A 54,402-nucleotide genomic window follows, 5' to 3' on the forward strand; every position below is an offset into this window, starting at 1 on the left:
AATCAGCTTAATGAAGTCATATTGAAACACGATGTAGAAGAATAGATCCTGTATAAAAAGTGTTTTCTACATTTTCCCTCAGTTATTCTAAAGTTGAAGAAAGAAGATCTTAAACATATAAACCTACATGAAAACGATATTGGGGGGGGGGGGGGGTAAATAGTAATCACCTTGTTACTTTTAAAAAGATTAACTATGTAAAATTGGACCGATTTATGTTGCCCCATTTAACCCCCACCCCCATTATCATTATTATGACAATTTGAATCTACACTAACCAAGGTTGCTTTCATTAAATTAACAGCTTCGTGAGGCAAATCGTTTTAAGATTTGAAAAAAACTCTTTATATATTCATTTGTAAAATTTGTCACTCTTCTCCACTGTGTCCCAACCTACCCGCAAAGATCGTGATTTTGACGAAGTATTTGAGCATTCACTAATTGAGGTTGTGCTTTCTCTAAAGTTACAGATTTTCTAGTTGATTGGTTTTGAGAAGAAGAATATTACTGATTTTTCTCATTATATTCTTATGTAAAAATTTGATCCCCGATTGTGGCTTAACCCTACCCCCGGGTTTCATGATTTCATGATCTGTTTCTTGCCAAATGGTTTTTAAGAAAACTTTTGTTAAAATATACCAACAAATTTTCAATGATTCATAATTATCTCGCTCTGGAAATGACATTATCCTTTATTTTAAGAAAATGAATTTCTTTGCCTTATGATGCTATGTGCCAAGTTTGGTTTAAATTGGCCCAGTGGATTTAGGAAAGAGTCTAAAATGTAAAAAGATGACGGACGGACAGACAGACAGACAGATGGACGCCAAACAAAAAGTAATCAATAAAGCTGACTTGAGCTTTCACCACAGCTGACTTGAACTTTCACCACAGCTATGCTAAAACAATTTAATCTGTCATGTTGGCAATTGCTTACATAATCAAAGAAAATAATAAATAACAAGGCAAATGTATTTTATAAAAATACAAGCTTAAAGGAAAAATTCATTTTCAAAAATATTAAAGTTTAAAAGGTGAAATATGATAAGAGAATTACATTATCCCAACTTTGTTGCAGCTTTTAAAAATAGAAAGAGGTACTCAATTAAACTGACTCTTCATTTAACTGTATTCATGATGTAGTCGTGATTTACTAGTTTTTAATTTTAACCTTTAAAAATTCTAAACAAACGTAAGTGCGTGATCACAGTGTTTTAAACTGAGCAAATAACCAAGTATATAAACCAAGTTTAACAACGGAAGTAAACACGATACATACTTGTCTTGAGGTTTTTTAATACAGGATCAAAATTAGCAATTTCAATAATTATAGATTTTATTAACGTTACATAACATATTAATAAAAAGTTTGATTGCACTCAATTACAGAATGTAACACAAATTGATATACAATTAGATAATAGCTGAATTATTATTCTCTTATAATTCTCGATTCTTCTTTTAATATCTATCCGGCCTGTGAAGATTGTTTTTCCTTTGACTGTATAAGTCATCCTGAAAGAGATATTATTATAACATTGTATTCCCACGTCTGCTTATTTATGAGTTATACAGTTTCACACTTTTTTTCTTTTCGGTAAACAATCCGAAGAATTTTAAAAAATATTATTACACAAACCAGCATAAATATCTTGGTATGAATACAATTTTATTTGAAGCAAGCAGAAAGGAATGTTTTGCGATGTTTTTGAACAGACAAGATGATCTATTTTAGCATTTGCTAATAATTAGGAGGGTAGGCGTTAAATGTTATTTTCACCATTTAATTTGGGTTTAAAACTTATTCTTAAAGTAGTCCGAGTATCGCACTACGTCATAATACGGATTTTACAATATTGGTACGACTTTTACAAAGCGTTTTTGATACCCGGTATTGATTTTGCACTACATCGCTGTTGTAAACAATGGCAATAATAAGCAATTAGAACGGTAATATATGTATTATTTGAGATATAGAAATGATTACTGTTGAGAAACTCGATTCTGTTAAAGTAAAATGAAAAACGAAGTTTCTGATTAACCAGGATCTCAGGTAAGCTTATATCTTCTTTGTTTTGACCCCCCCCCCCGAATTTTTCTTTTTCTTTTACTAAAACCGGTTTAAATTTAGAGACAGAAGCTATTTCGAATTTAATCAATCGTCAATTAATTAATGTTTAAATGAAATCTAACATTGTTGACAGATTTAGGCAGAAAACTGTAGCAAAACATGATTTTTACGAATTTTTTCGTCAGGGTCTACTTGGTTTAGAGCTTATAGCGTGAAAAGTAATCCGTCAACATATAATTTGTTTGCCAAATCTTTTTTCTAAGATGTCAATCTATAGAATAAACACCATGAATTTAAGTTTGAGTCCATAAAATAGTAAAAAAATTACCAAACGCGATACTAGCATTGCATTTTTTGTATTCTATTTTGATACATCAGGTCCATAAAGCGTACTTACTTACAAAAATTTGCGCAAAATAATTGATGAGATATGGTTTAAATAAATATTTATACTCTATTTTGTATGTTCAGTTCTAATTTTCCCAAAATTGGTAATTATTTTTAGGGAAAATGGACGTCTGTCAAATTTCATAATTGTCAATAATTTTCACAAGGGGGTAAACCCGTCTGAGAGGTGATAACAAACAAACTAGCATGTAAACATACATATTTTCTTTTGTATTTGTATTGCTAGAATGTATATTTATCATATAAAGCTAAGCATTAAATGATTGAGCCCATTTAGTGCCGAGTATAGGACTACCTTAATATCTCAACACCAGAGATACAGTAACATATACAATCACTCAAAATCATATTAAGTTAAAGTAAATTGAATAAACGATAAGACTAATATGTGACACAATTTCATATATCGTAATGTAAGCAGTTGTTTCAAAATGACATACAAAAAGAAACAGAATGTTAAATGATCTATCAAAACAAGAAAACATTTACCATAGCACGATTTGTCACACCATGCACAGAGTTTTTATTTGCACGCTTCAGTTTCGACTTCCCATTCTTAAGACAACAGCAAACAATTAAGATAAGAACCAGTAAACCTAGACCTGCACCAACACAGATGAAGTAAATCTGGTATTCTAAAAAATTTAAAAAAATTAGAAAATATGTCTTAATAAACATATGCAATATGTTATATTGACATAGTAATAATTTGTGTCTATAATTAAAGAATTTTTTTAAAATTACAATTTTGTATAATAACAGTTGTAAATCTCCATAAATGTGTTAAATGATTCATGCTCTTACTTTCAAAAATACTTTCCTCTTCAGTGTCTCTACAAAATATCATTATTTAACGTTCAATTACGAATATTGATTATCAATTTTCTAATAAAATACTTAATATTCTTCAATTTGTAATAAAAAAACCGAATTGTATCAGAACATTTTTTCTATGCAAATGCACATCAAATCAATCCTTTCAATGAGCTAGAGTTCATTGAAATGGAACAGTATTGCTAACCTGCAAACCGGCCCATTGTTTGATTCCTCACACAACTGACCAGAGGGACAGGCACTTACAAGCTGATGTATTTCACAGATTGTTGTACTGTTTCCAATAGTTACTGAATAAAGAGTCAAATACAACGAATCCCTTTAAAATTAACACACACACACACACACACACACACACACACACACACACACACACACATATATATATATATATATATATATATATATATATATATATATATATATATATATATATATATATACACTGTGGAATCATTTAAATTCGATGGAGCCACTTTTCGTGGATTGCTTTAATTCTTAAGGTGCGTGGGGACGTAATTTCGTGTATTCTCGTATACCTACAAAAGGAAATATGACTTCGTTGCCCTAATTAATTAATTCGTGGAGGATGCTAATTAGTGGATGAGAGGTACCCACGAATTCTACGAAATTGAGCCACCACGAAATCTAATGATTCCACAGTGTATATATATATATATATATATATATATATATATATATATATATATATATATATATATATATATACTTATACACTTATTCTATGTGTTTATTCATCCCCGGTACCAAGAAAAAGGATTCATTGAATATATATCTGAAAATCGACTTTATCTGAAGTGCATTTTACTTTTTCACTTTTTTATGTTTACTTTTTCAAATTCGACAAAAGCAGCATATCTAATTTTACAAAATTGCCTGATAGAACAGAGAAGACAGTTTTGTCAAGTAAAATTAAAAGAAACACTACGAGAATTCCCGGATGTGTCCACAAGAGTCACGGAAGAAACAGTCACTACTTGTCCTTCATACGTCACTTTAGATGCCCCTGTTGCCATATCTTTAGAAAGAGATGTCATGTTGGTTACCACTTGGGAATCTACTGGTGTTTGAACTTCATATTCAACTTTCAAACTGCCTTTCCTACAAAACATGACTGGTGACAGAATATTTTCTTGGTGTGTTCTAATAGAAATGATTATTGTAAAAGATAATACTTAACCATCAATCAAGCAAATTACTTGATAAATCAAATATGTTGCAAGAATATTTAGGCATTTTTAGCACACTAAGACTATTTAAAAATGCAAATAGCAAATCATACATATACATACAAACCTAATATTTTGGACACTACAGCTTGTGAATTTCAACCCATTTATTTGATAGAATAAGGTAAGCTATAAAACAAATTGCAAATTATACATTAAAACTGTTAAAAAATATCACATGCATGGCATCTGTATTTCGATTATAATGAGAGTAAAAAAGGTATAGAATATTGAATATTAGTATAGTATAGTATAGCATATAAATAATGCAACACGAAGTTTTAGAATTGTACCGCAGTCTGCACTTTATATGTAACATTTTCCTTAACAGCAGCAATTGACAAATCCTCAGATATATCAATCATCAAGGTAATATCCAATCTGAACACAAGAGACGGCGCTTGTGTTGGGGCCGTTGTTTGTAATATTTTCGGAGTAGAAGACGGCGATGACGTCGTTGTTTGTTGTGTTGTCGATGTGATAGAGGTTTGCGACATTGTTTGTTGCGTTGATGTGGCTGGTATTTGTGTTGTTGTTGAAACAGAAGATGGCGGTGTTGTTGAGGTTGTATTTGCATCCAGAGTTGTTACTGTTGTTTTGCAAGGGCTCACATACTTAGTTGTTGTTGGTTCCTGTGAAGGCGTAGTGATTGCAGTATCACTATAACACGTACCACAGCAAAGAGAAGGATCTGCAGGACAATGTTGTGTTGTACATCCTGTTGTTTTGTCACCGTATTCACATCCTGGGAAATTATATTAAAAATTCCATATGACAATAAAGTAAGAATCATCTTTAAAAAAAGTTATAGATATATAAAATATAAACTGTGTGAAATGAATCTTAACCTTACAGTTGCCTTCTATACTTAAAGTTTGTTTTAAAAAGTACATATTTTTAACGTCTTGTACAGTTGCAATTAGTATAGTTATTCTAACAATTTGATATAAAATGACAAAAAGTATCATGTGTCATAAAATGTTTGGTTTAATTTGTTTAAGTTTTCTATTATATACATTTATAAAGGTTTTAGTGTCGAGTGAATTTAATGGTTGCTTGAATTTTCACTACCTAAAATCGAAATTATTTTTTAACCTGTTATTCCAGTGTAGAAATGGCTGCATTGCCGACAACAATCGTCTTTCACGTGATAGCAAACAGATGGGTCATCATGTATGTCCTCAAAGGAACAGGTGAATTTTTTACCACCATATGTTATGACTACACCTTCGCGATCCCCATATAAACACGCCTCTAAAATGTAAGTATTAGATATTTACAAAACCTGTCTTATAGAAATTGTCTTTGTCTTTGCTATTTTGCGGTGATGTTATGCATACCGATAATTTGAAAAACATATAAAAACATCCGGTGTATTCTTAGTAATGTTAATTCTTTTGGACAAGCCCAATTCATGTTTTTGGGGGTTTTTTGAGGGGGGGGGGGTCTGCGTAAACATTGAATATAACCAGCTACTTCTATTTAGTTGAAAGTGTGAGTGAAAGTAATTAAAAAACTGCAAAGATTGGCAAAACAATTAAAAACTGCTCATTTTTTGCACATTCATGAACGTGTATAAACTAATCCAGAACATATTTTTCTTCTTCTTATAAGGGTTTTTTTTAAATAATGATAACTTGGATTATCGATATTTCTGTATTAAATGTCCAAAGTAATAAACAGAAGTACATTTGATCAGAAATCTGTTAAAAGTTTCATTTAGAGACCTGCTGGAGCTCATCGAGCTTTCAAATATTTATCTCAAACTTTGAATTCTAAATGATATTGCTAATCTTTTATTGATAATCCGGTTTACAAAAAGGGTTTTTTTGCATCCAAAGAGATTCTTCAGAATAATGGAAGCGTCAACGCATATTTAATCGTATCAAATAAAACTAATGTCCTATGAAGTCCAGATTTGAAATATTCTTATGTTAAATTTGTAAAAAGAGGTTCAAACATTAATCTTAGGAATCGTAAATTTGCAATATTTTCAATTTTAAACGGAACATGCTTTCATTCTATTTTTGTTTTACTTCTGGTATTCTATCTTAATTAAAAATCACTATTATATCCATATATAATCCATCCTAACTTGCTTCAATATATTCATTCTCTTTTTGCGTTAAGCATAATAATTTTTCGTTCTGATCTTGTTAAGTATTTTCAGAGGTTAAATTCACCATCTCCAGAAGGCGCACACTCATCGAAGATACATTCACCAGACACGCACCACTGAAAAAGAAAAATTAGATTTTATTCATCAAAAGCCCCAAACAAAGTTTACAGTTTGTTTTGTTCATTATTATCTATTGTAATAAAAAATCTTATGACATTATGATATGTTCATTGAATACAAAAGACTCTTTTGTCTTGTTTTAATCAACCAAATTGTACATAAACTAATGAATATACATAAAACGAATTTACATATATTTATATCAGAAAAGTATAGAGTACCTTTTTATTTCCACAATGAAGGCCATCCCCAGGAACAGCACTGCTACACAGACCACTTCCATCAGTTTTCTTGCACCACAGTTTTGTGCAGATTGTCGAGAAATTACCATCGTATAAACTCTATGATTTAAAATATGCCACCAAGTTCTCAACTTTTCAAATGTTCTCAAATATGAATATATATCATAATTAACTCATTTTTATTTTATTTACACCTCTCTCTCTCTCTCTCTCTCTCTCTCTCTCTTATCCTCAATGCATACCTTACAAAATGAAGACCCTGGTCCAACAATGTGACCACAGTGAGAATGGGCATCATATATTTCACCTGGAAGTGACGTATACTGTTTCAATGCCTCGGGGTCATAACTGGGACTTAGTACAGTCATACAATTTTTGTTTTCCCTGTTTTAGAAACCATGGAAAAATAACAGTTTATTTATTCATTTTAATCAAAAGAAAAGAAAATGACAAAAGAAAAGTTAAAGTAAGTACATGTATTTAGAAGAGCTTACTGGTTAAGTTTGTTAATATTTGTAGTAAAATAGTTGACAGAACACGTGGAAAATTTCCATGGATTTTGATTTTGGACTGATCCACTGACTGCAGCCATTATGTAAGAGTCAGCTCTATTGCAGGAATTGCCAGTCCCATCATGTTCAGCACCTAACCTTTAACAAACAATAGTACTTAAAACTTTGTTTTTATAAAACGAGGTTAATCACAATCTATACTACTATATTCAAATAATAGACTCGAATTTTAGGGCTTTAATACCAATAAATCGGAAAAATACCGTCTTTTGTTTTCTATATTTTGAACATCATTCATTTGGTACTTAAAGATTACCAATTTGTTTTTATTTTTACTTAATCAAGCTTCGTTAATTAATATTCAACGAAAATTCCTCAAAATATTCCGGAAATCATCTGAATTTTTTTATTTTACAATCTTGCGCATGCGCATTACATTCACGCTAAATCACGGGATATGTTTCCACAATATCACATTTCCATGGATAAACTTGGAAACGATAAAACAAATGCGTGTTTATATTCATTGGAAAGTTTTTCTGTTCATCAAAGAAAATACGGGAGATAACTCTAACACAGTGCATTTACTATAAAAAATCCCGTGAGTGTCGAATGTCAACATGGTGTGTAAAATACGTTGTTGATATATGTTGAATTTTGCAATTATAGAATTAAACTTTTCGAAGAAAAGTATTTACAGCTTCAAACTGGTTTGTTATGAACAATTTGACTGTTATTTTCAATGCAACTTTATTAATTTTATCCAAAAGTGTTTTGGAGCGATTCTGCAATTTTCTGCTACATTACGGGTATATGGGAGGCGTTTTAACTGTGGTGAGGGCCTTTCCCGAGACACAGATTATTCCAACTCAGCAGAGTGTAGTGAAATTAATAGCATTATTGTAGACTAGAAGTTTGGTTTTGCAAATCTCAACAATATACGGTGTTTCGATGTATCTATTTTGTAAATGCCCGATATCATATACAATGTCAGCCCGTGCACGCACGGGTCAAAGTCTAGTAAGATATATTTTAACGCAGTCATGTGGATTTTCCGGTTTCCCAATGGAAAATCGTGTTCAGGTTCACATTTCAAACATACAAATTTCATATACTTAACTTGATCATGAATTCAAGCTAATGTAATTGAAGATTGATGGAAGGGAAAAACTAAATGTGCTTTCAAATCATTTTGTCTTTTATATACTAGAGGATAAAAAAGTAAATGCAAATGTTGACAGCTTTTCGAAGAAAACAAGCAATATGATCGACAGGTTTGTCATAATGTTTTAAATAACCTTCCTATGTAAAACTTACAGCGATTGTATCATTCAGTTTCTTACACTTAAATAGTAAACGTGAGGACTAATTTTTTTTCACCAACAACAATTAGGTTACCTACCGGCAGAAACTTGCAGTTAAGGTCAAGATCTAGTAAGTGAAAGTTGCCTACAGGTTCATAAAATTTAACTTATGAATTATTTCAACGATGCTTCATAACAATAGTTTTGTTTGATAGGGTGTACCAGGGCTAAATTTTTTGGTAAACACAATGAAACATCATGTTTTAAACTGTTATTTTTAATGAAATATAAAGGAAATAATGAACACATTTTTAAGTTTTGTCAATTTTTGACTTGTGAAATACATCTAGAATGTCTACAGTCTCCCCAAAACGGAATTAAACAAGCTTTTAACCTCCTCTTTCAAATAATGTCAAATTTAATATAGGTATCGGGATTACTTTTTACATGAGTTAACATACAATGTCAAAAAATTGTTTAATTTCCTACAAAATTCCTTTAAAGCCGTAAAGCTGTAAAGTACGGGAAAAATATTCTTCAAATCAATTATGACGTCATAATGGTTCTAGCAGCAAAACGACACTATGAAATCATTTACTAGATTTTGACCTTAAGAAGACATTCGAAAAAATTTTAACGATAATTCAGATCCCTTCTTATCTGCGAATTAAAGAGGTTAAATTTAATACCCGTGTCCCAATTCGTGTGCAGCCGTGGTAATCAAATCAAAATTAAAATGGTCTTCCGCCACGGACACTGACTCGTCCGAACACATGGCTGATAGGTATGCGAGTCCTGCATTGCTAGAAGATCCATCACTTGTCAAGTCATACCTATAAAGAAATAAAATTCACGTTTAGTACATTTATATATGGCTTACATTAATATGTACGCGATTGTTACTTAATAATTCATGAAATGATTTCAGGTAGAAAATATGGATTACGAATACAATGTATTTGTTTTTTAAGTACCCTTGATTATCTTGTATGTATTACATTTAGCTCACACATAAAAATGATAATAACAAAAATAAGCTTTCATAACAAACGTTCACTTCCAAGCTACTACCAAATGAATATTTCTTAAATGACGAGATACAAAACAAAGAGAAACAAAAACGACATTTAAAGAGCTAATATAAGTGTCCTTCAATCAAATGACTATAGTTTGCGTTGTTTCACACCTTGTAAAAAGCATAGCATGATCGTGTTGCGGAATCCCTGTAGAATTCTTGATCCAAGCTGTGACAGCATCAAGAGCAACGGAAGAGTCAACTGTAGTTCCAGATGACGATGTAACTTTATTGTTTTCAACGAATTGTGCTTTAGATTGTGTCTAAAATAGTAACAACACGTATAAAATCTTCTTTTAAATATTTACAGTCTAGTTTAACTTGGTCTTCATATACAATAAAAACTTAATTTAAAAAAGTTTTTTTTTATCTTTCATACATGTGATTTAGCATACATACATCGGCAATGTATATCCCAGCATACAAAATAGAAATTGTGTATGATGATTGTATTGTTTTATAACGAACATCCATCTGAGAAAAAAATATCAAAATTGGAATAAATAAAAAGAACTAGAAAAAAAATGACAATTGTGAAATCGATATTTGAAGGAATAATGAATGGCATATATTACTCCATTAACAACAAAGGAATAAAATTGTCGTATGCTGTTTTTGGCCTCTGTATCTTTATCGTTTGCTGTTGATGCTTGGCTCTGTGTAAACCAACTGAAATTAAGAACAATTAGATATGTGAATCTGTTACAAAACACTGTTTCATGTCAGCATAATTCGGCTCAAATCACTTACTAGTTATAAATGGAGTAGTCTATTATGAAAAACATTTCTATCTTGTAGTCTGTACTCTCTCGTTTGTGTCGAAGTTTCGTCCCAATTTTTTCGGTGGAAAACCAATGTCGATCAATATCTGTAGATAAGATTGTTATCTGTTTTATTCAACTGTATGTTTATGATTGAAAATTATCAAACCAGACAATATTTTCAGACATAAAAACAATCATAAAATACGAAGGTAAACTTAATTTTTCTTCATTTGGATATATCCATACTCTAAGTTTTAGATTTAAACTAGCAATGATATTCACTATTTTTGTTTGAACGTTATTACTTACAATTTTTGAATAATAACTTGTATTTTAAAGAATGTACAGCACGACCAATCTTGATGAATAAGATGAAGTTTATAAAAATGTACTTCTTTAGTTACCGGATTTCAGTGAGTGATTATCCAATGTATGGTTCTTTTTTACTTTAGCTAATTTGAATTTCATTTCTCCTCCAACATCAAGCAAACAGTGATCTGGTCTCATTACATACTCTTCTCCTTTGTGTACAAATATGGCAACCTGATAATAAATTTGACGCCTATTCATTCAATGAGTTCCCCATTAAGTGTATCAAGTATTGTGATTTAATCACTATCGTTTACAATGAAATAGAATTCAAAATATCCATTATATACGTCCGTGATTGCGTAATTTGACGATCCCGCAAATCATACCATGCAGGACGAAGATGAGTTTGATTCTATCATGAAAGAAGCCTCATGTTTCTGATCTTGATAACATTTCACATTCTGAAAATACAAAAGTACTAGTGAATGAACCAAAGTCTGTTGACTATATTGCTCGCCTGAAAAACAAATGAAAACTAGTTGGCAATTTCGTTTTCACACTTAACTTAATTAATTAGTATTTAAATTTGTCCACATTAACAGATATTTACAGTGTTGTAAACAAAAGTATTTATATCCTGCAAAAACAGTAATACACTTAGAATGTATTATTTCCTTAACAAGCAGAGTTTGAGCGTCTTAAATTGTTGACGACACTGATGAAAAAACTATTAAAACACCTATTTAAGCCTTATAGTAATTGCAGTTACGGTATTATCACTTAAATGTAGATTTACTAACTTACCCCTGATGATGCAATTTGTTGGACTCTTATATTACCGTGATCATCTGTTACATAAATTGGTACATTCGAATTGATTTCTTTGTTTTCAGTCAAGTCAAATATAATCTCATCACTTCTTATGTTCAAGCTGACAAGCATATGCCTAGGTAAAGCAGAATGCCTCGACATTCTGTCATTATCTGCAGAGACCTGGACCATGACATCAGCTATGAAAATCAGGAGTAAACATTAAATGAGATCTAATGAATAAACATACAATATAAGGTTGATAGACAATATTGTTTATGAAATTACCGTTATGTTTGATTTGTTATTTTATTTTTAAAGGAAAATTCTCTGCTGCAGTTACAATATACTATTAATACAAAATCTCATGGACGTTTTATGGCCATGTCACCGTGCAGATTGGCTGCAGAGTCATTTACAGGTGTTTGCAATTGAGTTTAAGATGATGATTTGATTAAGTAACATCTAATCTGACGATGAGGCTATAAAAACCGGTAAAGTAAAACTTTTACTAAAAATTGAAATATTAAAAAGCGCAAAAGTCCTAACGAAGTATTAGCATTATAATGATATAACATTCGTTTCTTTCATAACATCATACTTATTTTAGTTTAATTTTAAAATAGTAAATAGTTATATTTTAAGTCAACGTCCATCATAACAACAGTGGGAAATAAAAGATTATTGTATACAGTTAACGATCTGATCGATCGAAAATGTTTGATAAAAAATATTTTTAAAAATGATAAAATCACACCATTACCGGGTGACATATCGCAACAACGCACAATGTTCCATTACATCAAGTGTTTTTAAGATATCTGACAGCTCTTAATTTATGCGAAGGCAGTTCTCTATGTATGTACTTCTTATCAGGTATCATTCAAGCATAGGTAGTACGAATGTAACAATCTTAAATTAATTAAATGTAAAATTATGTACATATAACATTGAAAAGTGTCCTCAATATAAATAAATAAGTGTCGATGTTGGCTTCAGCGGTTTCTCTGTATAGCATTTCTTAAAATACCCTCGAAAGCGTGTATTTTTGGAACTTAAGAAAAGATGTTTTTTTTAGATAAAAATTTGAAAAAAAGCAAAGAACACAATAAAATTCAATTTTTTAAACAAACCCTTTTTCAATACAGTTCCGCATTTCTTAGTAGCATATATTTGGATATCTCCTAAAGGTTTGCCTTAAAACAAACTCTCTAAATCTTTACCTTGTTTAATTATTAGTACAGAAGATATTAGATCCTAAAAATCAATATCATTTGTGTTTTGTCTTTCGGCTTTTCGTGAAAAATTAATGCGCATTCAATCGATATCTACATGTAAGGTACCATTTTTATGATGTTAATCAATAGAAAATTAGTAGAATTAAGTCATGCATGCACTTTCCTTAAAACCATTCGTGAACTCTTATATATTTTAGGGTACATAGATAATTCGATGAATTACGTACCGACTTGCATGTCTTCCTTAGTTAGAAAATCTGGAAGCATGGCGACCAAAAACTCAAATCCAACAACTAAAGGAAAAACCAGGTGTATTATCGATGAAAACATGATAAAGATTGATGTTTGTCACAATACCCGTCTTCACAAACTATACGTTAGATTATAATCCTGAGAAAAAATCCAAAACTGAAGAATTTAGATTGTTCGATACTAAAATACAATCTGGCAACCTCGAAGTTTAAATTCACGTCCAAAGAGTGCTAGCACATTTATTTAATAGTTTAGACTACAATAATGTCTTTCGATTTATATATAACATGATATCAATCTACACAGAGCGAGATTTTGAAATAATAAAACAAACACTAGGGCATGACCACGCGACTTCTGTCATTGTTCAAGTTCGGGATGTCAAACCTCTCGTGTTCAAAGCTTCGCTTGAAATTTCAACGGATTGAAACGCTTCACTGCAACTTTAAAAGAACGTAGCATTACTTATTTATTCTAATGCAATACTAACGTTACAGAAAGATAAAGGAGTTTTGTTTTAACAGCTCAAAATGATCCTTTTAATAAACTAATAATTAAAATTTAAAACACTTTACCAATATCCTGTCAAATTGCCTTGAAAAATAAATGAACTATGTAGATTTGTATGTCTTGGGATCTTTAACTTTATCAATGACTTAACAGTTTATTGTATATATTGGAACATCGACCACAATACTACAATTATAAAAGAAATTCAGTTTTTCTCTAAAGTAACAAAGTGTTGCTTTCAAGCAAATGTGCAGACATATAAATGATACATGACAAATGTATGGTAATTTTTTATTTACGCACCGCACAATAAAACCCTTAAGTGTATTTATGTACATGTATATAAAGGAATTTATGTGATCTAAATACTTATAGTTTAGGTATTATATAGTTTTCTACTATGTTACATTTAATTAGTCATATTTGTACAGTATGAGGATTTAAATGGTCCTTTGGGGTTTTTATACTCATACCGGTAAGAGCATTTTCAGGCTATTAGCCTGATCCTAAATATTTCAATTTTGGCTCCAAATTAGCTTGCATCAAAGTTTTGGCAGGTTTTGTTCTTTTTTTTGAGTTTCTAAATTTTTTGGTTGGCAAGGGAAGTGTACATGGATGTTTACATGTTTAGATAAGTAGACATTTAGGGGCTTGTTTTGCATTGTTACAGCAATTGTTTCAGTTTAAACATGTACATTTTACATTTGGATGCATTCCAAATATGTCTTAGTTAATAAACTTTATGATTATTGAAATGGGTTATCTAGGGCAATAACAATGTATTTCATTTCACAGTGAGCATGCATGTCAAAATTAACACATGTTATTGCATCTCTTTTGCTGTAAATTTAGTTAACCACTGTTCTTAATGTTCTTAGGAAATATTTTCATAAGTTGGGATAGACTAATTTCTACTTTAAATTTTACTAGAATCTTTACTGTTAAACGAAGCACATTTTTGGGTGGGGCGAGGGACACTTTTCATGCAGTTCAGTGTTCCTCTAGTGGGTTATTTTTTGGGCCCCACCTTCTGCTGCATTGTTGATAATTTACTAAATGTATGCAGTCTCACATTTTCATTCTTTTATTCAGTATAACTTCATCTGGCATTTTTAATAAATGCTCTTCACACAAGCCATAGTTTTTCTTTATCAAGGTAGCAGCAGAACAGAGCTGCAAATGTGCTTCAGGTTATATTCAACAGTAATAGTAATGTAGGGTTTACCAGGATTTAAGAGCACATACGTGTATTTATGTACATGTATATAAAGGAATGTATGTGAACTAAATACTTATAGTTTAGGTATCATGTAGTTTTCTACTATGTTACATTTAATTAGTCATATTTGTACAGTATGAGGATTTAAAAGGTCTTTTGGGGTTTTTATACTCATACCGGTAAGAGCATTTTCAGGCTATTAGCCTGATCCTAAATATTTCAATTTTGGCTCCAAATTAGCTTGCATCGGAAGTTTTGCCCACCTCCACCCCTTCTATCCTCCTTACTAAATATTATTATTATGTTTGTTTGATTGGTATAGATAACTTCCTTTTGTAAAAGGTGTGGGTTATATTTTGGGCCCCACCTTCTGCTGCATTGTTGATAATTTACTAAATGTATGCAGTCTCACATTTTCATTCTTTTATTCAGTATAACTTCATCTGGCATTTTTAATAAATGCTTTTCACACAAGCCATAGTTTTTCTTTATCAAGGTAGCAGCAGAACAGAGCTGCAAAAGTGCTTCAGGTTATATTCAACAATAATAGTAATGTAGGGTTTACCAGGATTTAAGAGCACATACGTGTATTTATGTACATGTATATAAAGGAATGTATGTGATCTAAATACTTATAGTTGAGGTATCATATAGTTTTCTACTATGTTACATTTAATTAGTCATATTTGTGCAGTATGAGGATTTAAAGGGTATTTTGGGGTTTTTATACTCATACGGGTAAGAGCATTTTCAGGCTATTAGCCTGATCCTAAATATTTCAATTTTGGCTCCAAATTAGCTTGCATCGGAAGTTTTGCCCACCTCCACCCCTTCTATCCTCCTTACTAAATATTATTATTATGTTTGTTTGATTGGTATGGATAACTACCTTTTGTAAAAGGTTTGGGTTATTTTTTGGGCCCCACCTTCTGCTGCATTGTTGATAACTTACTAAATGTATGCAGTCTCACATTTTCATTCTTTTATTCAGTATAACTTCATCTGGCATTTTTAATAAATGCTCTTCACACAAGCCATAGTTTTTCTTTATCAAGGTAGCAGCAGAACAGAGCTGCAAATGTGCTTCAGATTATATTCAACAGTAATAGTAATGTAGGGTTTACCAGGATTTAAGAGCACATAATTGACAATTATCATAGTTTTATCAGCATGACTTTTCATCTGAGTATACAATAACCGTCTCTTACATCTTCACAACGTCAATGTTTTGTGATTACGGAACCCCACACAGTGTGGAGTTCCGTAATCACAAAACCTTGACGTTGTGAAGATGTGTCTTGTATTGCAAAGTTTTAACTAAATTAAAAAAAAAAAATCAGCAAAATGGTTTTGCATTTTTTAACAAAGTTAAAACAATAAAGTATTATAAACATGAAATAGCAATTTTGAACACATAGAATGCAATGTATTTCTGATTTGACAACTTAACATGATATAGTTGTTGTTTGCAAATCATACAGAAAATAAATATGTATAACAACATTGAGTATGAAATTTCTTCACAGATCTATAATCGCTCCAAGCATTGATTGATGTAAAGTTGATTATATTACAAACAACTTTCCTTTCTTTTATAACAGACGTGTTATAAATAAGTTGTTTAATCAGATGTATTCGTAAACCTTAACACAATACTTAGTCTAGTATATACGCTTGACATTTTACAATCAAACATTTTTCTCCAAGTGGTTTTTTTTTTCATCCATACACATTTTAATACATGTCTCTTTAATATGGCAAGCTTCCCTCTTGTGGTTTCTGTCCAGTTTCTTTTCTTCTACACACGAAGTACATGGTAACAGCCACTATGACAACGAACACTATTGCAGCACCAATAATTACCGCCATCATCAGTAGTAAATCTGAAAGACAATAATATACTGTCATATCGGTATTAAATGATCATTTAAATTTCGATAATCATGCAAGCACAAATCTCACGCAAAATTTATTTTTTTTTCAAGTTGTCTCTACTGTACATGTACAAAAGAGGTAGATGTTATTGTTTTGTGCTTCTCTTTACACAATTTACAATATTTAACCATTGTCTGCTCTTTTTTTATACATAGCACCCATTAACTATGTTGAATTGTAAGCATTGTATTTAAATCGACTTATCGTTATGTTGATACATGTACATATTGGCTTTACTGTTACAATTCTAAATGCATTATTAATAAAAGAAAAACGACAATCAATACGTTGAGATAACAGAGAGAATCAAAGTACTGAAGTACTGACGGGGGTTGATTTTATCGATTATCATTTATTATCTTGCATGGCAATTGAAAAACAATGCTTTAGCATACATTACATCGAATTTTTCTATTATTTTCAAGCACAAAGTCTTGTCAGCGGTGGTGATTTGTGCTTAGGTCCAAATACTGTTTCACTTTCGGTTGCCAGAGTGATTGCATGGGAGAGTTGATTAGAATCAACTCCCAAAAAGTACATGAAATTTGTCAAAACTGAAGTCTATAAAAAGTGAATATTTGTAAGAAGAATATTCAAATATTATTACATTATATGTTAAAGAGATAATTATATTTGTTGTAAATAATTTGGATTTCTTTTACCGTTTCCTTTTTCTGTGGACACAGCACTACACGAAAAGAATCTCAGTGAATTAATTTTTATATTAAGTATGATCACATATTTCTTCTAATATATCTATGGAAATAACTTTTTGTATTATTTACGACTACATTTCTATTTACAAGCAAACTGGTGCTTAGATTAGTCTTTTTAGGATCAACACACTTACCGACATACTGGCCCATTCCCTTCTTCCACACACTCTGACCCTGACTGACATGGCTTACTGGCCTCCAACAGTGCACAGGCAGTGGTCGTACTAGTCAAATTCACTGAAATAGAAAAGCCATTGCGATTCATTAACACTAGGTGGCATATTACCGAAACATATCGAGTAATTACGACTTTTTCTAAAGGAAAATAATTCACTTTAAAAAAAGTGTGGCTTTTAACCATTTTTAATTTTGGTTATAGAGTATTCCTTTTACTTTACTTTGCATGTCGATCTATAGACAATAGAAAATGTAGCATTGTTGAAATATGCATGTAAACCATTACATTGCATCTAAAACAGCACTATACCAGATTCTAATAGTTATATCAGTCCCATAATATTAATCTTAAAGAAAATCAATATGTGATAACACAGAAAATGTCTTATTTGATTTATAACTAGTTTTGATTTACATGTATAAATATTTATATCTATACCGGCTTTTCCTGATGAATCAAAGAAAGACATAGATGACACTGGGGCATCTTTGCCGTCGTACGTTACGTTAGCTTTGCCAGTCAAAATATCCTGGTTAATTGAAAGCATGTTCTCTGTAGCGGACGGACTATTCTTAGTGAACACTCTATAATCGACGACGAGACTTCCTTTTCTACAATTAAAATGATAGCAAAAATGGAACTGATTTGTGCAGAAATTTGGTTTATTATAAATTTCCTTGTCTGTTTTTCTATATACTAGTACTAGAAACAATATTCAATTTGATCTGAAAAAACTTTTCTTTTGATCAATCATTTTGTTTCTTGCAACTATTTGAAAAAATGGTCCATGTGCCATACTGCTCACCTGAACAACAGGTTTTGTATGAAACTTGCCTAAAATGTTGTTTAACTAACAAATATTTTAACTGCATATCTAAGATTAAACTAAATTATACATCAACTGATCACTCTTATCACCTTATACCTCATCCTTTAAACCCACACTATCTGAAAATTTATGCATGCATAGTACTCTTACAAATTGTGGCATTGTAATTCTTGAATAAAAAATATTCTACATATTTCTGTTTTGAAATTCGAACCTCTTATTGAGGCCTCATTATTCATCTTGGGATGGCAGTTTAAATTGATTGTTTTTGATAGATAAAATTCTTGATGCCAAAACTGGAGTTTCTAGTGCAGTTGTTTTTAAAGTTGTTATCTCTAAAGGCACATTCCCCATTGTAACTGTTCCGTGATTACCACTCTTTTGATAAGGGCTTCGCCCTTTATCTAATAATTCAGAATTACCTTTCCAAAAAATAAGAGAACTTTGGGCAAGTTTGGTTAGATTTATGTGAAGGACAGACAGACAGACGACTGACAACAATTGCAAGTGATCAGAAAAGCTTACTTAAACCTGTAGCTTTAAATGGATTATTCTTAAATTTACTGTAATTTTTTTTCATCAAGTTAAATACCGTAGATTTGTTACGCTGCAACTTTTGAAGCTGTTTCCAAGTCTTTTTCTGTAGAGATCAGTCAACTGTAAAACGAACCAAAACGTCAGTGTCTTACAATCAGATTTTGGTGTAGTTTTAATAATCCTATGAATGAAACGCGTATTAATAATCAGTAAATACTACTTACTGCATACTGTGCTTTGTCCTTAACAATAGAATATTGAGTGCTATTAGAAAGATCTTCTGCAACAATAATATCCATCCGTAAAACAAACTTGAATGTTACTTCGTTTGATATGGTGATCATCGTAGTTTTATCTACTAAAGTTGGAAATAAAACATTCACATTCAAGAATGTACATGTAGTATCGTTTCAAGTCAATTAAAGACTTCAGTCGGTTGATATTGACGATGCTTTCTTGACGATGCTTGCTTTTTTTGTAAATGTTTATCCATATCTATTTATTTAATACCTTGAATTTTTTCTCGTTGCATTATATTTGTGATTCTCTTATATAAGAAACTGTTAAATTAAAAACAAAAACTTCTTTGAATTAAGATGATAATGATACATGTACAGGTAATCATTAATTTAAAAAGCGTTATAAAACATATATCAAATGAATCTTGGGTGCATTTGTTTCTTGGCGTCAAAATTCTCGCTTTATGAAACTCTGACTCTGACATTTTGAACATATTGCTTTAAGTGTCAATACGATAAAATATTCCTGTATGTTGTCCCCAAAGTCTTGTTAAACAGTAAATATTATATTGTGGATGTTGTTTCATATTTTTGATATTTCACTGTATGTGTTGTTGACATACCATTTTGTTGTGGACAAAGATATTATACCTGTCGATGTTGAGGACATTGTTTTCGTGTTGGCGGTTGAGGAAATGTTGCTTATTGGTGAATCTGTAATACCTGTGAATGTTGCCGCCGTTGACTTTAAAGTAATAAAAAGTTATATTCACTTATAATTCTGTCATGTGTCTTGTCTTTGCTAGTTATATACATGGAGCAAAGGAAGCCGTACAAATATAAAATTAAAGAAGTGCGTGCTAAAGGAATAACAAAACAAGCATAACTTTAAAACGCTGCTCGCTATAACTAGCGGTTCTCTGATTACGCCCAAACACAAGTAATACAACATTATTATCATGCAGGCAAATTTATTACTTGCTTCTTCATTTGACTGACCCAATTCATGATCACTGTAGTCCAAAACATTAGCAATTCTGTTATCACTTCACTAGCGAGCGAGCTTAGAGTACTGCGCTACCGCATGACCCAATCATTTATATATACATTTAGCAACCGTGATTCTAATCAAACACTTAAAACCATGTCACACATTTTTTGATCACTTTTCGAGGTCGGTTATGGTGTTTAGGAAACGTTTGAGATAAATCAAAAGTAGCAAAGCAGGGGGAAATCTCTGCGGGTTATTCTTTTTTACAGAATATACATGTATACATGTGTCTAAATTAGATACGATCCCGTTGCGAGTAACCAGTGGTCTTCTGTCCAATGTGTTTTAAAAGATACGATGTAATACCAATAAAAGTACAAACATTACCCACAATTTTCAGATAATATATAGGATAACCATTCTTTTTAACATGCACAACAGAGAGGTTTTTTTTCCTTTTTAACATACGGCTTTTAAAACTGAGTGCATCTCACCTAAATATTCCTAATTACGTAGAAAATGTCGCGGCAATGATAATTTCCAGAAAGGTATTGTTACAATATACAGCTTTGCTTCTATATTGCATTCAAAATCTTGATCGTTCTAAAGTAATCTGTAAAAGACTGTACGAGTCTCTCGCTCCCTACATAGAGGAGCCAGTCCCTTTCTCTTGAATATAGTGTCATACCAAAGGTTTTAAGAATGCTAACATTTTTTGTCCTTACACCACAACTGAACTTGTTAATTTTTTTTAGATAAAAATTGAATACCTATGGACCAGCCCTGTAGATTCCTAATAGGGACGTGGGTACGGACTTTGATGTTTCAATTTCAGGAATCGGTTAGAATTATAAATGCAAACTTTTTCTTCTACAATGCTAAGCAAAAAATGTCTTCTTCTCTAGATATTTTGCGTCAAAAATTAAGGACTTTGACCCCTAAAAATTCCCAATTACGTTATAAACTTGTCTAAAAGCAATGATACAGATAGTTACATGTATTGTTACAATTCGCAACTGTGCTTGTACATGACATGCAGTATGCATCACACAGTTTTTTAAAGTTATTTTTAATAGACTTTACAAGTCGTTCGCTCCCTAAATAAAGAAGCCAGCCCCTTTTTTCTGATTTTGTAGGAAATTTCTAAAAATAACTATTCTAAAAACAAAAAAAAAATCAGACCAGTTCCAATCAGCTGAGTAAAATAATGGTTGGAATTGGTGGAATAGTTTTCGAGATATCGCGTGCACAAAATTTGTGGTGGGGCAAATGATGATGATAATTAGAATAAGTACGAAAACAATAAGGTCTTCCGTTATTTTAATATGTCAAAAACCGTGCGCATTTTTAGCGTGAAATAAATATACAGCTACGTGCAGTTCTGCAGCTTAAGGTAGTTGTTATTCAGGTTTTTTGTGTCCGCACTTAAACGCATGCAAAACCAAGGTGTTACTAAATGAATAAATCAAATAACTATTGAATCGGTTGTATTTTCCAAATGTCGTGATTTGTATTAATCTCAAGCTTTTGTTTTATCTTTAAGTTAATTTAACAATTCGCATGAAAACTTTATTGACCTAACAAGATTTTAAAAGGACTTGTGCTTAAAACCAATTTAGGGTATACCGCGTCACGTATACCGCGTCACATCTAAAGACTTGTTCGGGTATCTTAATTCGAAATGTGAACTGTTACATGTATATGATATGTAGCTTTAAAATGAAGCTATTAATAGTTTTAATAAAAAAGACCTCTCCGGAATTACCAAATACTAAATAGATATGTAATTACAAAACAAATTATCTTTGTCGGTACAAGGCCAAAAATTGATAATCGAGGTCGAGTGTTAATTATAAATGAGTTGAAGAAATTATATACAATTAGGAATCTTAGTAAACCACAGAAGAACATTCCATGCCTCTCATTCTGCTACTCCCATTACGTTGTAAAAGAACAGAATTTTTGCGTTGTTTCATAATGGTGGTTGGGGGGCGGAAGGGATGGGGGGGGGGTCAGTAAAGGCCACGTGGCACAGCGGGCAAGTGTTGATTTATTTCCAATTTGATGTTTGGAATTTCTCAATTTGCTTTGCATTTAAAATGGTCCTGACTATTGATTAAGATGACTTTCAGTCATTTGCAACTTGCAGTTTGTTCACGTTTTGACAACATTTACAATTTAAAATTAGAATTGAAAAAATGTGTGAGAAACCAGTATCTGACAAGGTGAGATAATTGCTTAATTGATATAGTCTGTATCACAGTTCCTGGGAATGGAATTGGCAATAAAATTAGTAAAACATATATATCCGCCATTGATATTTAGTTTTATTTTATGTTACAATAAAAGTTATACTTTTCATTTATGCTATAAATATATGATGATAAATCGGTAATTTTATTTATTTGCTTCAAGAACTGTAATGTTTATTTTACAAAACCTATGAAATGTAAACCTAATTTATGCATTTTTAACCCTCCTAAGTTTCGGGTATTTCAAAATATTTGTCGGAATTGTTTGTGCCAGTTTAGCTACTGATTTAAAATACCAGAAAATGACCAGTATACTAAAACGGTGTAAACATAAAAGCTACTGTCAAAATCGCTACTTCATAGATCGAATTCTGACAAAGATCTGGTTCCATACGTATTCTCCTTTCTATTGATACCAAACAACCAATTACAAACAAACGCTTTACATACTTTGCAACGAAGTTGGAAAAAGAGATTGCAAATCATACCTAATTACGGCCATCTGACTGTAAGTTGATTTTATAAGGAGCCTTCAATACACGAGGCACCAATGTCACATTTCGTATATCACACCCGCAGTAAGTCTGAATCTATCAGTTTGATGTCATATTTATCAGATTTTTAGGTTTTGGCCACGGTTTAATACTATTATTTACGTAATTACTATCTTTGTAAGATAAGGTCTAACTGAAAAGTTTAAATAATCTTAGTTTGATCAGGTAACAGTAAATTTTAAAGTTTGATAACTTAATTCTTGAATGCAGCATACCGTTTTGAGGGTATAGTTTTGACAAGGGTTCGTGTCCTCGGCCTGTACCGTCGTTGTAGTGATGACTGGTCCAGAATAACAAAGTCCACAACACTGTGTATCTTTATACTTGGGACAGTGCCCCGATGTACAACCAGATACCCTATCGCCGTATTCACATCCTTAAGAAAGAAACCAAATCAAAGAAATACGTTATCATGTATTCACATCCTAAAGAAGGAAACCAAATCAAAGAGATACGTTATCATGTATTCACATCCTAAAGAAGGAAACCAAATCAAAGAGATACGTTATCATGTATTCACATCCTAAAGAAGGAAACCAAATCAAAGAGATACGTTATCATGTATTCACATCCTAAAGAAAGAAACCAAATCTAAGAAACTTGTTATCATTCACATCCTAAAGAAAGAAACCAATTCAAAGAGATACGTTATCATGTGTTCACATCCTAAAGAAAGAAACCAAATCAAAGAGATACGTTATCATGTATTCACATCCTTAAGAAAGAAACCAAATCAAAGAGACTTGTTATCATTAACATCCTAAAGAAAAAAACCAAATCAAAGAGATACGTTATCATGTGTTCACATCCTAAAGAAAGAAACCAAATCAAAGAGATACGTTATCATGTGTTCACATCCTAAAGAAAGAAACCAAATCAAAGAGATTCGTTATCATGTATTCACATCCTAAAGAAAGAAACCAAATCAAAGAGACTTGTTATCATTCACATCCTAAAGAAAGAAACCAAATCAAAGAAATACGTTATCATGTGTTCACATCCTAAAGAAAGAAACCAAATCAAAGAGACGTGTTACCATTAACATCCTAAAGAAAGAAACCAAATCAAAGAGACACGTTATCATGTATTCACATCCTAAAGAAAGAAACCAAATCAAAGAGACACGTTATTATCGTATTCACAAATTCCTAAAGAAGGAAACCGAATAAAAGAGAGAAAATAAAAGTCATTTTTATAATTAAAAGATTACTTGAAAGTAATAAGATCCTTTATTTAACATACATGTATGGTCTTTATATTGCTGGAGAGTAATAAGACCCTCTTACAAGTTGTACTCACCTGCTCTGCCAGTGTGATATCGAGGGCATGTCTGGCAGCAGCCTTTGTGGACACTCTCATAGTAGCATAAGGAGGGTTCTGACGAAACATCAGCACATGTCTTCGTTACGCCAGTGTTAAAAGTGACTACAGTACCAGTGTCATCTCCAAATAAACAGGATTCTGTAAAATTAGCGTTGAACTTCTTCAAAATATAAAATAGTTTCAAAGGATTTGAAGTTTTAAAGGGGCATGGTCACGATTTTGGTGAAATTTCATTTCTCTATTTTTAATGTTTATAATGCTTTAGAAATGCATTTCTAATAATCAACCAAAATTTGAGTGTCAGTTGTAGAGTTATAATAAGCAAGATACAAAGCTCACAATTCATTGTTTCGTAAACAAGGCTCGTGTCCTGTTTTTGTTTACATTGATTTGGTTCAATATAATTACCAGTAAACGTTCTTTTTAAAGCTGATTTTTCTCTCTGTTATAACTTGTTCAAAGCATAAATGAATAGTACCTTGCCTTTATCACATTGATATTGGGTCTAAACAGGAACTTTGACGTAAAAACGTAAACAAAGATTTGTTTACATGATAAAGAATTGTAAGCTAGGTATCTCACTTATTACACGACGACTGACACTCAAATTTTGGTTGACCATTACAGAATACTTATCGAAGCATTGTAAACATTAAAAACGGAAAAATAATTTTTAACCAAAATCGTGACCATGCCTCTTTAAAAAAGTATTTGTAATGTTTTAGGTAATGTTTCAGTCAAAATTTACTTTTAACCCTCTAGAAAGTCCTTTGAAATATACTTTTTCTGCTATAGCATTATTGTAAAAACTTGCCATCTTTTTGTGGAGCGCAAACATCATAGGTACACACTCCCGTCTGACACCTCTAAATCACAAACGAAAAATTACAGATATTCAGAAAATGACCATGTACAAAAGGGACCTGAAAATGACAACACTGTTACATTTGTAACAAAGCATTTTCCAGTCAAGTTATTGATAAATACAAACAAAAAAATTCATTGTGATTTTCTTTTATCAATTCATTTGATGAGATATATTTTCATTCAGGTTTAGCTCGATTATTACACGTTATGTAACGACGTCTAGTAAGTACCTTCTTATTTCCGCATTGGAGACCGTCCACTCCAGTGAAACCGGAACAACTCCCGCTACCATCCGTCTTGTAACACCACAGAGAGAGACACAGAGTTGTGTAATCTCCTTTGTATGGAAACTGTTTGAATGAAGGTTTTATTCCATTTAAAAAGGGCAGTGAAAATAATTAGCAAACCTCACCCTAGATATCCCCTCACTTAAAACTGTTGAATTGGAAATGTTTTTATTAACAAATATTTTTCGGTACAGAAAATATTTTTAATTGGAATATTTACCTTTATATTCAAAGTTCTGTATGAATCTAATTTTAAGTTTGGTTTAATGCGCTTATGACACAGGTGTTCGATGACATGAGCGATCCCTGTCCCGAAGTATAGACTCAGCCCCCGGGTTTTTACTCTTTTCTATTATTAAATTATTGTTAGGAGAAATTTCTCATCTTATATCCCGAAAAAGAATAATCTAATGAAAAAAAGAGGTAAAGTCAATACTTGGGTGTGGGAATAAAGGGTCAGTCTTATCCTCAAGCACCTGTGGTTTCATGGTAATCCGCAAGCTGAGTTAACATATATTAATTTTGAAAGATGATTGTCAGGAGATACACTATTATTTTAGACTTCAGAGAAATAAACCAGTAAATTTTAGGATGTTTAAAACGCATGACTTACTTTGCAAAACGATGATTGAGGGCCCATAAGATTTTTACAGAGGGCATCAACGTCATAGACTTGACCTGGTAAACTGGTGAACTGTTTCAGAGCCGTTGGGTCAAAGTTTGAACTCAATGACGTCAGACAATTCGACCCCTTTCTGATGTATCAATGATAAAGATAAATGCACTTTACTTACAAATACAAGCTTTAAAAAACGGACACTAGCACCGAAGTACATAAATCATACAAAACTTGTTAAATTTAGATTTAAATCTTATGAGTTTTCAAATTTCATGGTTGATTTTATTCTTTAGGTTAAATAATTTTAAGGTACCTGTATATAAATGAACATGAAACATCACTTCAATTTTTTTAAAATAAAACATTTCTTTAAATGGTTACTAGTATTTTATTAGTTACTTAAAAAGAATCTTTTATTCGTATGAATCAAAAAACTTAAAGATTATTTATTATTCTTCATAACCCTTATTTCGCTGGACCTTCTATGTCCTATAGCATTTCTAAATTGAGAATAATCAGAAGCATATTATAGCAGTTGTTCTCTGTGGCGTTTCCCAACTTACGAGATTAAGCTGGCGATATAGGTGGTGAAGTAATTGATCGAACATGTTGAAAATTTCCAAGGGTTTGTATTTACAGGAACACCAACACTAGCAGCCATTATGTAAGCGTCATTACCCGAACAACCATTGCCGTCTCCGTCATGAGATGCACTCAGGCTTTAAACAATCGAGAATAGTACATTAGAAAAGGTGCAGTTTTCCGATTTTAATAATCAATTTTCACTGAATCAGTTTTTACCTGTGACCCAATTCATGTGCAGCGACCGTGAGTATAACAAAGTTGAAGTCGTCCTCAACGATAGAAACACTTTGCGATTCACAGACCACTGCTACCCAAGCCAAGCCTTTAGTGCTGCTGGATCCTTGACTTTTCAGGTCGTACCTAATAGTGAGCAAAGTTTAGCCTATCTTACAATGATAACTATTTATTTTTTCATTAACAAAGCCTTCCTTTTAATTATTACCATTTTATTAATAACGTAATGGTGTATATATAAGAAAAATATCTTCAAACTGGGACCTTTTAAACATCATGGCTGGATCCTAGACTTTTTAAATATCACCTAAGGGTGAGTAAATTTTAGGTTTTTTTTAAATGAGTAAACATTTCAATCATTTTCTTTTATTGAAAGGCATAGAATTATGAAACCTTGTAAACATCATCGCGTGGTCGTGTGCCGGGAGACCAGCAGTATTCTGTACCCAGTTTGTGACGTTGTTTAACACTGGACTAGCCTCCACTCCGGGTCTCGGACTCGAGGAATCTTTAAACGGTTCAGTAAAGCTAGATTTTCCAATATTCTACAAATGTGTGATTATTATATATCAAATGTGCGTATCAATTTTGCATAAGAATCACCCCGAGTGCAATAATGATTTTACGTGTTTCCTTGCTCTTTGAATACGTCTACAGATTGTTTATTGTATTTAAGGTTCATTATGAGAATGGTATATATGGTCAATCAAAACACGATGACATACATCAGCGATGAAGATTCCTCCAAATAGAATTGAAATGGTGTATGCCGAGGACTGGATATTTTTGTATCTCACATCCATCTGTAACATTAAGAATAATTTAAATATAACACTGAGGAACTTGTTATGTACTTATTAATGTACCATCGAGAAAACTTGTATGTTCAATCATACTAGTACATGTATATAAAAAATACAAGAATTAGAAAAGACAGAAAAAAGTGACAAAGTAACTATCGCCTAATCAGACCCCGTTGATGACCCAGGCGTAGTACTGTCTGATGTTGTACTTGGCGTCCGTGTCCTTCGCCGCAGTGCTGGAGCCGGTGCTCTGTGTGAACCAACTTTTACAAAATAAAGTTAATGCAGTTAACGTATGCAGCTTGTGGGTAACTTTAAATTTTGGCAAATACTGAATTACAGAACCATAGACCGCTTTGTTCTGAAAGGCGTGCGGTGTCTTGTATACTCTAGATATTTTTTTGGTTATTAAATGAACCGTTTGATATCACATTATAGCTAAGACATGTGTATTTCTACATGTAATTGTATATGGGATAGTCAATTATGAGCTGCATCGCTGTCTTGTACTTCATAAACCAAAATTTAGTGAATATTTACAAATCCAACTTGTGTTACTTTATTTAATGGTATATAGTTAACTACAAAAATTGAGTATTTTAAAGGTCATGTATTGTTATTTTTTGTACGATAAATATCACTATGATCAACTAATTAAGACTGGGTTGTACTCACTAATTGTATATAGAATAGTCAATAATGAGCAGCATTTCTATCTTGTACTCTGCCACTGAGCGCTTCACGTCCAAGTACCCGTTTTTATCAGGTGACGGCTGATAAGTCCGGTTTTCTGGGAAGAAAAATTATATTCTTTTTCAGCCGTATATTATCCTAAGAATACGTTCTTTTACTTTTTACAGAGAAAATTGAATTTAGTATGTTATTGTACCCATTTTGATATTGTCAGAGTACTGAAATCCCTCATGCTTGATTTTCAGAACTCTGAAAACTGATCGGTTGTTGTTAGTTGATTCCATGCAGTCAAGGTCTTTTGGTTCCAGGAAGAATTCGTTGTTGTGATCTTCAAAGCTACCGAACTGTTTATGATGAAATATAAAAGTGTAACTGTATATTGCTGATAATTTCAATTAAAATTTAGCTTTGAGCAGGGTATTTTAATTTAATCTTTTCTCATTTACATGTACTTACGAGGCAGTTGGATGAGCCCGCGGTCTCCACATAAAAAGCTGCGAATTTTTGCTCATCTTGATAGAAGAAAACATTCTGAAACAACCAACAAGGTCTATATTTTGTTCAAGGGACATGGTCACAATATTGGTCAAATTTTATTTTTTCGTTTTTAATGTTTACAATGATTCAGTATGGCATTTCTAATGGTCAACCATAATTTGAGTGTCAGTCGTCGAGTTATGCAGTTATGCAATTCTTTGTTATTTAAACAAAGCTCAGGTCATGTTTTTGTTTACATTTTAAATGTTGAAAATAAATTCTAAGTTTAGACATAAAATGAATATAATAAACGCTAGGAACTGTTCATTTTTTCATAAATGAACTAGCAGACAGACAAATCAGCTTGGAAAAGAATTTTCACCAGTATATTGAACTAATGTAAACAAAAACACGGCACGAGCCTTGTTTACATAACTAGGAATTGTAAGTTCTGTATCTGGCTCATAACTCCAGGACTCAATCTCAAATGTTGGCCAATCGTTAGAAATGCATTACTCCAGCATTGTAAACAACATAAATAGAAGAATAAAAGTGACCAAAATCGTGACCATGCCTCTCTTTAAATTATATCATCTTTTTTAATAAAAGAACATTGATGCAGAATTAATGCTTTGAATAAAAATAATACATTTGTAAAAGCTTCCACAGAACACGAGATGTGCATGTAATGCACTTAATATATAACATACTCTGACTGGTGGAATCCTTATGTGTACATAGAGGTGAAATTCCTTCTTAACTATACCATCATGAACTGTACATAGGACTCATGTTAATATTGAGTTTTAAGTTGCTCTCTTTATACAATTCTACTTAATTAATATATTGTCCAGAACGTAGACAATTTATCATGGCTATATAACTCATAGATGTAAAATATACTGTACATGAACTTTTGTATGAAACGTACATTTCTATCCTGTATGTGCTCAGCCTCAACAGTTCCTTGTCGATTCATTGTATAAATTGGCACATTTGCTGAAATTTCTTCATTTCTTTTTAAATGTAAGTCAACCAGACTTTCATTGAGTGTGAATGCGATTTCCATATTTTTGGCGGGAACCGTCACTCCGTCCGCTGAACGTCGATATCGCGCGCCATCTTCTCTAATGTTTACAACGACCTCTCCTGAAACCATGTTTTGAGAAATAGACAACACAATAATGATAACAATGTACAATGGTTAATTCATTTATTATTGATAACAATTATCATAATTATCTCATCTTTGAATAATCTATAAGATATAAACGTGTTATAACAATGTTATTGCTTTGGAGTGGATGGTCATTATATACATATATAAGGTAGCGCCAAAACTACGTTCAATCACTAGAATGAAAAAGTCTAAATTACTAGTAACTGTTTTAGACAGTACTCCCTCTTCTACTTCAGGTTTCAATAAACAACGAAAAATAGAAAGTATATTGGGATTTTGCATTGCAAAAGACATGAAAGTACCCCATAAATAACATTAACGAATTGTGAGAGGTGTCCCGAATACTTTCGAATGGAGCAGATGTAAACATTTCCCATTTTGAGTCTCGGTACGATGTTTGTTGTCGTTCCTGTGGAATTTTTCGGGTAAAAACACAGGATTTATCAAGGAAAATTCTTGAATTTTTTTCCCTTTCACCGATTTGAATTGTACTTCATCGACAGATGTGTTTATTAAAATTAAAAATCATAAAAATGTGCTGGAAGCGATAACTTGGGACAGACTTTAAATGAAATGCTTCTTAGGAGTTTAAAAAAATCAAAACGCATAAAGGGTACTGTCTCTTTTATCAACAACAAATTTTTAACGACAACAAAATTCCGGTTAATATTTAAAAGTTTTGGTTTAATTAAATGTTTCAAATTCTTTATTTGATTAAAATGTAAACATATCCATTGCATTGTTTTAGAATAAATGCAGGCTCACTCTAACTTATTTAAGGTACCCCAAAACTAGCGTTCAAATACAGTAATACAGAGAAAGTCATTAACCCAAACTTAATTTATCCTTTTATGGAATTCACAAACATGTTATCTAACATTATTATGGGAGTAAACAAATGGAGGAACTAACAAATGACTGGAAATATTTTTATGAAAGAATTAAACCTAGTGTATTAACACATACCCTACGTAATAAGTAAACATCGGCATTACATGTAGCTATTTTCTAATGAATGCAGATTCGCACATTCAAACAATCGATGAATTACAAGTAGCAAGGTATGTTTGCACTGCCAGGTATAATATACCCAAATCTCTTACCGATTTCTTCGCCTTCGATATCTTTCGGAAGTGGGAGACGAAGTCCCTGTGTCAAAAATAACTCCACTGATGTGAAAACAAAAATCAACAAAATGTACAGACCATCCATCGTACAATCGTACAATCACTTGTATATCGTACAACTATTGACCAGGACGTAACCAATGACTGTACGATGTTCGATGATCACTCCAACAACATTGGTAGGCGGATTTTCGTCATTTAGTCGTTATGATTATTACAAATTCAGAAAACATAAACTTTTAAAATAAAATCTTATTTGTTTTTTGATTAAAAAATGTTTCGTTGGTATTCACGAAAAAAGAAGAAATATAATTCATGCGACTTTTGCAATAAATAATTACAGGAGTGCATTTTATTACCCTAAGAATATTTTCAGAGTTAAGGTGGACGCATTTGGTTTCCACCTATAACATTGTCAAAGATAATAGTTAATGTAACTACATGAAGATTATTCTTACGTTTTTTCTATGTAATTACAAAGATCTAAATTCATGAACCGGTACATTCCAACTTAATTCACATTGTCCATGAAATCGTATTTATTTTATTTTTTCTATTTTTGAACAGATTTAATCTCCAATACACAAATATTATTTTTCCTTCCTCTATCAGATTATAACTTAAATTGCTGTATTAATCTTTGACTTGTATCTGAACTTTTAAGCTCATTAACAGAATGGTCTACTGCAACTTACAATAAAGTGGATAACTACATGTAGATATACATGTACTAGATTACATTTCACACATTACATTAATATACTAGATTAAGTACATGAGTCAATGCATTTAATCACCACAGAAGAAGGATGTATTTGAGGTCACATCCTTGGAGACTATATTACTTGCTGTACACAGAGATAATCACCAATACTATAGTCTAAAACACACACAAAATATTTGAATTGGTTTTTTTTTTATTTGATCTATTTTACATGATACATTTTTATTATAATCATTTACGACAATGTTGACATTTTATGCATACATTTACCTGCATTAAGGAGGCCGACTTTAGTTTTCATTGCGCAAGTGTTTGCGCATTCTAGGATAATACAGTTGATTTATACTTCTTATGAGATTTTTTCGATATTGTTTATAAAATTCAACACAATAAATAAAATAAAGATAAAATTATTTATATTTTTTAAGGAAATTTTTCTTTTATAACGATTTTTCCATTGTGGGGTAAAGGAGCGTTACCATTGCGCTTTTATGGCGTTATTATAAAATGAAGCTTTATAGGAGTACGTTATAAGAAATAACATAAAACAGTAAAAATTGTACGCCGTTGAAACTTTATATACAGAATACTACTATCCTTGAGAACAATTTCCTAATTTATTGAATGAATTCATTTTAATCAATCTTCATTCGTAATGATCAAAATATATAGCACAATTTGGTGCATTTTAATATTTTGAGATGACCACCACTAAAAACCAGACAATAGAATTTAGTATTTTTTACATATAAGGTAGGAAATGATTTAACTAATCATATATAACATTTTTAGAAAATAAGCTATTGTAGTATTTTTTAAATCTTTTTTGATGTGCGGAAAATGACAGTTTCTAATATATTCCTATAGTAAATGTTCCTCTACTTTGAGATGATCCCTAAAAAGAACCAAACGGTCGATTTTCTTGAAACTTCGCAAATAAACTAGAGTTGGTTTAAATAATTAAAAAATAAAGAGTTTTGCTGCTGTAGTTTTTCTGCAAAAAAAAAAACAAATCGGCCTTCTTAGGTAATTAGAGAAAACTTTATTATTTTTCAAACACCGTGGAGTACTTTAATTTTCAAAAATTGATATATTATTTGAACACGCAATAAAAAGATCTTCATAAAACAGATTTGCATAGAGAAGCAATAAATGAATATAATATTGCACAACAAAAACACATTCACTCTTCAGAGAATGCGATACTTCGTTCGTCTTTTTATGCATTTGCATGAGAAATTGCGTACGAAATCACTTTTAATCGATATCACTTCGTTGATGATGAACACGATTAATAAAATTGTTGCATGTTTTTAGTATTTTGGCCTTGGTATTAAGTATTTCATGTTGTTTATTGGTTGTTGTTGCCATGTGCCATTTGCCGCCATTTCGTTGTACCCAGGATACCATCGTTTGCCGTAAAACGGACTGCTTATGTCGCAAGAAAGGCAAGTCATGTTACGGTCATTCTCATAATGAAGTCGACCATTAAAAAGAAAATCATCCTGAAAATTCAAATAAAAAATATTTATTTTCTCAATAACTCCACAAATTATGGAGGCAGGTTTTTGTGGAATGTTAAAGAAGGCCTTTAATGTTTTTCCTGAGTTACAAAAAATAATCTTGTGCTCGACACAAAAGTGTGTCTATTAAACCTAGAGTTACCGGTGTCATGGTGGGGTTGTCGATGCCATATCGACTCCCGCCTTTTCCTTTCCTTTGGTTTTTACACATACGTAGCACAAATATCACCGTTATAATGACGAGGAGACAGAACGATCCAATCACAGCACTAATCATGACCAGCACTGAAAAAACCGCATTGAGATTTATTTTCTTTGACTGGACGTTAAACTGATAAAATCGATTCCAAAATATAATTTATTTTTTTTCAATTCTCACAATAAACATTTTGTCACATTTTACAATTCTTGATAAAACGGTTCTTACTTTGCATATCGAAGTCGAACACAAGTTTGCTGAAACAAAACGAGACAAGTGCATTTACAGATATCATTAACATATCAATTTTTTTGAAAATCTGAGATAAAACCTTCCTAATTCAGATTTGGACATACCAACAGTATGGACCAGAACTGCCTTCTGTACACTTATATCCTGACCCACAGGGGCTGGAGGATTCCAAAACATCACAGCCTGTTGTAGCACTGCTTATATTGACTGGAAAAGGCTCATTCATGTATATAAACAGCGATTTATGATGATTGTGAATATAATAAAAACCTCGGAATAAACAAAAAATAAAGTCATTGTATGAGATTCAAAAAAAAAAATTTGGCGTTGCCCTGTCCTTCCTATTGCCTATAGAGTAAGATGCGCTTACAAGGCACTAAAGTGCATTCCTAAATTTACATGTAAGAAAATATTTTGACCAGTAAATTGAAGCAAACACCCCAATAATATTGGTATTTTATATATCAGAACATTTTTGACATATTTTATTTTCTAAATAACAACGATCAGCAATTCTCATATCACATGCAAATCGACTGTAGTCACTCAGCCTAAAAAAATTGATATTTTTTCTCCAGATTATATATAATTCTGTTACCTACCGTTTGTTCCTGACGAATCACGAAACGCTGCCGACAACACTGGTGCAGATTTTCCGTCATACGTCACATTCTCCGTGCCTGAAACGAGGTCTTTGGCAACAGACACGACAGTCGAAGCTGAAGTAGGTTCGTCATTTGTGATTACGTCATAATCAACAATCAAGCTTCCACTCCTATCATATAATATTTCATTAAAATGACATTTCTCTATAAACATTTTAATATATTAGTGGTACATAAATATCAGAAAAAGTGTCAACAATAATACTCTTTCATTTACCTCTTGTTTAAAGAAAAACTATATCGCTCGTACAGAAGTATTTCTTTACAATTAAAATTCTTTACAATTAAAGAAACAAATTTAGCAAAATGAGGTCTTTAAAGGGTATATGCAATGCAAACTCGTTTTTTTATATTTTGTTACACTCAAAGAGATAAGACGATAGAAAAAAACCGCATCGAAATCCGTTCGATATTAACGGAGTTACAGCGCTTCAAATTCGTCTATTTATACCTGAACCGGAAATCCAATTAAGCCAAATACGAAACACTCGATATAGTGGCTCTGCTTGTGTGACGTCACAACGAGGACGATGGCGGCGAATACAAGTCAACACAGCGACGAAAGCAGCGAGAGTTTAGACCTTATGATGGAAGCCGGGTCGTCCAGTTTCGAAGAAATGGAAGACAATGTACCCCTAGGCACACAGCCTTATCTGTTTGAACCTGAGGCCAGCTCGGATGAAGAAATTAACCAGCAATCTTCCCCAGAGTCAACCGACGAAGACCGACTGGGAAACACCGATTGGTATGTGTTTAAAAACCCCGTTGCGCATATATTTTGCCAATAAATCATTCTTTTAATCATATACAATATTTTTTAATTAAATATTTATCAGTTTCTTTCTTCATAACGTTGGTATGTACATATCCAATTGCATTTATACAAATATTTTCAAAATGGCTTCTTGCTAACTTCGTCATTAATTACCAACAAATTAGCCTTTACAATCGGAAGCGGTAATTATCTTGATAATAAGATAGGGTAACTCATCCAGATTATGTTGAGCCCTCAATTGGCAAACATCTTTAATTGTAATTAAATGTACATGTTATTCTCATTAATGTGGATACAACTATTATAGGTGCTCATGTGGTAACTGCCCTCCAATGTCAACCATTGAGGAGTCAGTGTGCTGTCATGAGATCCCTCAAGTCATGACAGTTTTGGAGGAGGATCCTGGAAAGCCATGCATCATAGAGCACAATGGCTTTGAACCTGTGTGTCTGCACCCTTCCAGTCTGCGTACGGCGTACTACAACTACAGACAGCATTATGACAACTTGCCAGAATCCAACCAGTATGTATACTTATTTGGTAGAAAATGTATAACATAAAACTCAGTAGCTTTATGAAAACAATTTAATTAGATACATTTATGAATGTAGCAATAGTAACATGTTATATCTTCCACGATTATAACTATTCATTAATATATATAACAGTATTTCATCTTTATTTCTCAGTAAGAGAAAATCAAAAATCATTTGAAAAAAAACAAACTACTCTGCAATAAGTAACAATGATATCAGAAAAGCATTGATGAATATTTAAACATAAAAAACATTTTCAGGCGCATGCGGTACATCGGGTACAGACAGCTTGCCAGATGGTGTTGGGGATGGTTGGGGAAGCATGTTCGCGTACCACTTCCTGCCTGTGCTGTCCAAAAGATCCGCAACACATATCCGGCAGAAGACGGTGTATACCAGGGATTCAACATGGCTTAATTCCTTCTGTAACGTGTGAGCATCTGATCTAATGCATCTTCTTTCTCTGGATGTAAGAACTGTTCACAAAGTGGTGGTGGAGCCTCTCCAACGTCATCACAGTGTGGCATCTTGGTGTCCCTGGCCCGGCTTTTTGCAGCGTCCATGAGGACAGCAACATAATCTGAATTTTGAAATGATAAGTTGATTTACTCTGACTGAATAAATTACCATTGTAACATGTATGTGCATATCTGTGATATCATGATAAGTTATATTAATTAAATTTACCATAAGTACTCCGAGTCTTGACTTTCTTTACGGTGAATTCCCCCTTCTTTTGCTTGGGAAACACAATGCTGTATTGCAGATTCCCTTCTCTGGTGGCTGCCTGGGCCTTTTCCGAATTTTCATTATAATGAAGAGCTGCTAGTGTTAGGCTACAATAAACATAAAGCCAGTTTACATGAATATAAATCAACTAATTTTCTTGAAAAAAGGAAATATTAACAAATGTTTATAAAAGTGCAAACAATTTACATACCGACTCTGCATTCCAAAGTATGAAAACTTGTACATCTTTGGGGCGAACTGGTTTATGATGGAGTGGTACGCTTCTAAACTTGATGTTTGAAATGATGGTGAAAGCATTGGGATATCTCTCTTCATTTGTCGGCTGTTCACTATAAGTTCCAACTTTTCCATCACCTTTGTTCCTGAAATAAAATATTGATTAGCTTTGTTTAGCTTAATTCAGAGTGAAATTTTTTCGTGACAAGTGAATAGTAAGATTAAAAGTAAATACAAACAAATGAGTTGATCTAACCTGGTCTAAGCCATCTTTTTCGCCTAGTAGTTGGGTCTAGATCCCAATGTTCACACTGCTGAAACTGTTCCCCATGACCATCATGTATGTTCTGGATGTGGTTTGTTATGCTTGTCCACTTTTCCCATTTCAACTCATCATCTTCATCTTCTTGTGTGGAGGAAGGCACCCAGTACAAATGGTTGACTAAACTCTTGATCCAGTCCCTCAGGTCCTCGCACTCCTTTTCTTTACTGAGAGCCAGGAGCTTCTTTTTCAAACCTGACAAATATTCATAGAAAAAATTATAAAACCTGTATATTTTCTATGACAATCAATAGATGAGTAATACTCTTCAATTAATAGATGTAAAAAATTAATTTTAGGATGAATGGTATTTTTTTTTTTTTTTGGTTACCTTTGGCAACGTGCCAGACATCAATATTGTGAGTTGTCTCAGGCAAGTTTTCCCGCAGCCACTTGGCAACCTGGAGATGTCTGTCAGTGACGATTTGGCCAATTGGAACTCCATTCTGCTCAAAGTAATTGATTCCTCTAATCAGTCCTTCCTTCTCCATGTTGCAACTTCCATGAACCTCATTACTCTAATAAAAAGATACAATTGCTTGAATACTCCGAACAAATATTTTAGTTTCAACTCTAAAATTGCAGAGTAAGCACTTATTTAAGAGTAGGTTCCATATCTTATAAAGCTATTCTTTCATTGCTTTTTACCTGTATGAGCTGCAGATCCACCACCATGTTCTTTTCAAGGTCCATTAGGGTGTAACTTCCGAATTTTGCACAATGGCCAGGTGTGTCTGCCCTTCCATCACCACCAAGATGAACATGTCGACCTGAATTCTGTGCTTCTTGCATGTACGATGCTTGCTGGTCTCTCCACACCTCAATCACTACTGGATGTAGATAACACTGTTGGTGATACATGAATGTTCTGTAGGAAATGGACGCCATGTTCAGAAATTGGAACATCCGGGTTGCTTTGCTTGGTAAAGATCCCGAGAACAGCAATGCACACGACAGTTCAAAATTTCCAGCAGGAATGCTACCAATGAAGGGTTGACTGCTCCAAGTTCTCTGGAATGCGCAAAATCCACAATCCTGGGTGATAGTGATGAATGATCCCTTTATCTGCTGAATTTCCCCATATGTTGGTTGTGCACATGATGGACAATTTCCAAATAGGTCCATGAGCTGACCTTCATAAACAAGAAACTTTCTTTCACGATCATTCCTATGAAAAAAAAGTCATTCTTATTACACAGTACAAACAATTTGCATGGAATAAAAAAAACCAAATATGTACCACACAATCTCTTTTTCTAGCCTGAGATTAATTTTTTTACATGATATTTCAATGTTACCATTCCTTTATTAGAAATTTTTTAAAAATAAGCATTCATAAAATCAAAAAAAAGAGAGAAAGATTACCCTAGATCACTTCCGTCAGTGTCATCAGACTCGATGGACTGGAAGGATTCATCAGGATCTTCTACCTCATCCTGGATGCTGTCAGTTTCCTCAGTGGCAAACGACTCGTCGAGTGTTGGAACATTTATGGGTTGTGCTCCTAAAGGAGGGGCTGGTAGTAGATTACAACTTATTCCTATTTCTCTCGTTGTCACCTTTTCAACAGCTTGTACCCCTAGAAAAGTCAGAGAAAATTCAGATATTTTTTTTGCCTACCCATGAACATAAAATTTATATAACTGAATACACACAACATGTTTTAGGAGAAAGAGAGAAAGAAAGAGAGGGAGAGAGAAAGAAATCATTTTGAAAATACTAAGTCAATAGTGGTTTCCATCTATTCCACTGGGTATCAAACTTCAGAGAAATTGTTTTTCATTATTAAATAAGATCTGGAAATTTTAAACAAAGAAAAAACAATTTATCGGATAAAATAAGATGACACATGTCAAAATATCATGTAATAAAATTCTACTTTAAAATCTAGAAACTAACATACCTTTATCACAAGTCTTCCACTTTGTCTGAGTGAAAAGTGATCTTCTCTGGGGTTTTGGCATAGAAAGTTGAGACCCGACAGATCTGGTCTCCTTCTTGGGGGGAGTTGGGGTATCTGCAACCTAAAATCAAACGAAGAAAAATTAGTAATCATTTCTTTGTCTCTTGGTTTAATAAAGCTATTTCAATTTCATATTTTCATTATTAGACAATAAAAATTATGTTTTATTATTTCTAAAACAAAATATATACCTGGTCTATAATCTGAGACAAAAAGTTTTCTGCACTTCCATCAGTCTGCAAAGGATCCTCATTAGACTCTGCAAGAGCACTCTCCTTCTGCATCTCGAAGTCCAGCAAAATCTGAAGTCACATAAAAAGTGTTCAAAAATCAAGTTGCATATAATTAAGAAATTATCTTAAAATCAATTTTAAGAATGAAGATAACCAGTCATAAAAATGAAAAAAAACCTATGTAATGACTGAATTCACAATGACTGAATGAGGAAATCGTTATTTTACTGACTATGAAAGACAATATTGAGCTATCTATAAAGTCTGAATTCACGTGTAAAATATTATTTCATAAATTAATATAATGAAGAAATAACGTAAAAGATATATTATAATCAATATTATAAGTTGTGGTCACTATATAAAAAAAGAAAATAAAACTAAATTAGTAAATATACCCGCTGAGATTCCCTCTTGAGAAAAGCTCTCCTTGGCTTCTTGGGTGTGCTGGTCAGGATTGCAGGGGATATGTCGTCTTCAGCCCTACGTTTTCCCAATACAGGTGTTTCATCTCCATGGGGACGTTTAGTCTGTATAGTTGGAACAGCGTCTCTTTCCAACTCTTTCCGCTGGACGGGAACTCCAACCGACTCCATTAGGCGATACTTGGCTGGGTAAGAATCCTCCGTGAAATGGGCAGAACAAAGCACAGATGCTTTCGTAGGACCGTTCCAATTTTTCCGGGAGTTGTGCACAAAGGCCGTCCACTGTCGAAGAATAGCAGGACGATCGAATGGAAACTGATGTAAGCTCACACCATCGGATTTTCTTCTGCTACAACCTCCAGCAACACACATCCTTCGTCCTTTGCCGCCAGAATTTACTCCATCCATGATGGCAAAATGTTCATAAACACTGTCTAAACTAATAATCTAAAGCTACGTACTATATCTGCAAACTGTCGTATATCCTTAGTGTCCACATATTTACACAAAAAAGCACCACAATACACGTAAAGACGATAAAATCACAGCGCTTTCTCTCACTGTTTACCGTTATTCAAAACATGGCTGTCCTCGTTGTGACGTCACAGCCTGTGTATACAAAAAAGCGCGCGTTTCAGTAAACCGTTCAGGTAAGAATTCGGGTTTTATCGGAATATCTCCGTTATTACTCGGCCGATTTCGATGAAATTTTCGGAACATGCTCAGTTTAATTAGATCTTTCTATTGTAGTAAAAATCGTTTGACATTGCATATACCCTTTAAATATTTGGAACATATCTTCGTATTCATACCTTACTCTTTTAACCCGGCATCGTTTAAATGTACTACCAAGTCTCCTCCGATAAAGTTCGGTAAGCTTGAAATAGGTGAATACTTTTAAGTAATATGAACTTAGTATGAATTAGATGAATTAGGTACGTCTATTAGACCCAAAATAATGCCACAAATCTGATAAAAATTTGTACTTACAGCAGTCTCGGCCCTTATCATCACAAGTGAGTACTGGGCACTGTTTGTCAGGTCCTCTGTGATAACAATCACTAATCTGATCATAAATGTGAACCTAATCTCATTAGATTCAATCAAAGTAGCAGTTGTTGTTGCTAGAACTGCTAATTTAGTTGTTGCTGCTGAGAAAGAAGTAGTTGAGAGCAAAGTGGTTTTGGTTAATGATGACAAGGAAGAAATAATGGTTGATGTTGGCTCTCTAGTAGTTGTTGCTGGTTCCATGGTCCTATAGGTCGTTTGTTCTCTGAAAGTAGTTATTTCTACGCTTGTTGTTCTTAATTCTGCAGCAGTTGTCGTTGGCTCCATAACAGTTGTTGGTTCTGTTGTAGTTGTTGGTTCTGTTGTAGTTGTTTTTTCTGTGGTAGTTGTTGGTTCTGTTGTAATTGTTGGTTCTGTGGTAGTTGTTGGTTCTGTTGTAGTTGTTGGTTCTGTGGTAGTTGTTGGATCCGTGGTAGTTGTTGGTTCTGTTGTAGTTGTTGGTTCCGTTGTTGTTGTTGGTTCTGTGGTAGTTGTTGGTTCTGTTGTAGTTGTTGGTTCTGTGGTAGTTGTTGGTTCTGTGGTAGTTGTTGGTTCTATGGTGGTTTTTATTGGCTCTGTTGCAGTTATGGGTTCCGAAGTAGCTGCTGCTGGATCTGTAGCAGTTTTTGATGATTCTGTGGAAGTTGTTGTTGGTCCTGGGATAGTTGTTGTTGGTTCTGTGGTAGTTGTTGCTGGATCTGTGGCAGTTATTAGTTCCGAAGTAGCTGTTGTTGGATCTGTGACAGTTATTGGTTCTGTGGTAGTTATTATTGGCTCTGTGGTAGTTGTTGCTGGCTCTGTGGCAGTTGTTGGTTCACCGCTAGAAGTTGTTGTTTGTCCTATGATAGACGTTGTTGCTTTTGTGGCAGTTGTCATTGGTTCGGTGGAAGTTATAATTGGTTCTTGTGTATTTGGTCCTATGACCGTTGTTGACAGGTCTAATATATTTGTTGTTGGTTCCGTTGTGATTGTCGTTGGTTCTGTGATATTTGCAGTTGATTCCGGGAGTGTTGTAGTTTGAATCGTGGTTAATGTTGCTGGCATTGTTGTGGATGTCGGTTCTGTGGGAAATGTTGTTTTTTCTAGCATTGTTATCGGTTGTTCTGCAGTAGTTGTGTTTGGTTCATTGTTTGTGGAAGTTTGTTCTTCCATTGTTGTTAATTTTGAAGTCATTTCGAAGGTGGTTGTTGATAATTCTATGGTACCTGGTGTTGGCTTTATAGTAGTTGTTGTTGATTCTATGGTTGTTGATGATTCTGTAGTTGCTGTTGTTGGTTCTGTGATAGTTGTTGATGGTTCTTTGGTAGTAAATGTTTGTTCTGTTGTAGTAGTTGTTGGTTCTGTTGTAGGTTTTCTGATGGTTGTTGTTGATCCTGTGGAAGTTGTAGTTTCTCTAGTAGTTGGTATTAATTCTGTGATGGTTGTTGTTGATTCTGTAGTAGTTGTTGTTTGTTCTGTGGTAGTTATAATTGGTTCTGTTGTAGTTTGTGTAATCCCTGTAGTAGTTGTTTCTGGTTCTGTTGTTTTTGAGACTAAGGTTGTTGTTGGTTGTAGAGTGGTTGCTTTTGTTTGTTGTTCTGTAGTAGATGTTGCAGTTGTTGAGGTAGTTTGTATTGTTGTTGTTTTGCACAAATTTTGTATGGTTGTCACTGGCACAGGCACAGCCGATGTGCCAGTGTAGCAAGTACCACAACAATGTACTGGAAAATTAGAACAATAAGCGCTGATACAGCCCGGGAATTTGTTACCATACTCACAACCTGAAAAAAAATTACAGATCAATTTTTTTTTCATTGATATTTCTTTATTATCGTGCATCCACTGATTTCTTAAGTTCAATTTCGCTTTTGGTGATTTACCTTGTCTTCCGGTGTAAAAATTGGCGCAGGTTTGACAACATTTATCCCTGACGCTAGCGTAGTAGCATAAATGAGACTCATAGGCGATATCAGAACAGGTTTTTTGGGCGTTGTCAATTACAATTACAACTTCACCACTTCTGTCACCATATAAACACGATTCTGGAAAATAAATTTACATCTCAATCTTTATACAACATCTAATATAAGGGGCAATGCGGGATATGTAAAAACGATAATCATATTACTTTTAACGTATAATTATCTTAATGTCCTTTTAAATGAATAGTACATTTATTCCCTCTCTTTCATTCTTACACATACCGTCCCCAGGGGGCGCACAGTCGTCGTCCGTACATACTCCCGACACACACCACTACAACGACAGAAAACATTTATTCAAGCGTCAAAAGAACTGTCGCAGAAATACTCAGTAGTCTTTTAAACGAGAAGCTCTAATTGCACAACGCTTTGAAGCATTTTAAAGTAAACAAAGCGTCTTGTTGAACGAGACTTGCTTAAAACAGCTCCGAAAAATCGCACAGCTACTTAAAACTTTCATATCATATATAAACGATTGCGTTCTGGAGTATGATAGAAAACACGGTTGATTTTACACCCACTCAAATGTCTGCTGCAGTGTTTCGTCATACAATTGATATGAAAACATTAGGCGAATTTCCCCAACAGAGAAACTTGATCTTGTCTTCTTTTATATTTCATCTTCGGACATAAATAATCTTCGTATATGTGATATTGTAGTAAACCATCCTTATCTTTTTTGGCCGAATGATTTCAAATAAATCAATTTAAACCATTTAAAATCAGGACGAAATCAAACGTTACATTAAAACACTACATTAATATTAAACTGTTCGTGTTATTAACAAGATTGTTTTTAAAAAAAAGATAGGTGGGCTAGCGCTCTAGCCACTGTTATACAAACAAAGCTTGGGCTGCGTTCAAGGATTCTAGGTCATAGGTCTAATCAACGGATTGCCACATGTAGTTTAACCGCTAGGTCTCTTATTTGAAGACAAACTTCAGGTATCACTACATCAGATATTTTTCATTTTTGTTGCGAAGTGAAAACTAAGGTTAATATCTTAAATTTGATTCTAAGCATTAAAATTTTCAACTACGAATATCAACGCAGGAGCTAGGTTAGCGTAATTACCGTTCAAAAGGATAGCCCTATGAAACAGCTTCGATTTTGAACGCACTTTAGGTTTTACCAATTGCTCTAAAGAACCTTGTTATCATATGACCTAGTAAGTTTTTCTTTTACTTTTATGTTTATTGTTAGACAACAAATCAAGAAGCTTCAGAATTTGGATTATATCAGTCTATTTTTTTTATAAAACAAAATTGTCGTCGTACCGTCTATCTTCAGTAGATTTTCCAGAATGCCCAACCGTGTAGTCATGCGTATCCTAGAAATATGGGCTAAGGTAGGTGCTAGCGCTCCTGAGTGTTATTTTTAAATTGTATAATACCTTTTCTTGTAATGATAATTATATTTTTTTAAAATATATTTTTGTGTGATAATTACAAAAAAATAACCACATAGCTGCGAAAATGCTAAATCGTCAGTAAGTGCTGTTTGTCACTCATTTGAAATCTATTTGATACATAGCGTGCATAGCGTTCACAAATAAGTAAAGATTAATATCTGTTTTTAGATTTAAATCAATATGAGATTTGTGTGTGTGTGTGTGTGTGTTGGGGGGGGGGGGTTCACTTTGAAAATCTTACATCCGACTATATCGTAATATTCGATCTTTAAACATTGTGTATTACGTTGACCTTAGATGTGCGTAACGAATCATAATGATCATCTCTTGATTTGTTTTCAAATATAAACCTTAAGGTATTACTATACATAATTAATACTCATGCAGAATATAAGTAAATCTAAAAGGTTTGCTTTCATTTGGTTAAAATACAGCTGGACTTTACTATACCTTTTTGTTTTCGCAGTGAAGACCATCCGCCCCAGCAATGGACTTGCACCCCCCACTTCCGTCTGTTTTGTAACACCACAAAGTTGTACATATGGACGTGTAATTGTTGTCGTAAGGGAACTGTATAGTACATTATCGAATAAAGTGAAACATTGATAACTTCAAAATTTATCATTTTAATCTTTAAAATGAAATCAATTTTTATGTCATTTATTGCTCTTTATTTTGTTTGGTCATGAATGGAAACCATACCATATGTATAAGGCAAATATCCCATGTCATCAGATGGAATAAAAAATGACGTGATTTCCTCGCAGGGAACAGGTATAATTAGTATAAACAATATATAAGACGTCGTTACAATCTCACCATGCAAAATGACGATGTTGGCCCCAGTACATGTTTACAAATAGCATCCGGATCATACACCTGACCCGGCAAACTTGAGTATTGGTTTAAAGCTGTCGGGTCAAATCCAGCATGTAATGTCGCCATGCAGTTTCCATTACTTCCGCTGTTCAGAAACCAAATTCAATACAAAATCGTGTATTCCAAGCTACAGTAAAAACTGTTGTTTTGAAAAACTATCACATATATATATATATATATATATATATATATATATATATATATATATATATATATATATATATATATATATATATATATATATATATACCAATTACCTGCATACCGGTTTAAGAAAGTAATGTAAGCTGTGAAATAATTTGTTGAGCAAGTTGAGAATTTCCAAGGATTCGTGTTGTCTACTATAGACGACGTTGAGGCCATTATGTAAAGGTCCGAGCTGCTACAACCATTCATTGTACCATCGTGGTCTGCGCTCAGGCTGACAAATGGGAAACACCAAATTATCTATATTTCATAATCATTATTAGCTTATTGATTGAGATCGAGTTGTCACTTTAAAGAATATAGTTGATGTACATGTATTTTCAGAGACCTGTGTCCAAGTTCATGAGCTGCTACTGTAATGATGTCGAAATTGAAATGATCTTCCACTATAGTCACACTAAGGTTAGTACACATTCTCGAGGCCCATGCTAATCCAGCGATACCGTTCGACCCTGACCTGGTGAAGTCGTACCTGTGTGCAACAAAAGATGCATCATCACCATCTGGTACAATTAACAACGCAAATCCAAAAATAAGGTTTTTTTGACGTTGTAACCTGTTGAATTCAATCTTTTTCAAATATCTACCTTGAAAACATCATTGCGTGATCGTGGCTAGGAAGGCCCGCAGTATTGCTGTTTACCCAGGATGTGACGTCTGTAATAACTGTCACGGCATCCACTTGTGGTGTAGGAACTGACGAATCTTTGTGGTTTTCCGTAAAAGTCGATTTTGAAGGATTCTTATTGTAAAGAATCAAATGCATGTAAAATGTCAAAGTTTTCTAAACAATGCAAAATCATAAATTCCTATTTGAATTATTGGTATCTTTTTAATTTCTTCTCTAAAACTATTCGGTCTGAAAAGCTGGAAATTGTGTGGAAGCATCTAAATATAGCGAAAATTCAAGGTGATTTTTCAAATCATGATCCCCGGGGTTAGAAAAGTGCCACATGGAGAAAGGGTCGAATTTAACACAGGACTATTGAGAAAAACTCTTTTTAAATCTTCTAAAAGACCACATACGCGTAGCCAGGAAAGCTGCAATTTTTAGGAAAGCATTCTAAGGCAATGTAGAATCAATTAAGTTTATTCAAATCATGATCTCAGGGACAGGGTAAAGTCGCAATGAGAGGGTCGAATATTTACATATCTTTTAAACATTCTTTTAAAAAACCAATTGGCCAGGAAATCTTACACTTTGGTGGAATCATCTCCATGTAGTGTAGGTAAAAGATTCTTTAAATCCGCAGGGGTTGAATAGTACCATAATTTGGATCGGGGGGGGGGGAGGTCATGGGCCACATCGTCATAATAAAATTTTTGAAGTCATATTTGGAATATCTGGACAATGCAGTAAAAACAATCCTGTTATAAAGATTTTCAAATATTTCTCCAGATATTCTTATGTAAAACATTCAGCCCTTTCCATAACAGGATGATTTTATAGCCATATCACGTACTGAGTATTATAGTTCTCAAACTGATCTTAAACAAACCTACATCAAACGTTGAGCCATTGTGGGGCCAAAACATTGTTCAGGGGCGACAACCTAAGCAATTGAGAATCACCAGTATCTTTTTGTTAGTAAAAAGTTGACCCCCTTACCCGCCCCACATTGTTACCCTAACCTACCCCTTGGGATTTTGATTTAAATAAAAATTTAAACTATTCTTAGGCTTTTGAACAATGCTTCCAGACAATTGACAGAATTGTTGGCCATTTGTTTTTATTTTCTATTACTCTTACGTAAATATTTGACCACTAAATTAAAGTCCCATTCCATCCTGGGGATAAGAATCTTTTTTGAAAAGAAGATTTTTCTCTATATATTTCTTTGTAAAAATTTGACACCCCAGTGTGGCCCCAAACTACCACCAATGATCATGATTTCAACAAACTTGAATCTACAAATCATATGGATATTTCCACAAAAGTTTCAGCTCTATTGGCCATTAATTTTTTTTAGAAGATTTTTAAAGAAATTTCGATATAATCCAATGTAAAAATTGGACCCAACCCCTACACCATTGTGATCCCACCATATCCCCAGGGATCATGATTTGAACAAACTTGAATCTACACTACGTAAAATTAACCTACACAAGATGCAGCTTTTTTTGACCGATCGGATTTTGAGAAGATGATTTTCAAAGAAATATCGATATAATCCTATCTAAAAATTCGACCCCCTACCATTGTGGTCTCACCCTAACCCCAGGGATCACGATATGAACAAACTTGAATTTACACTACCTGAAATTAATTAACGCAATTTCCAGCTTTTCTGTTCAGTTCTTTTTTTCATAGTTTGCTCTTGATTCCAAATGATATCGCTTGAAAAACGACGCTTTGATAAACACGTTTTATTAAACTCTGGCGTATGGTACCATTTAAAATTTGAAACACTTAAGCAGTTACTGTACTGTAATGATAAACTTTAAAATTTTATTTGTTAGTATTTCGCATATTTTCTGTTGCTTTTATCTCACTAACTCATTAAGATAATAGTAAGGAACACAGTGCAAAAAATACTGGAAATGCTTTAAAACGATAAAAGGTAACATATCTCATCTTACAGCTTTTGTTGGTTACTTTTGCTAAGGTGAGCAATGTAGCTCCTGGGTCTCTTGTTATCATAGCATTCAAAAGTTATATGCATGTGTATTTTGATTTCAATAGTTTTCAGTTGTCTAACTTTTGATTTCAATAGTTTTCTGTTGTCTAACTTAATGTTCAGTCTAATAAATCGAAAACTTATGCCCCCTATATTATTATTTTAATATTTTTTAACATTGTATATTAATAAAGTAACAATTTTGTAAATACATGTACTTAAATCTTACTTATAACTTAATACGCTTCATTTTTCACATGTTTATCCCCATAAAAAATGGTACATGTAGCTATTACAACTCTAGCATATTTTCATCAAATAACTATTAGCAAGTAATTTTCAAAACAGAATTTCAAAATTAAATCTCAATTATAATGTGTATCTTTAACAATCCATTTACGATGCTTTAATGTTATATATGACAAAAGTGATCCTTAATAAACAAATATATGAAATGGCATTTTTTTAAAGGGGGGAATGATGCATTTTTGCAGAAAAAAATTAACATTTACATGCAGTGAAAATGTACTACAAAAGAAACGCTAAGAAGAAACTTACATCTGCTATGTAGATTCCAGCAAAGACAACAGATATTGTGTATAAGGAGGTCTGTATGTTCTTGTATCGTACATCCAACTGGAACGCAAGATATTCATTATTTTCTTGATGTGGACACTTAACGTACTAATGTCTATATTAGATATTGATCCATGTATTGAAAAGATTAAGGAGAACCAGACATGCTTTGATTGACATGAGTCAATTAAATTTTAAAAGTTTTTTTTTACTTTTTAAAAGATTTTATTCGCTTCAACATTTCCAAAACTTGGACGGAGAGTCTCTTAAACAACACACCGTACTTTTCTTTAGCAAATCAGTTCACGTTTATTTTCATCGATGTAAGATTAAACTAAGATTAAACGATCAATTATTTATATCACACATGTATATACTTTTTTTAAAAACATTTTTAAGTTACTTTTTTTATTATTTACTTTATTTGAAAAGCATTATATGGAACTAAAAAAACAAAAAAACTTTGTACGAGCTACCCCATTGATGACCCAAGCGTAGTACTGGCGGATATTGGCTTTTGCTTCCGCATCCTTCTCAGAAGGTATCGTCTTCGTACTTTGTGTGTACCAGCTAGAGAAAAGAGAGCATTAACAATTGTAGACCCATATGTTTGAATTACAGAATCTTCACGAAAACAGGAAATTTATCTTTTAAAAACATTCCAAACAATTTCAGAGTCATATTTACAACATTTCGAACATGTAATCATATATTACCAATTGAAACTGGAAGATGAAGTAACATAGAAAGATGTCATAGAATTTGTTCATGGTGTAACAAAACACTTTGGATGACGAATACCACATGTTATGGAATGTCAGACATTTACTTTATTCCGCATCAAATTAATTGAATAAAAATACTCATCAAATGTTAACACTTATAAATTTGGGAATCTTACTAAAACCATTGATATTGGTTCATTTAAAAAATTGTCCAAATTTGTTTAAAAAAAATATCAGCTCGATTTATTTAATTCCTGTACTCTTCCTTACTTTACCCTGCATTTGTAAAGAAAGTGAGCGCACAAGATTGTAAGTTTGCAGGAATCCTCGACACGAATCAATTGGGATTTAAATGTCTATAACCTCGAAAGGCTATGTACAGGTTTCAACAAAAATATATTATGTTGAGAGTCGAAGTACATGGCTATTCCGGTTATTAAAAAACTCACAAAGCTTTCAAAAAATGGCAATGAGAGGTAAACCGATAACTAGTTGGAAATGTTAATGAAAACATTATTTAATGAAGTTATATTGCGTTATCCTAAAAAACTAGTAATAAGAAAAGAATTTTTTTATAGTGTTCATACAGCAGATCTAGAAATCAATAAAAACAAATTAAAATATACCGGTATATAATAATTCAACATCATGTTATAATAACATACATTTAAAACAAAAAAGTTTAATTTTTTTTTCAAAAGACCACCAGTTGGATTTGAACCCAAAACACTGAATGTATGTATTAACTAAATCCAGGACGAAACCACTGAGTCACGGAGACTTGTCAATATATGCTCTATAAAGTACTGTTTGAAACACCACTGTCATATCAATGGACTTTGTTTTTTTTATCCTTCAAAAAATAATTTGAAAAGTACATAATTAGTCATCTCTGGGTCATCTCTCCATCTTTTTTTAAAATGCGACATTTTTAATGGTGAAATATGTAACCTTTACACGTTTCAAATTTGTGGAGAGAAGACCCAGAGACAGCAAAATCATTTAAAAACAGTTGTAAATAAGTAGGATTTTGCATGAATTGCATCGTGTTGCTATATTTAGACCCATATTATAATAAAACCTTTTGCATTTCAAATATTTTTCCGCTCATTCCACATCCAACAGAAACCAAATAACGGTTATAATTCGAAAAATATTCAAAATTAATTGATGAAATTTTCACTCTCCTTGTGCGCCCAGATTCCTGCCGAATCTACATCTTTTATTAAGCGCCCACATTCTTTGTAAATATTTTTTTTTTGTACCCCATGTACCATTGATATGGTTTGAGAGAGAAAAACATTCATTCATTCAGACCTTGGTTTAAATTCCAATATTATATATATTTACTTTAATTTAATTTTTAACTCATTTGATAAAAGAAAACTTTGATTTGGCAATTGACTTATTATAATTAACACACGTTAATGATTAGAGACACATTAGAATAATTCAGGAAAAAAACTTATGTGCAATACTAATACTATTCACCCGTAAAAGCACATTTTTAAATTAAATAGATAACCCCAAATTTTGAAAACAACATAAGGTGTATCTCAAAAAAATCATAATCTGGCCAAAGTATACAAATACTTACTATTCATACACAGAGAAATCTACAATCAGCAGCGTTTCTATCTTGTACTCAGGTGCGGCTCTTTTCCGCCTCACCAGATCCTCAGGTACAGGGGCTCCCGGCGGGGTAGTTTTATATCGCATATATCTACTGTCTACTTGGATATGAAAAATAATAGTGTATATATACGCATGCTTCGAGAATAAATTTATTTTATTTTATTTTTTTAATGAATAACAATACCTTTTAAAAAGACTTTAAAATGGATGCATGTTCACTTACGAATATAAGTCTTAATTGTATGTGTAGTATAGTTTTGTACATGTATAATGTACTTGTATCCTGTAGATGGCAATATCATAAATTAAAATGCTTACAAATTGATATATAAATATAAATCGTTTAAACTGAATTATAACAACTATACCAAAATTTTGCCGTGCAAACCACAAACTCACCCATGGATATGCTATCATAGTAGGAAATGTTTGTGTGTTTGGCCATCAGAATTTTAAACACACCCGAACTTTCCGGATCACAATTTTTCGCTTTTGGTTTTAGGAAATACTCGTCGAATTTGTTTTCAAAACTTCCAAACTTAAATACATGAGAGCTTCTTTATTAGAAAACAAAATATATAATCATGGTAAATATATTTGTTTTAATGAATGTATAAACTCTAATTCACTTGTTGTATCGTCCACAGAGTTATAGTATTACCTACCATGCACAAAGCGTTGTCTGTGGTTTCGACGTAAAAAGCGGCAAATTTGTTTTTGTCTTGATAGTAAAACACATTCTGTAAAAATATATCAAATAATAAGTCTTATTTAAAGTCACGAATCTATATGTTTTCTCATTTCTAGGAAAAATAAATGAGCAAAAAAAAATTCGAAAGTGTAACGTAGTTACCAAAACAAAGATTTTTGTTTTAAAAACTCTTTTCTTGTGCTATGAATAGATAAACATACACATTTCTATGCATGTAGGTATTTTGAATTGAATGTTGCACTTCTTCTTTACTAAGTTTAGTAGTTTACGTCCAGCAACGCATGTGTGATATATTTTTGGTGCGTATATAAAACATCAAGATGTTTAATTTAGTGAAGTTGTGGTGTGTTACAGAGGAGAAAGTACATCACTAACACTTTTGTCCTGTATATACTGTCGCACTATCTCTCCCCTGTCATTTGCAGCAAAGACAGGAACATTCGCTGACAGTTCATCCATTCTCTTTAAATGAAGGTTCACTTGTCCGTTATTGAAAGGGAAGGTGACCTCTATTGTTTTGGCGGGAATGGACACGCCGTCTGTTGAACGTCGCAGACGCATTCCATCTTCCTTTAAATCGACAGTTACCTCACCTAAAAACAATTGATAATTAGTGATTTCAATGACTGGAAATAGGATCACTGTCAGAAAAGTACTTTGTAAATGTATTGACTACCTCACCATAAGTAACAGAGGGGTTTCTGTTGAATTTATTAGTCCCCTAACGGTTTCACCGGAGGGGACTATAATTTTCCTCTGCGTCCGTCAGTCTGTCTGTCTGTCCGTCCGTCCGTCCGTCCATCTGTCTGTCCGTCTGTCTGTCCCACTTCAGTTTTCCACGCTTTTTTCCTTATGCGTTTCAGGAATAATATGAAATTTGCTGAACAGCTTCAAAATGTTAAACTACAGATCAAGTTTACACTTCTTTAGCGTCTGGTTGACATATTTTCGAGAAAATTAATTTTTTGTATTCCTATTTTTTAATGTTTAGGTTCGATATTCAGCACAACAGTGCATTGTTTTCACAATTTCCACAACCTGGTAGAGGACGTGTATTACTTATGCAATACTCCCAGAATGCTTGTTTATCTTGTAAACATGGTCGTTACCTCGCCGCTCATATAACTACATTTGCAAATAACGAATAAGTCATTCAAAAACTGTTAATCACATATCTATTTAATTTGTTTTTTAAACATGATATTAATACAATGTTATAATAAAGGTCAAATAGACCTTTTCAAATTTAGGGGCCTATTAATGATGATATACAATATATTACTAGTATGTAGGTATATAGGTCCCTAGTTTATAAAAAAAAATCAAATTTAGTTTTTTTTACATTGCAATGCATGTCGAAAATACAACTTCAAAAGCTGACAGAATTAATTTTACAGCAAAGCTCAGGACAATGAGGCCCTAAATGTTTAAAAATGTTTAACAAGAACTTAAGACAAATTATGTACTCATATGATCGAACAACACTTCAGTCTATCTATTTATGTTGTGTATTAAATTACTGGGTTGCATTGTATGTGTGATGTAACCTTTAGTGTATGTATTTTGCTGTGTATAAAGATGCTAAAATATTTATATAGAGGATGCACTAGCTATGGTTTGTACATGTGGACGCATAACAGTGAATGAAAATAGGAGAACCTCTTCTTACAGAGTACGATACTAGTATTTACATGCTTTAAAATTTTAAAGTTTGAATAATGAGAAAAGTGGAAGAAATGATTTTCATCACCACTGATTTTCTATCGCTCCCTACGTTTTGGGGCTGTATTGTGCGATGCCATTGTGATCTATACATTGGGATGTAAAAATGATACACTGCGACCTATAGCGGTGATCCTAGAAACCACCAGGTCCTCTGATATTTCTTAAATAGTTATAGTAGAGATAAGATCTTGTTTAGTTTAATGATGAAATTAATTATCGCTTTTGAGACCATTTTCACTTTTGGAATGTGAATAACGATGTATAATGAAATCAACGTTTTAAACCGTGTTAAACCCAGGAAAAAATTGGTACCATATATCTCCATTAAAAATACCCCTTGTATTATGGGCCCCGATTGATTTGTGAACTATTCTTGTCAATATTTAGCGACAGCCTGCATCAGACTTAAGCTTAAGTTGTATACGATTGACCAATTTTAATTTTTTAAAAATTACAGTCACTTTATTTTCCTTTAAAACTTCATGTTAATTCAAACTATTTATGATAGTAAGGTGGCTTATGATACATAATAATACATTTGCAAATCTCAATTAAATAAAAATTGTAAACCACCCGTTTTGCTATGCCTCATATTAAACACAAAGCTAAATAAGTGCAGACTTACCGATATACTCTCCTTCCATGTCCAATGGGAGAGGCAGTGATAGCCCATAGGAACGGCGCATAGTCCCAATTATAACACACATACTTATTAAGAATTTAAAACACATTTTCAATAAATATATAATGTAAACAAAAAGACAAAACAAAAAATCAGTTTTCTTAACCAGAGGTCAAATCACAATGCAGCACAAAATTGATTTGATTGGATATCAAAATTTCTCGACTTTTTATT

General features: G+C 32.8%; 6 protein-coding genes across 6 annotated transcripts; 1 reads left to right on the forward strand and 5 right to left on the reverse strand.

Moving 5' to 3' along the window:
* Positions 1–1,316: 1,316 nt before the first annotated feature.
* Positions 1,317–13,656, reverse strand: LOC128193190 (zinc metalloproteinase-disintegrin-like VLAIP-A). Its single transcript, XM_052866515.1, has 21 exons — positions 13,287–13,656; positions 11,816–12,021; positions 11,398–11,472; positions 11,104–11,242; positions 10,686–10,803; positions 10,511–10,604; positions 10,335–10,409; positions 10,047–10,198; positions 9,550–9,693; positions 7,539–7,694; positions 7,287–7,428; positions 7,024–7,143; positions 6,747–6,798; positions 5,659–5,817; positions 4,857–5,308; positions 4,631–4,692; positions 4,263–4,435; positions 3,501–3,603; positions 3,284–3,312; positions 2,969–3,114; positions 1,317–1,515 (listed from the first exon to the last, which is right to left on the reverse strand). The coding sequence occupies exons 1-21, from the start codon at positions 13,387–13,389 to the stop codon at positions 1,462–1,464; spliced, it is 2,754 nt and encodes a 917-aa protein (XP_052722475.1). The 5' UTR covers positions 13,390–13,656; the 3' UTR covers positions 1,317–1,461.
* A 2,655-nt stretch (positions 13,657–16,311) lies between these two features.
* LOC128193198 (A disintegrin and metalloproteinase with thrombospondin motifs 2-like) lies at positions 16,312–31,555 on the reverse strand. The gene is made up of 22 exons (XM_052866522.1): positions 31,443–31,555; positions 30,091–30,308; positions 29,139–29,213; positions 28,879–29,026; positions 28,665–28,779; positions 28,159–28,252; positions 27,912–27,989; positions 27,580–27,731; positions 27,169–27,312; positions 26,931–27,086; positions 26,362–26,503; positions 25,692–25,811; positions 25,409–25,460; positions 24,571–24,732; positions 23,487–23,647; positions 20,126–20,219; positions 19,460–19,593; positions 19,291–19,355; positions 18,308–18,480; positions 17,826–17,928; positions 17,638–17,663; positions 16,312–16,923 (listed from the first exon to the last, which is right to left on the reverse strand). The coding sequence occupies exons 1-22, from the start codon at positions 31,549–31,551 to the stop codon at positions 16,790–16,792; spliced, it is 2,655 nt and encodes an 884-aa protein (XP_052722482.1). The 5' UTR covers positions 31,552–31,555; the 3' UTR covers positions 16,312–16,789.
* Positions 31,556–32,415: 860 nt separating this feature from the next.
* LOC128193191 (disintegrin and metalloproteinase domain-containing protein 8-like) lies at positions 32,416–54,190 on the reverse strand. Its single transcript, XM_052866516.1, has 21 exons — positions 54,172–54,190; positions 52,197–52,414; positions 51,775–51,849; positions 51,509–51,647; positions 51,072–51,204; positions 49,226–49,319; positions 48,732–48,809; positions 46,143–46,297; positions 45,884–46,027; positions 45,614–45,769; positions 45,289–45,433; positions 44,920–45,039; positions 43,280–43,331; positions 42,956–43,117; positions 42,753–42,856; positions 40,862–40,926; positions 34,767–34,939; positions 34,269–34,371; positions 34,141–34,169; positions 33,856–33,998; positions 32,416–33,695 (listed from the first exon to the last, which is right to left on the reverse strand). Exons 1-21 carry the CDS (start codon positions 54,188–54,190, stop codon positions 33,504–33,506), a joined length of 2,499 nt encoding a protein of 832 aa, XP_052722476.1. The 3' UTR covers positions 32,416–33,503.
* Positions 35,197–36,557, forward strand: LOC128193195 (P2X purinoceptor 7-like). The gene is made up of 3 exons (XM_052866520.1): positions 35,197–35,574; positions 35,912–36,127; positions 36,401–36,557. The coding sequence occupies exons 1-3, from the start codon at positions 35,360–35,362 to the stop codon at positions 36,555–36,557; spliced, it is 588 nt and encodes a 195-aa protein (XP_052722480.1). The 5' UTR covers positions 35,197–35,359.
* LOC128193193 (uncharacterized) lies at positions 36,172–39,224 on the reverse strand. Its single transcript, XM_052866518.1, has 8 exons — positions 39,149–39,224; positions 38,794–39,007; positions 38,077–38,596; positions 37,760–37,946; positions 37,363–37,623; positions 37,081–37,252; positions 36,828–36,976; positions 36,172–36,720 (listed from the first exon to the last, which is right to left on the reverse strand). The coding sequence occupies exons 3-8, from the start codon at positions 38,551–38,553 to the stop codon at positions 36,554–36,556; spliced, it is 1,413 nt and encodes a 470-aa protein (XP_052722478.1). The 5' UTR covers positions 38,554–38,596; positions 38,794–39,007; positions 39,149–39,224; the 3' UTR covers positions 36,172–36,553.
* On the reverse strand, positions 39,028–40,827 carry LOC128193194 (THAP domain-containing protein 10-like). The gene is made up of 4 exons (XM_052866519.1): positions 40,023–40,827; positions 39,583–39,693; positions 39,332–39,452; positions 39,028–39,224 (listed from the first exon to the last, which is right to left on the reverse strand). The coding sequence occupies exons 1-4, from the start codon at positions 40,455–40,457 to the stop codon at positions 39,214–39,216; spliced, it is 678 nt and encodes a 225-aa protein (XP_052722479.1). The 5' UTR covers positions 40,458–40,827; the 3' UTR covers positions 39,028–39,213.
* Positions 54,191–54,402: the final 212 nt, after the last annotated feature.

This window comes from Crassostrea angulata, chromosome 7, assembly GCF_025612915.1.
Source record: "Crassostrea angulata isolate pt1a10 chromosome 7, ASM2561291v2, whole genome shotgun sequence".
In the NCBI taxonomy this organism is placed as follows: domain Eukaryota; kingdom Metazoa; phylum Mollusca; class Bivalvia; order Ostreida; family Ostreidae; genus Magallana; species Magallana angulata.

Bases quoted from the DNA above. Each gene is read 5' to 3' on its own strand.
- LOC128193190 (XM_052866515.1), bottom strand. From the start codon at position 13,389: ATGTTTTCATCGATAATACACCTGGTTTTTCCTTTAGTTGTTGGATTT. The intron at 10,605-10,685 runs GTAAGTGATTTG...TCTTAATTTCAG, and splicing joins GACTACTCCATTTATAACTA to TTGGTTTACACAGAGCCAAG. The intron at 3,313-3,500 runs GTTAGCAATACT...GATATTTTGTAG, and splicing joins AACAATGGGCCGGTTTGCAG to AGACACTGAAGAGGAAAGTA.
- LOC128193198 (XM_052866522.1), bottom strand. From the start codon at position 31,551: ATGGATGGTCTGTACATTTTGTTGATTTTTGTTTTCACATCAGTGGAG. The intron at 27,087-27,168 runs GTAAAAACTGAT...GATTGTTTAAAG, and splicing joins GCACATGAATTGGGTCACAG to CCTGAGTGCATCTCATGACG. The intron at 17,929-18,307 runs GTATAGATATAA...TTTCTATTTCAG, and splicing joins TGATTCATCAGGAAAAGCCG to TGAATTTGACTAGTACGACC.
- LOC128193195 (XM_052866520.1), top strand. From the start codon at position 35,360: ATGGCGGCGAATACAAGTCAACACAGCGACGAAAGCAGCGAGAGTTTA. The intron at 35,575-35,911 runs GTATGTGTTTAA...CAACTATTATAG, and splicing joins CGACTGGGAAACACCGATTG to GTGCTCATGTGGTAACTGCC. The intron at 36,128-36,400 runs GTATGTATACTT...AAACATTTTCAG, and splicing joins AACTTGCCAGAATCCAACCA to GCGCATGCGGTACATCGGGT.
- LOC128193193 (XM_052866518.1), bottom strand. From the start codon at position 38,553: ATGGACCTATTTGGAAATTGTCCATCATGTGCACAACCAACATATGGG. The intron at 37,624-37,759 runs GTAACCAAAAAA...AATATTTGTCAG, and splicing joins TGTCTGGCACGTTGCCAAAG to GTTTGAAAAAGAAGCTCCTG. The intron at 36,721-36,827 runs GTAAATTTAATT...TTCAAAATTCAG, and splicing joins CAAGACTCGGAGTACTTATG to ATTATGTTGCTGTCCTCATG.
- LOC128193194 (XM_052866519.1), bottom strand. From the start codon at position 40,457: ATGGATGGAGTAAATTCTGGCGGCAAAGGACGAAGGATGTGTGTTGCT. The intron at 39,694-40,022 runs GTATATTTACTA...ATGTGACTTCAG, and splicing joins TCAAGAGGGAATCTCAGCGG to ATTTTGCTGGACTTCGAGAT. The intron at 39,453-39,582 runs GTATATATTTTG...GTTTGATTTTAG, and splicing joins TGTCTCAGATTATAGACCAG to GTTGCAGATACCCCAACTCC.
- LOC128193191 (XM_052866516.1), bottom strand. The intron at 48,810-49,225 runs GTAGCTCGTACA...CTTGCGTTCCAG, and splicing joins ACGCTTGGGTCATCAATGGG to TTGGATGTACGATACAAGAA. The intron at 45,040-45,288 runs GTGAGATTGTAA...TGTACTATACAG, and splicing joins CAACATCGTCATTTTGCATG to TTCCCTTACGACAACAATTA.